This window comes from Arachis stenosperma, chromosome 3 (genome assembly GCF_014773155.1).
Source record: "Arachis stenosperma cultivar V10309 chromosome 3, arast.V10309.gnm1.PFL2, whole genome shotgun sequence".
In the NCBI taxonomy this organism is placed as follows: Eukaryota; Viridiplantae; Streptophyta; class Magnoliopsida; order Fabales; family Fabaceae; genus Arachis; species Arachis stenosperma.
Window position 1 is genome coordinate 141,935,733 of NC_080379.1, and position 72,089 is coordinate 142,007,821.

General features: G+C 33.8%; 5 protein-coding genes, 1 non-coding gene and 1 pseudogene across 6 annotated transcripts; 3 read left to right on the plus strand and 4 right to left on the minus strand.

Annotated features, from left to right (window-relative positions):
* Positions 1–834: 834 nt before the first annotated feature.
* On the plus strand, positions 835–3,737 carry LOC130965304 (probable beta-1,4-xylosyltransferase IRX10L). Its single transcript, XM_057890057.1, has 4 exons — positions 835–1,269; positions 1,901–2,289; positions 2,458–2,699; positions 2,962–3,737. The coding sequence occupies exons 1-4, from the start codon at positions 1,164–1,166 to the stop codon at positions 3,473–3,475; spliced, it is 1,251 nt and encodes a 416-aa protein (XP_057746040.1). The 5' UTR covers positions 835–1,163; the 3' UTR covers positions 3,476–3,737.
* Positions 3,738–12,777: 9,040 nt separating this feature from the next.
* On the minus strand, positions 12,778–20,034 carry LOC130966787 (uncharacterized). The gene is made up of 4 exons (XM_057891610.1): positions 19,546–20,034; positions 19,000–19,434; positions 13,537–14,208; positions 12,778–13,380 (listed from the first exon to the last, which is right to left on the minus strand). The coding sequence occupies exons 1-4, from the start codon at positions 20,032–20,034 to the stop codon at positions 12,778–12,780; spliced, it is 2,199 nt and encodes a 732-aa protein (XP_057747593.1).
* Positions 20,035–29,101: 9,067 nt separating this feature from the next.
* LOC130966788 (uncharacterized) lies at positions 29,102–37,107 on the plus strand (annotated as a pseudogene).
* A 1,225-nt stretch (positions 37,108–38,332) lies between these two features.
* On the minus strand, positions 38,333–40,163 carry LOC130969612 (succinate dehydrogenase assembly factor 2, mitochondrial-like). Its single transcript, XM_057895415.1, has 4 exons — positions 39,907–40,163; positions 39,711–39,837; positions 38,763–38,831; positions 38,333–38,653 (listed from the first exon to the last, which is right to left on the minus strand). The coding sequence occupies exons 1-4, from the start codon at positions 40,062–40,064 to the stop codon at positions 38,507–38,509; spliced, it is 501 nt and encodes a 166-aa protein (XP_057751398.1). The 5' UTR covers positions 40,065–40,163; the 3' UTR covers positions 38,333–38,506.
* Positions 40,164–50,582: 10,419 nt separating this feature from the next.
* On the minus strand, positions 50,583–54,539 carry LOC130966287 (calnexin homolog). Its single transcript, XM_057891073.1, has 6 exons — positions 54,306–54,539; positions 54,133–54,202; positions 51,491–52,620; positions 51,296–51,367; positions 51,081–51,197; positions 50,583–50,955 (listed from the first exon to the last, which is right to left on the minus strand). Exons 1-6 carry the CDS (start codon positions 54,408–54,410, stop codon positions 50,821–50,823), a joined length of 1,629 nt encoding a protein of 542 aa, XP_057747056.1. The 5' UTR covers positions 54,411–54,539; the 3' UTR covers positions 50,583–50,820.
* LOC130972355 (small nucleolar RNA Z221/R21b) lies at positions 53,405–53,490 on the minus strand. The gene has a single exon (XR_009083539.1). It is a non-coding gene; the product is annotated as a small nucleolar RNA Z221/R21b (small nucleolar RNA).
* Positions 54,540–56,186: 1,647 nt separating the features above from the next.
* Positions 56,187–57,251, plus strand: LOC130966789 (uncharacterized). The gene has a single exon (XM_057891612.1). The coding sequence runs from the start codon at positions 56,187–56,189 to the stop codon at positions 57,249–57,251; it is 1,065 nt and encodes a 354-aa protein (XP_057747595.1).
* Positions 57,252–72,089: the final 14,838 nt, after the last annotated feature.

Genomic DNA, 72,089 nt, shown 5'->3' on the forward strand with positions numbered 1-72,089 from the left:
TAATCCGTCCCAGAACTCACAATCCCCTATCACAGATCCTTGCTGGTTTAAAACAGAGAAGAGCCTTGAAAAACGCACTTTCAGAGGACCACCCTGGACCAGATATCTTCCAAAAACAGTGTCCTTCGTCCATCACTAACTTTCATTGCCAGCCCACTAATAACTTTTTCTTTTACCTGTTGTGCTTTTATATCCAACTGACAGATCTCTTTCGAGGGGCCTCCCTTCACCGGTAAAGTCTGACTAGAAAGCATAACCTTGGGATTCAAATTGTTACACAAACAGACAATCTTCTTCTGTAACGGATAATCTTTCTTGAAAAACCGCTACTACCACTTAAACAGCAGTGCTGTGTTCTTGAGCACTGCATCCCCGACCCCAACCCCCCACAATATTCTAAGTTTTATGTATAAAAATAATAATTTACTCAATAATTATTACTAATGTTAGTTTAAAAAAGTGATAATATCAAATTTGAACATTTAACTAACAAATGCTAAGAATATTTGTCAAAGTTCTTAATAAAAACAAAAAAATCATATAACAAAAAATGATTAGATAATTTATGTATATTTAACTAAAAATATAAATTTTATACATTGTTTGTATAAAAATATTCTAACAAATAGTATATTATTACATAAGATTAATTAAAATTTAAATTTATTATTTAAATACATAATTTATTTAGATAACCATAATAAAATATTTTAAAATTAAATTCCTAACTAGTTAATATAAATAAAAAATATATCCAAATCTTGACTATTCTTTTGAAATGAAAATATATTGGTGGCACCAAAACAAAAACCTATTAGGGGAATAATGGAGTCGTTTAGAATACAAGTTGACGTAAATGGTTGTCTGAGATTGACGTGTTATCCAACCTGCCTTGAAGAAAACCGCATTAAACCAGAAAAATCCCCATCCAAGCCCGAGATTCAAAGCAAATTCACTTCTTTCTCTTGTCTTTCCCTTTCGTTGAAGCTGATTTGCTGTGTGAAGAAGAAGCCCCATTCCTAAGAAACCCTCCCACAACCGCTTTCCCTCGCGACTTCTTAACCATCGCCTCCTCGTAAACATTCGTTTCCTTATTATTATAGCTCTTCACTTACCCTTCTTCCTTTTCTTCTTGGGGTTGTGTCACCGAGCTAAACATAAAAATGGGACCTTTGAAGTGGGCTCTTCTTGGGGTTCTTCTTTCTGCTTCTCTCTTTGCAACTGATTCTGTCGAGCTGCGCAGGAACCAACCCACCGAAAGGATTTCAGGTGATTTTGGTTTTCTCTACTTCTTTCCTTTATTTTGGATTGAGGTTTAGTAGTGTATTTGAGGTTGCAATTTCAATCAGAAAGCATTGTTAGTTACTCTTAAGATCCAAATTTTTGAAGTTCCAAGCCTTCTAGTTAGATACTATAAATACTAAAACATATATTGTTTCAAGTTTAATGACGTAGCATAATCCATTTAGGAGCTGAGGTTGTTTTCTCCAATGATTGGCAATGCCATAATTACCTATTAACTATATTGAGTAACTTCAGAATTAATGGATTGGCTGTGCTGACTCTTACCTGTTTTCCATAAATGGTCTGTGTTTAGCAATAGTAAGTTATGCATTGAAATTACTTCGATTAGTTAAAGAAGGATTTCACTTGAAGGGCGTGCCCCAGACAGATTCTTGTCTTTTGTAGTTCTGCTCTAGTTGGTATTTTATTTACATCTTCCTAAAGATCAGTGCCGACAATTAGGTCTAGAGCTTTGAAAATGCATAACTGCATATGTAAGGTGCTTATAGCCTTCTACGCAGTCTTGTGTGCTATTTCTACACTTGCATTAAGCAATTTTGTTTCTGGAGAGATCATTCTTTAAGCATTTAGCGTGCTGTTGTCAAATTGATTGTAGGTAGTGCTGGTGATGTATTGGAAGATGATCCAGTGGGAAGGTTGAAAGTTTTTGTTTATGAACTTCCAAGTAAATATAATAAGAAAATTCTGCAAAAGGACCCAAGATGCCTCAACCATATGTTTGCTGCCGAGATCTTTATGCACCGGTTTCTGTTATCTAGCCCTGTCCGAACTCTTAATCCTGAAGAAGCTGATTGGTTTTATACCCCTGTATATACTACCTGTGACTTGACACCAAATGGTCTCCCTTTGCCCTTCAAATCACCACGAATGATGAGAAGTGCCATACAGCTTATTTCTGCAAATTGGCCTTATTGGAACCGGACAGAAGGTGCTGATCATTTCTTTGTAGTTCCTCATGACTTTGGGGCATGTTTTCATTATCAAGTAAGAAATTTAGTATATAAATTTTTACTTTCTATTATTTATATCACTATTAGTGCTACTTAACTATTTGAACCAAATGTGTAATTTCTTGAGAAGTACTCCCACTTCCACCATTAATGCGGATTGTGGATTATCCTTTGTGCATTTATATTATTTATGTTGTCTCAGGAAGAAAAGGCAATTGAGAGAGGGATTCTTCCGCTGCTACAGCGTGCAACATTGGTTCAAACATTTGGACAGAGGAATCATGTATGCTTGAAAGAGGGTTCAATCACCATTCCTCCATATGCTCCACCACAAAAAATGCATACACATTTAATTCCTGATAAGACCCCCAGGTCCATTTTTGTTTACTTCAGAGGACTTTTTTATGATGTTGGAAATGACCCTGAAGGTGGATACTATGCAAGGTAGTTCTTTTACAAGTTCATTGGAATTTTCGGATGCAGGACCTTTTCATTTATTTTCATCTTATGAAGAATGAATGACTTTGAGTTATATAATTAATAAAAACTGGTTAACCATATTGAGATTAATTATATTCATGGCCGAAGCCTCTGATTGAAAATTGAAGAAAATAAAAAATGATGTTTGGTTAATGCATTTATGCTTTCATAACAGATCAAACTCAGGATGGAAAAATTATCCTGACTTTGTTTTTGAATCTTACAGAGGTGCAAGAGCAGCAGTGTGGGAGAACTTTAAGGACAATCCATTATTTGACATTTCCACCGAACATCCAACCACATACTATGAGGACATGCAACGAGCCGTGTTTTGTTTGTGTCCGCTTGGATGGGCCCCTTGGAGCCCAAGATTGGTTGAGGCTGTGATATTTGGTTGCATCCCTGTTATTATTGCAGATGATATTGTCCTGCCATTTGCTGATGCAATTCCATGGGAAGAGATTGGGGTGTTTGTCGATGAGGAGGATGTCCCTAAGTTGGATACTATACTCACATCCATCCCACCAGAAGTTATACTAAGGAAACAAAGATTGCTTGCTAACCCTTCCATGAAGCAAGCTATGCTTTTCCCACAACCTGCTCAACCGGGAGATGCTTTCCATCAAGTTTTGAATGGCCTTGCCCGGAAATTGCCACACGACAAGAATGCGTTCTTGAAACCAGGGGAGAAGGTCTTGAATTGGACTGCTGGACCTGTGGCTGACCTTAAACCTTGGTAGCAATTGTAACAGTTTTCTGAGGCTATCAGGATATTTTATATTTCTTGGTCAGTCCTCCCAAATTGTTCATATGGGTTTGGTACTTGAGATGCATTTTCTTTTTTGACATTGTAAATTTTGATGTCTTGTTGGACAAATCATTAGATCATGTAATCCATTTTACAGGTTGATCGGTATCATAGTATGCTTACACTTATTGCTGATCACGACTATTGAAATCAAAATCAAATTGGTGGCAATACAAATGTCTCATATCTATGTTTTCCTGTTCTGATTATAGTAATTAACTCTACAATCTCGAATGAGGACTTTGATGGATTGACCTGTTTGTGCTTGTCATGAGAACAATAAAAATTAACATGGTTTTATGTTTTGGTAAACTTCTGGTTTTGTTCTTCAAATTACCCAATTTATTATTATTATTATTTTGAGGAAGCTGTTGACTACGTACCATTTCACATTTGTTTTGGATAGGGTGGTTGGTGGTAAAGAGATAAATACTGCTTATTCTTCTTACATTTTTGTAGTTGGCTAGTTGTTAAATTCGATTTTCTTTTGTGATCCATTTATTTATTTATAGTTGAATTGATTTTGATTCATGGTGTATATAAATTTGTCATATAATCTAATGCCCCTGTCAGTGACGGACCAAGAAAATTTTAGGAGTGGGGTAAATATATATATATATATATATATATATATATATATATATATATATATATTAAATAAGTTTTGTTAAATATTATTAATTATATAGAGATATAAAAATTAAAAAGAGTTAGTGAACACTTTTATTTTTAAAATACTATTCATTATATATTATTTATAAAAAATATTTTTTTATTTCTAAAATTTAAAATTAAAATATTTTAATTAAATTATAGATAACTTATTATCCTAACTAATTTTTTTTACACATTTAATAATAAAAGATTGAATTAACTAGCATATTAGCGCCTAAATGATATATTAGTATTTATAATTTGAAATTAGAATTATATATAAATACTAGAAAAATTAGATTTTTATATGAAAAGTATGTTTATACAAAATAATAGAAACATAATTTATAATTTTTTTATTTTTTTTAAAATAATTAAATTTGTTATATATTTTTTAATTTAATTTTGATATAATATTAATTAGATAAAAGATTTTATGCATCTGTTTAATTATATATTATAATTAAAATATTTTTTTATCATTATTTTTTAAAATAAAAAACATATTCTAAATTTAGTAAATTAATCAGTTCATTTTAAAATTTTATATGTAACATAAGTACATATAATAGAATAAAAGATAAAAAATAAGTAATAAGGATGAATAAATCGAGAATAAAATAAAATATATAAAGTCACAAAAAAATAAAATATTAGATTAATACCTAAACTATAATTGTTTGAATTAAAAATTGCAATTAAAAATAACAAAAAGAGAAATAATGAAATTGAAAGATACATAGAGTCATGGAAAGCTATATAAAAAAATTGGAAAATTTAAAATTTACTTTTTAACGAAGAGAAGATAACCACTAGGCAAAGAATAAAAAAAAAAGTTGAAAATATAAACATAAAAAGAGGGTTTAAGAGAACAAAAGAATGACGTACAATAATTAAATTTGATTAGGTTAAATAATAGTCAAATGATGGAAAAATAAAAAAGTAAATTTAAAATTTTAGCTAATTAAATTTATTTTATTTGTAATAAGATCATTTAAAATTTAAAGTGAAAACATATTATATATAACTATATTTTTCAAAATAAAAATTAAAAAAATACTATAAAAACAAGTGCCCCTCATTGTTGTGCTTGGTCCGTCCCTAGCCCCTCCTATTAGGAAGGCCAATTTTTTTTATTTTGTTGGCAGTGTTTGTGGAATAACTTAATAAGGTCAATCTGATGCTCCATCGATATCTATAAACGTTAAAATTATATCAATAATAATAAATAACGAACTTTTCTTTATTAAAAAAAAAAAATCAACAAGAAGTCTTATTCTATAGCTATCGGGTGATTTACCTTCTCAATTAGTTGAGTCGTTAAAGTTTTCTTTTTATAGGTAACCCTGTTTGAATTTTTTTTATTCCATTTAGCGTTTACTTTCGTTTCTATCAGGGAACATTGAGGAATAACATAACATTAAGGCTTTATCTGGATATAGAAAAGAAAATAAAAAAATAGAAAAAAGAAAATAAAAGAAAAAAATATAAAAAATAGAATTATTTGTGTTTTGTTTGAATGAAGAGAAAATAAATAAAAAAATAAAAAAAATTTTAAATAAAAAAATTATAATAATATAAAATTACATTAATATTCTTATAATAATAAAATAAAGTATAAATATTTTTATTTAGTTATATTTTATTGTATTTTATAAATATTATAAAATATTTATAATTTTATATATTTTATTTAAATTATTTATCTAATATATATATAATATTTAAATGTGAATTTCTATTATAATAATATATTAAAACTATTAAAATTAAATTTATATTGATAATTATTAATAATAATAGAACTATGAATAATATTGTAAATATACAAAAGATAACATTTTTTTATTTTCTTACTTGTAATAAAGAAATTTTTTTTTCTATATTCTTAAGTATCCAAACAAAAAAAAATAAAAATTTTCACTCATTTTTTTTTTAATTTTTTTACTAAAAATAAGAAACTCGAACCCACAATTTTTTAATTAAATATGAGAAAGTTATGTCATTTGAGTTATTACTCATTGACTTCTCTTATTTTCTCTTAAACTAAACATAATGTAAAGTTAAATCATGCCCAACAGAAAAACTAATATAACATTTTAATGTTGTTTTAATTTAATAAGAAATGATAGATATAGTATTCATTTGTCAGAGGTAACTAGTTTAGCTAATTATTTTATATACTATTTTAGTGTTGATGAATCACTCAAATATAGGTGATTTGGCGTTTAACAAACTTTTAGGAGCCTTTGTGACACAAACAATTCGACAGAAGTGTATTGTAGAGAAGAATATTTTTTTTATTTATAAAATACCATCCGCGTAAAACGTATTGCCAATATGCGAGAGTGTATTATAAAAAAAAATATTATTTTTGTTAGTAAAAATACAATTTATAGGACGTATTGTCAATCTGTGAAAGGCGTATTGTCAATTTCTAATTCCGTTAAACATTTTTTTGTCCAATATGTGTGTTTCATACAACAATATCAAAATAAAAAATTGAATTAATTTATACACGTTACAATATATTAATGGCACAGATTCCTCTTCTTTCGATCTATTTATTCATTTATAACATATAAAAATTAATACCAATTTTTTACATAACGAGTTTAAGCTATTTTTTTTAATAATATCGTATTAGCAATTCTAATTAGAGATAAATATTGTTTTGCTCCTTAACACTTAGAGTCAAAATCGAAACCGTCCCCAACATAATTTTTTATTTAGAATCGTCCTTAACGTTTCACTTCATATTAAAATTATTTTTTTAATAAAATTTTTATTTTATTACTAAAATATCCCTATTCAAATAAAAAATTCTAAAATTTTAAAAAAGAAAAGAACGTGGGAGGAGGGGAGAAAGGAAAAGGGAAAAGGACAGGAGGGGGGAGGAAAAGGGAAAAGAGAGAGTGGCAAGGGTGAAGGGGAAGGGGGAGGAGGGGGGACGGCACTGGCGAAGCTTAGAGTCATCATCGCCATCGGGAATCAGAGCTCGCGAGGGAGAGAGGAGACGCGAGCCAGGGATAGAGCTTGGCTCGTTCCGCGGTGGTTGGTGGTGCGGTATTTGACAACCCACAAACTAACTGGCAAGTGCACCAGGTCGTACTGGTGGTACGAAATTGTGATCACTTCTTTTCACAACTCAAATAATCCCTAGTAATGGCCCCAAAGACTTGGTGTTCAATACCATGGCATAAACACAACTTCGCACAACTAACCAGCAAGTGCACTGGGTCGTCCAAGTAATAAACCTTACGCGAGCAAGGGTCGATCCCACGGAGATTGTTGGTATGAAGCAAGCTATGGTCACCTTGTAAATCTTAGTCAGGCAGACTCAAATGGTTATGGGTGATATATGAATAAAACATAAAGATAAAGATAGAGATACTTATGTATTTCATTGGTAAGAGCTTCAGATAAGCGTATGAAGATGCTTGTCCCTTCCGTCTCTCTGCTTTCCTACTGTCTTCATCCAATCCTTCTTACTCCTTTCCATGGCAAGCTGTATGCAAGGGTTTCACCGTTGTCAGTAGCTACCTCTCATCCTCTCAGTGGAAATGTTCAATGCACCCTGTCACGGCACGGCTATCCATCTGTCGGTTCTCGATCAGGCCGGAATAGAATCCAGTGATTCTTTTGCGTCTGTCACTAACGCCCCGCCCTCAGGAGTTTGAAGCTCGTCACAGTCATTCAATCATTGAATCCTACTCAGAATACCACAGACAAGGTTTAGACCTTCCGGATTCTCTTGAATGCCGCCATCAGTTCTAGCTTATACCACGAAGATTCCGGTTAAAGAATCCAAGAGATATCCACCCAATCTAAGGTAGAACGGAGGTGGTTGTCAGTCACACGTTCATAGGTGAGAATGATGATGAGTGTCACGGATCATCACATTCATCAAGTTGAAGAACAAGTGATATCTTGGAACAAGAACAAGCGGAATTGAATAGAAGAACAATATTAATTGCATTAATACTCGAGGTACAGCAGAGCTCCACACCTTAATCTATGGTGTGTAGAAACTCCACCGTTGAAAATACATAAGAACAAGGTCTAGGCATGGCCGAATGGCCAGCCTCCCAAAGTGATCAAAAGATCTAAAGATCAACAGATTCCAAAGATCAGAAGATGAAAATACAATAGTAAAAGGTCCTATATATAGAGAACTAGTAGCCTAGGGTGTACAGAGATGAGTAAATGACATAAAAATCCACTTCCGGGCCCACTTGGTGTGTGCTTGGGCTGAGCATTGAAGCATTTTCGTGTACAGACTCTTCTTGGAGTTAAACGCCAGCTTTTATGCCAGTTTGGGCGTTTAACTCCCATTTTGGTGCCAGTTCCGGCGTTTAACGCAGGGAATTCTGAAGGTGACTTTGAACGCTGGTTTGGGCCATCAAATCTTGGGAAAAGTATGAACTATCATATATTGCTGGAAAGCCCAGGATGTCTACTTTCCAACGCCGTTGAGAGCGCGCCAATTGAGCTTCTGTAGCTCCAGAAAATCCACTTCGAGTGCAGGGAGGTCAGAATCCAACAGCATCTGCAGTCCTTTTCAATCTCTGAATCAGATTTTTGCTCAGGTCCCTCAATTTCAGCCAGAAAATACCTGAAATCACAGAAAAACACACAAACTCATAGTAAAGTCCAGAAAAGTGAATTTAAACTAAAAACTAATAAAAATATACTAAAAACTCAACTAAATATACTAAAAACATACTAAAAACAATGCCAGAAAGCGTACAAATTATCCGCTCATCACGTACCAAGTAATACCTTACGTGAGTAAGGGTCGATCCCACAAGGATTGATGGATTAAGCAACAATGGTTAAGTGATTGGCTTAGTTAGACAAACAGAAAAGAGTGTTTTGGTATTCAAAGAACATTAAACAGTAAATTAAGAATTTCAAAAAGCAAGCAGCAATGAGTTGGAAATAAACTATGGAGAAAACAGTTAAAGTTTCAGAGTTATCTATTTTTTCGGATTAATTTTTCTTACTAACTAATTTAATCATGCAAGATTTAATTCTTGGCAAACTATATGTGACTTGACCTTAATTCCTTAGACCTTCCTAGTCTCCTCTAAAATTCATCAACTGCCAATTTCTTGGTCAATTAATTCCAATTAGAAGGTGAAGTTCAAATTCCAGTTTATATGCCACAAAAATCCTAATTATCCAAAAATAAGGGGATTATATGTCACGTATTATGTTAAATACAAACAATTAGAAATTTAGGATAATATGTTTTCAAGTTGTTGTTCAAGTAAAGAGTTTTTCCAAGTTTTACAAGAACTTAATTAGAACATGGGTCATACTTCCGTTCCACCCAAATTCATAAAATAAAGAACGAAAACAAATTATTGAAATATAAATCAAAACATGGATTAAATTAGAAAGATCAAACGAATCAATCCATACAAATAGACAGAGCTCCTAACCTTAACAATGGAGGATTAGTTGCTCATGACTCGGTGAAAATAAGGATTCTGGTAAAATGTACAGAGTTACCAATCTGATGGCATCTAAATTCCTATTTATAACCAATCCTCATAAATTTAAAATCTAATTATCTCAAATTAAAAATAATATCTTTTCCTCAAAATAAGATTTGAATTTAAATTCGAATTAATTAACAAGTCTTCAGCTGATGGGTGGGGACCACTTGATTTGTCCATTCTGCAGCTTCTAATATGTGTTTTCTAGGCTGGAAACTGGGTCAAAATAGCCCAAAAATTGCTCCCAACATTTTTCTGCATTTTTCTACACGTGGCGCATGTCACGCGGACGCGTCGATGGTTGCAACAACCTCTCTTCACCCCTTCTAGAAACAAAATCAAATTCGAATTTTGAAAGTCAGTTAGGAGATGAGTTTAGAATTTTGAATTATGGATAGGAATCTAATAACCGCCTATCTTTTGAATTTAAAATTATCCCAACCACCCTACCACTGAAAGTATATAAATAGGGGTACACTCATAGGTAGAAGATCACTCCTCTCAAATACTAATCCTCTTCATTCTCTCTCTTCAAAAAATATATTCTGTGTGCAAACACAAGAGGCAAGCTCAAAAGAAGCGTTAGAAAAAAGAGTAGGAAATTATGCTTTTCTTACTTTTATGTTGGCATGTAGTATGCTCTGTTTTATTTTCTTCCATCCATGCATGGCTACCATCTTTCATGTATCTTATGGCATGAATTATTCTTTGCTTATCTCTCATCTACATTGATCATGATTATCTATTATGTCAATTATACCCTCTTGAATCCATTAATATGTATCCCATATTTTTTCTATGTGCATTTACATGACATTTTAATTACTATTCCTTTAATGTTGAGAGTACATGCCCCTTTATAACGTTTTATTTAATTATTTAACATACTCTAATTTTACTATGTGCCCTTACATGACCCTTTGATACCGTTACATTATTATTATCCCTTTAATGTTGAGAGTACATGCTCCTTTTTGTGTCTTGTTCAAGGTACCCTATTCTATTATGTGCAACTAAATGACCTCTTATATCATTATGTTATTATTGCTCCTTTAAATTAAGATCAAGGGTATATACTTCTTATAATATCTAATTCAAGTATTTCAAATACCCCCTTTCTTACTATATGCACTTAGATTATATTTTATACATTATATCATTAAGGGTACATGTTTCCTTACAATTGTTTTATTCAACTAATTAATATCCCCCATTTTATTACATGAAATTATATTAACTTTTATACCATTAGATTAATAATAATATTTCCTTGAGTTAAGAGTACATGCTCTCTTATAACTATTTTATTCAACTATTTAAAATATCCTATTTTTTTATTATGTACATTTATTTTATATTATTAATACCCCTCTAGGGACGAGAGTACCTACTTTCTTATAAAATCTTATTCAACATGCTTATTTTATCATGGTATATGTCTCTCCTCTTGCATGATCTATTCTTGTATATGCCTAAATAACCATACTTGTTAATTAAACTGAGGGAATGATCCTTCGGTAAGGGAAGGTGACCCCAAGACAAGATATCGAGATGATCCATCGGTAAGGGAGGGTGATTGATCGAGATGATCCTTCGATAAGGAAAGGTGATCGCCAAGACATTCGAGATAAGAACCTTCGGTAAGGGAAGGGGACTCTCATTTTATACCGGTTTGAGTTCAATATCTTTTATAAAAGTTATAAGTTAAGGAAAAGAGAAAGTATAAGGCAAAGTTTGATCATGATGATGTTTTTTTCTAAAGATTTATTTATGAACATGTCGACGTTTCATATGTTACTATTCTTCTATTTTTCCTATGTGCCTTTCTTTTTACCTATGTGCTTTACAAGAAAGAATCATATTACATGCCATATCGTACGACTTTTTTTAAAATCCCGCACGTGAGCTGGAGATAGGCATGGAGGTGTTGCATATCACTCCTACTGAGACCTTAGGTTCTCATCCCTTTTCTTTTCCCATACTGTCTCCAGAGGAACATGGCACAGCAGATAGAGACGACGCAGTGCCCTCCGAAGGTAACTTCTGAGTATGACCTCTCGAAGCACGCGTGGATAGTTACGACCACTACTACCATGCTCCAAACTGTCTACTTAGGTCGAGAGTTCGTGGAGAAAGAATCCCAGCTGCCCGTCGAGTCTTAGTTCATCCCACATAACGGAACCGGATCTTCACTGCGCGGAAAGGTGTTGGTGGAAGACCACTGGTACCCCGATTCGTGAATAACTGAAGGGTCCCGATCAAGGTTAGGATGGGAGCCTCTTCGACGAAATTAGTTAGGATGTATTAGTTTCTTTGTTATAATTACCTCTAAGCATTTTATTTTGAACCATACTCATGGATAAGTTATTATTTCATATTTATTATATTCACTTCCATCGTTTTAGTGCTACTCGTTTTTCCCTTCACGCGCACTTCCTCCTCCCTTGCATAACGATTAAGTTCATTTCCTATCTCAATTAAGTGTGGCACCTTATTTAAAGACCTTCATGGATAAGATTTAACTTAGGGTGTTACAATGGTCTTTTTCGCAAGTCATGCGGACGTGTCGGTCACGCGGACGCGTCACTTAGCAAATCTTCAATTCACGCGTACGCGTCAGTCACGCGCACGCGTCAGTTACGCGCACGCGTCATTCACGCGCACGCGTCGCCATGGATACCTCCAATTCACGCGCACGCGTCAGTCATACGTACGCGTCGCTCCTCGCTGCCATCTCCTTTGATTCTTGTGCTGCAGAAACTCCGTCAAATTTTGCCGAATGCTACCTAAAATAAACAGTATCGCACAGAAACTCCCGCACAACTCTCTGTCAATTTTGTTTTTCACGCACACATGATTGACGCGTTCGCGTCAGTGACGCTTGCGTGTCGTGTGCGCTTTTTTTAGCTTGAAGTGTTCGGTTCCTGGAATAACATAGCTGCATGATCAGAAAAACAGTAAAAACTCAATAAAAAAAGAAAAACTACTACTATGAAAAATAGCTAAGGATACGAATTTATCGGGTTGCCTCCCGACAAGCGCTTCTTTAACGTCACTAGCTTGACGGTCAGCTCTGCTAGTTCAGCAGATGAGTGGACCTCTGGCGATCAATCTCGCCTCCAAGATAGTGCTTCAACCTCTGGCCATTCACTATAAATTTCCTGTCAGAATTCTCTTCTTGTATTTCTACATGACCATATGGTGAAGCTCTGGTAACCACAAACAGTCCTGACCATCGGGATTTCAGCTTTCCAGGAAAGAATTTGAGCCTTGAATTATATAGAAACACTCTTTGTTCTGGCTCAAAGACTCCGATGGCAATCTTTTTGTCATGCAGTAGCTTGGTTCTCTCCTTATAGAGCTTGGCATTCTTATAGGCTGAATATCTGAATTCATCAAGCTCATTCAACTGAAGCATTCGCTTGATTCTTGCCGCTTCTGAATCCAGATTCAGATACCTGATTACCCAGTAAGCTTTTTGCTCCAGCTCAACTGGCAAGTAACAGGCTTTGCCATAGACCGACTGATAATGGGACATGCCAATGGGAGTCTTGTACGCTGTCCGGTATGCCCAGAGAGCATCATCAAGCTTCCTAGACCAGTCCTTTCTTGAAACACTGACGGTCTTCTCTAGAATCCTCTTAAGTTCCCTGTTGGAAACTTCAACTTGTCCACTTGTCTAAGGGTGATAGGTGGTTGCCACTTTATGATGGACTCCATATCTCTGCAGAAGAGAGTCCAACTGTCTGTTGCAGAAATGGCTTCCTCCATCACTAATGAGTGTCCTTGGGACACCAAACCGGCTAAAGATATATCTCTAAAGAAAGCTCATTACCACTTTGGCATCATTGGTGGGCAAAGCTACAGCTTCCACCCACTTGGAAACATAGTCAACTGCCACTAGAATATAGTTGTTTGAATGTGAGGGTGGAAAAGGTTCCACGAAATCAATACCCCACACATCAAACAACGCAACCTCAAGAATCCCCTGCTGTGGCATTTCATGGTTGACAGGGAGATTCATGGCTTTTTCACATCTGTCACAGTGCTTTACAAATGCTCTTGAGTCCCTGAAAAGAGTCGGCCAGTAAAACCCGCTCTGAAGGACCTTTGTAGTTGTCCTTTCACCACCAAAGTGGCCTCCATACTCAAAACCATGACAGTGCCAAAGAATCTGCTGTTTTTCTTCATCTGGGACACATCTCCGGATGATTCCATCTGAGCACCTTTTAAAAAGGTATGGTTCTTCCAAAATGTAGTACTTTGCATCAGTCAATAGCTTCTTCACTTGTTGCCTACTATACTCCCTTGGGATAAAATTCATGGCCTTATAATTTGCAATGTCTGCAAACCATGGAGCCTGCTGACTGAGGAACAATTGTTCATCCGGAAACGTCTCAGTCACAGCTGTGGGTGGTTGTACTCCTGCTTCAGGCTCAATTCTTGATAGATGGTCAGCTACTTGATTCTCTGACCCTTTCCTGTCTTTTATCTCAATATCAAACTCCTGAAGGAGCAGCACCCATCTGATTAATCTTGGTTTAGAATCCTGTTTGGTTAGAAGGTACTTCAAAGCAGCATGATCAGTATAAATAATAACATTAGAACCAAGTAAATAGGACCTAAACCTATAAACAGCGTATACAACAGCTAATAATTCCTTTTCTGTAGTTGTGTAATTCTTTTGGGCATCATTTAACATACGACTGGCATAATAAATAACATGTACAAGCTTACCATGCCTTTGTCCTAAAACAGCTCCTATAGCAAAGTCACTAGCATCACACATTAATTCAAATGGTAGATCCCAGTCAGGGGGAGCTATAATGGGAGCAGAGATAAGGTTTGCTTTTAGAGTTTCAAAAGCATCCAAACAATCAGAATCAAAGACAAAAGGAACATCAGCAACCAAGAGGTTGCTTAGAGGTTTAGCAATTTTAGAAAAATCCTTTATAAATCTTCTATAAAATCCTGCATGTCCCAAGAAACTCCTGACTGCCTTAACATTAGTTGGTGGTGGTAATTTTTTAATTCAAAGTTGTTCGCAGCTATAGGAGGCACCACAATGCTCTTTCCATACAAATATGCTGTAGGGGCGGAGAAAGAGCCAAGTACTCTCCTTTGTTATTCATTCCCATTCGGGTTTGCCACATTGGCATTATCAGTATTATTCGGATCCATAGTGGATTCTGCAGCCTTGTAAAGTCTTGCTTGTTGTAAACGCCACCTGAAAGTCCTTTAAGGTTCAGGATCAAAGTCTAAGAGATGTTCTTTGTCTCTGTTCCTGCGCATAAACAAACAGAAAACAAGAAAGAATGGGAATCTCTACATTAGAGTGCAGAGAATTCCCAGTGAGGTAACTTGTGTAAAGAAATAAAAAATACTAAATAAAATAAATAAATAAATAAATAAATGTTAAAATAAAAATAACTAGGTAACACCAAACTTAATTTCAGAAATTAAGAAAAATATTAGGGCTATTTATTTATTTAAAATATTTTTTTCGAAAATAATAAAATAAAATATAATTTAAATAAAATTAAAATTAAAACGCCTAATCTAAGCAATCAAACAACTGATAGTTGTTAATCACTATAAATCCCCGCCAACGGCACCAAAAACTTGGTGCGATATTTTACAACCCACAAACTAACCGGCAAGTGCACCGGGTCGTACTAAGTAATACCTTACGTGAGTAAGGGTTGATCCCACGAGGATTGATGGACTAAGCAACAATGGTTAAGTGATTGGCTTAGTTAGACAAACATAAAAGAGTGTTTTGGTATTCAAAGAACATTAAACAGTAAATTAAGAATTTCAGAAAGCAAGCAGCAATGAGTTGGGAATAAACTATGGAGAAAACAGTTAAGGTTTCAGAGTTATCTATTTTTTCGGATTAATTTTTCTTACTAACTAATTTAATCATGCAAGATTTAATTCATGCCAAACTATATGTGACTAGACCCTAATTCCTTATACTTTCCTAGTCTCCTCTAAAATTCATCAACTGCCAATTCTTTGGTCAATTAATTCCAATTAGAAGGTGAAGTTTAAATTCTAGTTTATATGCCAAAAAAATCCTAATTATCCAAAAATAAGGGGATTATATGTCACGTATCCCGTTAAATACAAACAATTAGAAATTTAGGATAATATGTTTTCAAGTTGTTGTTCAAGTAAAAAACTTTTCCAAGTTTTACAAGAACTCAATTAGAACATGGGTCATACTTCCGTTCCACCCAAATTCATAAAATAAAGAACGAAAACAAATTATTGAAATATAAATCAAAATATAGATTAAATTAGAAAGATCAAACGAATCAATCCATACAAATAGACAGAGCTCCTAACCTTAACAATGGAGGATTAGTTGCTCATGACTTAGTGAAAATAAGGATTCTGGTAAAATGTATAGAGTTACCAATCTGATGGCATCTAAATTCCTATTTATAACCAATCCTCATAAATTTAAAATCTAATTATCTCAAATTAAAAATAATATTTTTTCGCAAAATAAGATTTGAATTTAAATTCAAATTAATTAACAAGTCTTCAGCTGATGGGTGGGGATCACTTGATTTGTCCATTCTGCAGCTTCTAATCTGTGTTATATGGGCTGGAAACTAGGTCAAAACAGCCCAGAAATAGCTCCCAGCGTTTTTCTGCATGTGGCGCATGTCACGCGTACGCGTCAGTCACGCGGACACGTCGATGGTCTTTTTCGCAAGTCACGTGGATGCGTCGGTCACGCGGACGCGTCATTGAGTAAATCTTCAATTCACGCGTACGCGTCAGTCACACGCATGCGTCGCTGTGGATACCTCCAATTCACGCGCACACGTCAGTCACGCGTACGCGTCGCTTCTCGCTGCCATCTCTTTTGATTCTTGTGCTGCAGAAACTCCGTCAAATTCCGCCGAATGCTACCTAAAATAAACAGTATTGCACAAAACTCAAAATAGCATCCATAGTTGCTAAAATATAACTAATTCTTGATTAAACTCAACAAAATCCATGCAAATTCACTAGAAAAAAAATAGAAAAGATGCTCACGCATCACAACACCAAACTTAAACTGTTGCTTGTCCTCAAGCAACAAAAACTAACATAGGCTTAGGATGTGAATTTGCATGAGAATGAGAGTTCGATTAAGCTCATGTCTCTTTTTATAGTGGGTTTATAACTATAATCCTGGATAGGTTTGGCATCTCACTCTCCTTTGAATCAGGAGGATGTCATTGTCATTCGGAATTAGAATCCGGATAATATTATGAATTCTCTGATTTTTATATTTCAGTTTAATCCTTGAACACAGCAAAATTGACTTTAATTTATTTTTTTCTTTGGTACTTTGCACTTTGAGCCTAGCCGTGACTTTAAATATTTTGTCTCAAGGATTACTTGACACAGAAATACCACAAGCACTTAACTGGGGGACTCTCTTTGAGTCCTAATTTTTTTTTCAGTTACTCCCAGACAGTGGTGCTCAAAGCCTTTGGCATACTCTGTTAAATGCACTTGGTCTCGACTCTAAGTGTTCTGTCTCAATGATTACTTGACACAATCACACCACAAGCATCTGACTAGGGAAACAACTCTTTGAGCTTTTAATCATGTCTGACCTCCCTATTCATTGATGCTCAGAGCCTTGAACCTTGCTTTTATTATTTATTTATTTATTTATTTATTTATATTTTTTCGCTGTTTCTTTTGCTTCAAGGATTAAATTTTTGTTTATCTCAGAGAACTCATAATAATTCTCTAAATTCCTGTTCCTTATACATCAACATCCCTTTATTCAAATTCAAATATACACTGTTCATATCATGCATTCAGAATTACAGAAAATACCACCACATCTAAGTAAATAAGGCTATTCTTCAATATAAACTCACTTTCTCATGCAATACATTACTTCTATAAAATTTTTTTATTTGAATTCAAGCTTAGTGGGTAATACATGAGACATCTTTTTAGAATTAAAGCAATTAAGAGAAAGCTAACTAGTTCTAAGATTCTAACTAATAAAGGATCATGCAACAAATAAAGCAAAATAGCAGAAAATCAGAACATAACATAGAAAAAGAGGGGAGGAATAAAAATGAAAGGAACTCAACCACCTTAGTTATCCTAGTGATCGCTTTATTCTTAAGGTTGTGTTCCTCCGTAAAGATGATTCACCTCCCTTTTATGCCAGAAAACCCATAAGCGCAGCGTCAACACCAAACTTAAAGGTTTGCTTGTCCTCAAGCAAAGAAGAACTGAAAATAAAAACAAATAGTGAGAGGAAAGAAAAATATAAAGATAAAAGAACAAGAGAGAATTAGGAGTGGGAGAGAGAGAAAGAAAAGTGAAAACTATGCGGCGAACAACTGTAGTTGTGCGGTGAAGGCGACGAGTACGCGTGCAGCACGCGTACGCGTAGGTCGTGAATTTTTGTTAATGACGCGTTAGCGTCAGGCACGCGTCCGCGTGCCATGGGTTTTGTGCGATTCACGCGAAGCCAACCGCGTGCACGCACAACTCTCTGTTCGCGTGGCTTGGTTACCAATATTGGCATACGACGCGTTCGCGTCATGCACGCGAACGCGTGGAGGACCATTTTTGCAAATGACGCGCACGCGTCAGGGACGCGTACGCGTGAATAAATTTGTGCCTCTAGCCCACTTCCTGCCCTAAGGCAGCACAACTCTCTGCCCAAATATTCCTTTACGTCGATTTTGCAGGTCACGCGTGGATGGCGATAAATGCAAATGACACGCACGAGTGGAGTACGCGATGCGCGGTCATGTTTGTGCGCCAAGCATGGGTCCAGCGCCACTCCCGCATAACTCTCTGTCAATTTTGTTTTTCACGCACACATGATTGACGCGTTCGCGTCAGTGATGCTTGCGCATCGTGTGCGCTTTGTTTTTTTTTAGCTTGAGGTGTTCGGTTCCTGGAATAACATAGTTGCATGATCAGAGAAACAGTAAAAACTTAATAAAAAAAACTACTACTATGAAAAATAGCTAAGGATACGAATTTATTGGGTTGCCTCTCGACAAGCGCTTCTTTAATGTCACTAGCTTGATGGTCAGCTCTGCTAGTTCAGCAGATGAGTGGACCTCTGGCGATCAATCTTGCCTCCAAGATATTGCTTCAACCTCTGGCCATTCACTGTAAATTTCCTGTCAGAATTCTCTTCTTGTATTTCCACATGACCATATGGTGAAGCTCTGGTAACCACAAACTGTCCTGACCATCAAAATTTCAGCTTCCCGGGAAAGAATTTGAGCCTTGAATTATATAGAAGCACTCTTTGTCCTGGCTCAAAGACTCTAATGGCAATCTTTTTGTCATGCAATAGCTTGGTTTTCTCCTTATAGAGCTTGGCATTCTCAGAGGTTGAATATCTGACTTCATCAAGCTCATTCAACTGAAGCATTTGTTTGATTCCTGCCGCTTCTAAATCAAGATTATGATACCTGATTGCCCAGTAAGCTTTATGCTTCAGCTCAACTGGCAAGTGACAGGCTTTGCCATAGACTAACTGATAAGGGGACATGCCAATGGGAGTCTTGTACGCTATTCGGTAAGCCCAGAGAGCATCTTCAAGCTTCCTAGACCAGTCCTTTCTTGAAACACTGACGGTCTTCTCTAGAATCCTCTTAAGTTTCCTGTTGGAAACTTTAACCTGTCCACTTGTCTCAGGGTGATAGGGGGTTACCACTTTATGACGGACTCCATATCTCTACAGAAGAGAGTCCAACTGTCTGTTGCAGAAATGGCTTCCTCCATCACTAATGAGTGTCCTTGGGACACCAAACTGGCTAAAGATATATCTCTGAAGAAAGCTCATTACCACTTTGGCATCATTGGTGGGCAAATCTACAGCTTCCACCCACTTGGACACATAGTCAACTGCCACTAGAATATAGTTATTTGAATGTAAGGGTGGGAAAGGTCCCATGAAATCAATACCCCACACATTAAACAATTTAACCTCAAGAATCCCCTGCTGTAGCATTTCATGGTTGGCAGGGAGATTTGTGGCTTTTTCACATCTGTTATAGTGCTTTACAAATGCTATTGAGTCCCTGAAGAGAGTCGGCCAGAAAAACCCGCTCTGAAGGACCTTTGTAGCTATCCTTTCACCACCAAAGTTGCCTCCAGACTCAGAACCATGACAGTGCCAAAGAATCTGTTGTTTTTCTTCATCTGGAACACATCTCCGGATGATTCCATCTGAGCACCTTTTAAAAAGGTATGGTTCTTCCCAAATGTAGTACTTTGCATCAGTCAATAGCTTCTTCACTTGTTGCCTACTGTACTCCCTTGGGATAAAATTCATACCCTTATAATTTGCAATGTCTGCAAACTATGGAGCCTGCTAACTGAGGAACAATTGTTCATCCGGAAACATCTCAGTCACAGCTGTGGGTGGTTGTACTCCTGTTTTAGGCTCAATTCTGGAGAGATGGTCAGCTACTTGATTCTCTGACCATTTCCTGTCTTTTATCTCAATATCAAACTCCTGAAGGAGCAGCACCCATCTGATTAACCTTGGTTTAGAATCCTGTTTGGTTAGAAGGTACTTCAAAGTAGCATGGTCAGTATAAATAATAACCTTAGAACCAAGTAAATAGGGCCTAAACTTATCAACAGCGTACACAACAGCTAATAATTCCTTTTCTATAGTTGTGTAATTCTTTTAGGCATCATTTAACACACGACTGGCATAATAAATGACATGTACAAGCTTACCATGCCTCTGTCCTAAAACAACTCCTATAGCAAAGTCACTAGCATCACACATTAATTCAAATGGTAGATCCCAATCAGGGGGAGCTATAATGGGAGCAGAGGTAAGGTTTGCTTTTAGAGTTTCAAAAGCATGCAAACAATCAGAATCAAAGACAAAAGGAACATCAGCAACCAATAGGTTGCTTAGAGGTTTAGCAATTTTAGAAAATCCTTTATAAATCTTCTATAAAATCCTGCATGTCCCAAGAAACTCCTGACTGCCTTAACATTAGTTGGTGGTGGTAATTTTTCAATTACCTCCACTTTTGCTCTATCAACCTCAACCCCCTTACTTGAAATCCGGTGTCCAAGAACAATACCTTATGTAACCATAAAATGACATTTTTCCCAATTTAAAACAAGGTTTGATTCTTGTCACCGTTTCAAGACAAGAGATAAATGGTTAAGGCAGGATTCAAAAGAATTACCAAAAATAGAAAAGTCATCCATAAATACCTCAATAAACGTTTCAACCATATCAGAAAAAATTGAAATCATACACCTCTGAAAAGTTGTTGGAGCATTGCAAAGTCCAAAAGGCATTCTTCTGTAGGCAAATACTCCAAAGGGGCATGTGAATGCTGTCTTCTCCTGATCTTGAGGGTCCATTGCAATTTGATTATATCCAGAATATCCATCTAGAAAATAATAAAATGCACGACCAGCTAACCACTCAAGCATCTGATCAATGAAAGGCAAGGGGAAATGATCCTTCCTTGTAGCAGTGTTGAGCCTCTTGTAGTCTATACACATTCTCCATCCTGTGACTGTTCTTGTAGGGATAAGCTCATTCTTTTCATTCTTGATCACTGTCATCTCTCCTTTCTTGGGAACTACCTGCACAGGACTTACCCAAGGACTGTCAGAAATAAGGTAAATAATTCCTACTTCCCACAGTTTTATTACCTTTTTTTGGACCACCTCTTTCATGGTTGGATTGAGTCTCCTTTGTGGTTGCACAACTGGTTTAGCATCATCTTCAAGGAGGATCTTGTGCATACACTTGGTTGGACTAATCCCTTTCAAGTCGCTAATGGTCCACACAAGAGCTGTTTTATGACTCTTGAGCACTGAAATAAGCGCCTCTTCCTCTTCAGGCTTCAGGAAAGAGCTAATAATCACTGGATATGAGTCATTCTCACCTAAGAACACATATTTTAGAGAAGGGGGTAAGGATTTGAGCTCAAGCTTGGGGGCTTCCTCCTCTGCTCTAGGCGTGTGAACCATAGTCTTCTGAGGTGGTGAATTATCAACTTCAACTAATTCATACTCAGAGATAGAATTCAGAATGTCATCAAGCACCTCAGCTTTTAGTACCTCTTAAACAAGTGGTTCAATAACATCTATTTTCATACACCCTTCAGAATCATTAGGGTGCTTGAGAGCTTCAAAAACATGAAGGACCACCTGTTCTTCATTGACCCTCAGGGTTAATTCACTGTTTTGTACATCAATCAGAGCTCTACCTGTAGCTAAAAAGGGTCTACCAAGTATAATAGAGGATTTTACCTCCTCTTCCATGTCTAATATAACAAAATCAACAGGAAAGATGAATGGTCCTACTTTAACAAGTAAATCCTCAACAACACCCACAGGTAATTTAATAGAAAGATCAGAAAGTTGAAGAAAAATACGAGTGGGTTTTACCTCCTTAATTCGAAGCTTTTTCATTACTGAAAGTGGCATTAGATTGATGCTAGCTCCAAGGTCACATAAAGCTCTCTGAATTGTGACATCTCCAATGGTGCAAGGAATGACAAAGCTTCCTGGGTCTGGCATCTGATGCGTGAGCATATTGTCTATCTTTTTCTAGTAAATTTGCATCTAATTTGTTGAGTTTAATTAAGAATTAATTATATTTTAGCCACTATGGATGCTATTTTAAGTTTTGTGCAATTTTATTTATTTTTTAGGTTACATTCGGAGGGATTTGATGAAGTTTCTGCAGAGAAAAAGAAGAAACCAAAGAGATGACCAGCGAAGACCGACGCGGACGCATGACTCATGTGACCGCGCGGAATAGAGAAATTACAATGACGCGATCGCGTGCCTGACGCGAACGCGTAGACTTGAATCTGCACAAATGACGCGAACGCATGGGCGACGCGGACGCGTCACATGCGCGATCTGCAAAAATACAAATGACGCTGGTTACGAATTCTGGGCTGTTTTGACCCACTTTCCAGCCCAGAAAACACAGATTAGAAGCTGCAGAATGGACAAAGCAAGTGGTCTCCACCCATCAACTGAAAATCTGTTAATTAATTCAAATTTAAATTCAAATCTTATCTTTTACTAAAAGATATTATTTTTATTTTTAGATAATTAAATTTTAAATTAATTAGGATTAGTTATAAAAAGGGGAGACTTCTCTTCTATTGGGGAGACTCCATTGGGGATTGGATCCCATCATTGGGAATACATTTTGTTACCTGAACCCTTATTTATTTTCTATTCTGAACCATGAGCCACTAATCTTCCATTGTTAAAGTTAGGAGCTCTGCCTATTTGTATGGATTGATTTTATTACTTTTTTCTATTTTAATTTATGTTTTGGATTTATATTTAAGAATTGTTTTCGTTCTTTATATTATGAATTTGGGTGGAACGGAAGTATGACCCTCTTCGAACTCCCTCCCTTAAAGATGTAAGGAGGAAGGTTGTACCACCATGCTGACATACTTCTTGTTAGTATATATACATATTATAATACATATACCAAGTTTTTATTTTATTTATATTCAATTTATTTTAATTTTAAAGTCACTCATTTTTAAATCAATTATATTTTATTTAACTATAAATTTTATTAAATATATACAAATTAAAAATATAAACAAAAAAATTTATTAATCATAATTTATTTTTTCTTTTCATGATTATATGATCTCTATTAATATTATTTTTTCAATAAATACTTTTAGTATATAATAATAGGTGAAAGACTCACATGCAGAGTTGTCTTCATATAAAGTTGATAGTTGAAATTTCTTAGATGATATTTAGTCAAATTTGCCAAATCATCTAACGGTTCTTAAATATCAACTTCACATGAAAACAAACTGTTGTGAATTTTTACCTATAATAATATAATAATAAAATAAATATATATACCGGGTTGACCAATTCAACTAGTGATCCATCGGTTGAACCAGTGACCCAGTGACCCAGTAACCTGACCGGTTCGATTATCGGTTCGGTTCTGATAACTATGGATACGTGACATATAATCCCCTTATTTTTGGGTAATTAGAGTTTTTGTGTCATGAAAACTGAAAATTGATTTTTACCCTCTAATTGGAATTAATTGACCAAGGAATTGGCAGTTAATGAATTTTAGAGGAGACTAGGAAGGTCTAAGGAATTAGGGTCTAGTCACATATAGTTTGCCATAAATTAAATCCTACATAATTAAAATAGTTAGTAAGAAAAAAAATTAATCCGGAAAAATAGATAACTCTGAAACCTTAACTATCTTCTCATTATATTATTCCCAACTTATTTATTTTCCTGTGTTTAATGCTCTTTGAATACCAAAACACTCTTTTCTGTTTGTCTAACTAATCCTATCAAATACTATTGTTGCTTAATCCATCAATCTTCGTGGGATCGACCCTTACTCACGTAAGGTATTACTTGGTACGACCCGGTGCACTTGCCGGTTAGTAAGTGTGGGTTATAAATTCCGCATCAGCATCTTCTCAGAAAGGTTGTGTTGAATAATGGCACTGCATTCCTTGGTTAACACCACTATTTCTTGTTCCTTCCAGTTCCTCTTGTGGATCAACAATTCTTTCATAAATTTAGCATAGAGAGGCATTTGCTCCAGAGCCTCTACAAAGGGAATGTTGATCTGTAGCTTCTTGAAGATATCTAAAAATTTAGAGAACTGCTTTTCTTTGGAAGCCTTCTGAAGTCTCTGAGGATATGGCATTTTTGGCTTGTATTCAGGAGCCTCTGGCAATGTAGGATACGTGTCTAGAGAGTCAGGGAACGGGTTGTCTGCACGCTTTGGAGGAGCGTGCTCCACTTCTTCTTTTTTCTCCTCTAGAGCTTTCTTTTCAACTAGCTCTTCATTGGCCCTTGTCTCAGAGCCAGCTGTTTTACCACTTCTCAATTGAATAACCTTGCAGTCTTCTCTTAGATTCACCACTGTATCACCTGAAAATGTACTCGCAGACCTCTCCGGTATTTGCTTGCTTAGCTGGCCCATTTGCACTTTCAAGTTTCTAATAGAGGTTCTTGTTTCCTGCATAAAACTCCTCATCATCTCCCAATTAGAATCTTCCTTGGATTTAGAGTTACCCTGCTGAGGCTGAGCTTGGTAGTTATTGTAATTGTTCTGTTGGAAACCGCCCTGAGAATTATTGTTGAAATTCTAAGGTCTCTGGGGTTGGACCCTCCATCCAAAATTTAGGTGATTTCTCCATCTTTGATTGTATGTCTGAGAATAGGGGTCATTATTGGGATTTCGAAAACCACTCCCCATGTAATTAACCTGTTCAGAAGAGGATTGAGCATAATCATAATTATCATTTTGCACTAAATTTCCTCCCATGTCATAGGAGATCTCTTGAGGTGGATTTTGGGTGTTGATAGCTGAGACTTGCATGCCACCCATGTGTTGAGTAAGTAGATTTATTTGCTGAGACATAAGCTTGTTCTGAGCAAGAATAGCATTAAGAGCTTCCACTTCCATGACACCCTTCTTCTGAGGAGCCTCAGAGTTCACAGGATTCCTGTTAGATGAGTATAAATATTGGTTGCTAGCAACCAATTCAATAAGCTCAATAGTCTCCTCCAGTGTCTTCTTCTTGTGCAATGAACTTCCTGCAGAATTGTCTAAGCACATCTTGGACATTTCACCCAAGCCTTCATAAAATATATCTAGTTGAGTCTATTTGGAGAACATGTCTGTAGGGCATTGCCTAATCAGTAGCTTGTATCTCTCCCAAGCTTCATACAGAGTCTCACCATCTTTCTGCCTGAAGGTCTGAACCTCCACCCTAAGCTTAGTCAGTTTCTTTGGTGGGAAAAATTTAGTGAGAAACTTAGTAACCACCTTGTTCCAAGTATCCAAACTCTCCTTGCGTTGGGAATCTAGCCATAGCTTTGCTCTATCTCTTAGAGCAAACGGGAAGAGCATGAGTTTGTACACATCTGGGTTTACTCCATTTGTCTTCACAGTATCACAAATTTACAGAAAACTAGAAATAAATTGATTTAGGTCTTCATGGGGAAGACCGTGATACTGGCAGTTTTGTTGCACCAGGGTGACCAGTTGAGGCTTCAATTCAAAGTTATTCGCAGCTATAGGAGGCATCACGATGCTCTTTCCATACAAATTTGCTGTAGGGGCGGAGAAAGAGCCAAGTACTCTCCTTTGTTATTCATTCCCATTCGGATTTGCCACATTGGCATTATCAGTATTATTCAGATCCATAGTAGATTCTGCAGCCTTGTAAAGTCTTGCTTGTTGTAAACGCCGCCTGAAAGTCCTTTTAGGTTCAGGATCAAAGTCTAAGAGATGTTCTTTGTCTCTGTTCCTGCGCATAAACAAACAGAAAATAAGAAAGAATGGAAATCTCTATGTTAGAGTGCAGAGAATTCCCAGTGAGGTAACCTGTGTAAAGAAATAAAAAAATACTAAATAAAATAAATAAATAAAAGTTAAAATAAAAATAACTAGATAACACCAAACTTAATTTCAGAAATTAAGAAAAATATTAGTGCTATTTATTTATTTAAAATATTTTTTTCGAAAATAATAAAATAAAATAAAATTTAAATAAAATTAAAATTAAAACGCCTAATCTAAGCAATCAAACAACTGATAGTTGTTAATCACTATCAATCCCTGGCAACGGTGCCAGAAACTTAGTGCGGTATTTTACAACCCACAAACTAACCAGCAAGTGCACCGGGTCGTACCAAGTAATACCTTACGTGAGTAAGGGTCGATCCCACGAGGATTGATGGACTAAGCAACAATGGTTAAGTGATTGGCTTAGTTAGACAAACAAAAAAGAGTGTTTTGCTATTCAAAGAACATTAAACAGTAAATTAAGAATTTCAGAAAGCAAGCAGTAATGAGTTGGGAATAAACTATGGAGAAAACAGTTAAAGTTTCAGAGTTATCTATTTTTCCGGATTAATTTTTCTTACTAACTAATTTAATCATGCAATATTTAACTCATGGCAAACTATATGTGACTAGACCCTAATTCCTTAGACCTTCCTAGTCTCCTCTAAAATTCATCAACTACCAATTTCTTGGTCAATTAATTCCAATTAGAAGGTGAAGTTCAAATTCCAGTTTATATGCCACAAAAATCCTAATTATCCAAAAATAAGGGGATTATATGTCACGTATCCCTTTAAATACAAACAATTAGAAATTTAGGATAATATGTTTTCAAGTTGGTGTTCAAGTAAAGAGCTTTTCCAAGTTTTACAAGAACTCAATTAGAACATGGGTCATACTTCCGTTCCACCCAATTCATAAAATATTTACAATATAAAATACTTTTGGTTTATATATTATCTAATCAATCTCTAAACCATAAATATATTAAATATACTATATAATATAATCAATCGCTAGTGTTAACTATGATGCCTCAATGTCACACTTAGCTCACAAATAAAAACACATTGAGTGTGTTTAGAAACCATAGAATTAGAATTCTCTTTAAAAATTGATTTTTTTTATTTTAAAACATGAAAAAATACATGAATTTAAAATTTAAACCCTTTTAAAAATTATAATTTTCATCTTCAAGTCCAAAGTAAACTTGACTAAAATAGGTCTAATTTACAAATTCAATCTAATAAAATTTATATTTAAATTAAAATATCTAAATTAACTCTAATGGTTTTGTAAATATACCAAATTTTCTTTTTCTTTCTTTTTACTCTTATTAAGAGTAACATAATAATATTACATATACTTTAATCATTGTTTTCTATTCAATTCTTTTTGTCACAAATTTAAGAATTGAAAACAAAAATTGAATTACAAATCAATTTTTTTCATAATTCAATTCAATTCCATCTCATTAAAATTTTTAAACACACTCATTATCTTTTGAGTTTTAAGTTACATATTATAAAAAATTTTGTTTTATTATTCAACTATTTTTATGTCTTAAGTTGCAACTATATATAAAGATGTATTTGAAAGATTGTCAATGCGCAAAAGTCAATATAAATCTTTGTCTATTGATAAAGATTGAAATATGGCAAATAAAAATTTTCAAAGATTGTGAGTATTTTTTTATGTGACCGAATTATTTTATAAAATAACTTATTCTATATCAAATATTTATTTTTCTAAAATTTGCATGATTAAGTTGGCTTTGACGAAGTAAAAAAATTGTGAAAATGAGATAATTGAAGTAATGACTACTAGCATGATAGCTAAGTTTGAAAAGTATTGGGGTGTGATTAATGCAGCTATATTTATTAGGACTCTTTTAAATCCTAGGTACAAGATGTATTTGTTAAACTTTTTTTTTCGTAAAATATATGGTGAGACGAAAGCATGTGTTGCAATTGGTCAAGCGAAAAATGTAGTGTAAGATTTAATTTTAGAATATATAATAAATGAAAGAGAAAAAGAGACACCAAGTTACTCAATTAGATATGCCGCTCCCACCACCAATTCCATCTAGTTCAAGGGAGAAGAAATTTTGTTATAAATCTTGGCAAGCTAATTTTGCAGCACATGTAAGTGAGGAATATGTATTTATTGATATAAAGAGCGAGTTGGATTATTATATTGAAAGAGATCAGTGCCACAAACTGAATATAATAAATTGGTGGGAATCAAATGTAGCAAAAATTTCTACCTTGCAAGTTATTTCTAAAATTTTTTTGGCAATTCCTATCTCTAAAGTTGTCTCTGAGTCTTTATTTAATATGGGTGGTCGATTTATTACACCACATCATAGTAGGTTGCACCCAAATACATTAAAGGCTTTAATATGTAATTAAGATTGGCTTTGAAATGAACTTGGCACCACAACTAACATAAGATTTGAGTGCTACACAATGTGATAAAAAAAAAGGATCTAAAATTATATTTTTACAATATGATGAATTATGTTTGGTTGTTTGTGAATATATTTGATATCAAATATTTGTTAGTTATTACAATTTAAGTTTTTGAAGACTATAAAAATTATGTTTGTATTAACAATTGAAGATTATTTTAAATTTTTTTATTTTTTTTTAATTTTTATTATTTTTTAGAAAAATCCTCAATCATTTTTATTTTTTTAATTTCTTTAATCTTTTTTCAATTTTCATTATTTTTTAGAAAAATCCGAGAATGTCCGCAAAAACCCAAGTCTCCAGTGAATCCAGAGTCCCTCGCCATCCCTACGGACAAGCCTTATCCTCACTTAAATGAAATGAATAAACAAAAGAATGCTGCTTGTTGCTAGAATCTTATCAGATGCATGGAGAACCATCCATTACAATTTACTAGATTCAGTAAATTTTCCTTTTCAACATTTTCTTAAAAGTGGAAACTTAAGTACAGTCGATTTCACGTAAAATTGATAATTGAGAGCCGTTAGATGATTTAACGGATTTGACTAAATTTTCGTCTAATGACTCTCAGTTATCAGTTTCACGTGAAGTCAACTGCACCTGGGTTTTTACCTTCCTTAAATCATATCCCCGTCTCGTGATGCCAAATGACAAATTGCAATGGCTTCAGCAACCCCTTCCACAATAATAAGTTCCTTTCACACCAAACCTTTCATGAGTTCCATGGTCAATCACATTGTTCCACATGCCACACTAGACCCTTCAGATTGAAGTTAGTTACAATGCCGCTTGCCTGCTTCTTTTGTAACTACCAAAACAGTTGCATTTGCACCATACCAGGATATATTATTACAATGTTAGTTGCTTTTCCATGTCATGCCATAAATAAATAACACTTTCTATCTGTGTTGTAGTTTAGTTGCACTTACGAATCCACAGATTGCAATGTTTGGGGGGAAGATTAGTAATGGTAACAGAACAATTCTGCATGATCTGTATGAGAAGCACAGTCAGAGCCCTTACTATGATAATCTTTCTCGTCCCATCTCTCTGATTTGCTTCCTCCATTCATTGCTGCTGGAATCAAGGGTGTTACTAGCAACCCCGCGGTACTTTATGATTTATCTTCATCAACATCTTTAACAGCAAACTTCTTTTGTGTATTGCATTTAATTCCTTTACAATCTTCTTACTTGGCAGATTTTTGAAAGAGCCATAACTTTGTCAAATGCTTACAATGAACAGTTGAGGTAAGTTTTCTTTTGTACTTGATTTTCAATACATAATGTTTTGCATAGAATATAGATTTGAAGTAGGTTGTGATATACTCTTTTATCTACTTTATCTCTTATGATTAAGCCAAATGTATAAACTCTAGATGAAAAAATTGTTGGGTTTTTTCTCTCCTTTGTGAGGCCCAAGCCCAACATTTTGAGGGTGTCTCTTGCACCCATTGTGCCACAACCCTAATCAGTTTTTGAGTGTCATTGAGAGTGATAGAGAGTAGCCACAAAAGAGAGAAAGAAAGGGAAAAACAGAATTTTCGTTTTTGTCCAAAGTAGCAAATTTCAAATGGCAGTTTCTCAGTTGTTCACCGTTGGATCGACTTGAAATTTAAACTGCGTGTTCCTATCATCTTGTTCTTCATTCTGATCGGTGGAGATGTTGATTGAAGGTTTGCAATAGGAGAAATTGGTTTCGCAAGAGAGAAATTAGGTTTCCCGTTTTTACACAGAGCAGCAATCTTGGAACGGCAGTTTCTCATTCTTTCACCGTTGGATCGATGTGAAATTTGAACTGTAGATTCTTCACATTTTGGTCTTCATTCTGAACGGTGGAGATTTTAATTGGAGGTCTGCAGAGGGAGAAATTGGCTTCGACATCTGCTCTGTTTTTTTGGGTATATTTCATCTTCTTGCCTATTATTTGTGAGCTTTGGTGCATTGATGTTTTGGCTGGTTATATGCACGTTTTTGTGCTTTGTTTGAGACTCTCTTGTACCTCATTTGATTATAGTGGAGCTATTTCATTGGTCTGGACGACCCGTGGTTTTTACCTCTCACATTGAGGGGGTTTTTCACGTTAAAATCTCGGTGAGTTCTTGTTATTGCTTTACTTGCTATATTTGCTTGTTATAGTTGCTGCCATATTGCGTTGTGAGTGCTTCCATATTGTTCTTGTGTTGGACATTTGTGTCGTTTCCGCTGTTAGGCTCTTTCATACTGGCATCAGAGCTTGTTGGTATTTTTCTGGGCTTGTGATTTTGTGAACAATGGAAGCTAATACTAATACTAGTAGGATGATCACTCTTAATGGTCTTAATTATGATTTGTGGAAGTCAAAGATGGAAGATTTGCTTTATGTCAAAAATTTTCATCAACCAGTTTTTGGTACAGAGAAGCCTAATGATAAGTCTGATGATGATTGGACTTTGTTGCATAGACAAGTCTGTGGATATATTAGGCAGTGGGTTGACGATAATGTGTTGAACCATATTATTGGAGAGACACATGCTCGAACCCTTTGGATTAAGCTTGAACAGTTGTATGCTCGAAAAACTGGGAATAACAAGATGTTTTTGATCAAGCAGTTGTTGGCTTTGAAGTATACAGATGGGACATCAATGACAGATCACTTGAACAATTTCCAAGGAATTATGAATCAGTTATCTTCCATGGGTATCAAGTTTGATGAAGAGGTTCAAGGATTGTTACTTCTTGGCTCCTTACCAGACTCGTGGGAAATTCTCAGAATGTCATTGTCCAATTCTGCTCCTGATGGTGTAATCTCTATGGATCTTGCCAAGAGCAGTGTTTTGAATGAAGAGATGAGAAGAAAGTCACAAGGTACATCGACTACACATTCAGATGTTCTTGTTTCTGAGTCTAGGGGGAGAAGCAAAAGTCGAGGTCCTAAAGGTAGAGATCAAAGCAGAAGCAAGTCTCGAGGAAAGTATAAGAATATTGAGTGTCATCATTGCGGTCAAAAGGGACATGTGAAGAGATTTTGTTGGCAGATAAAGAAGGAGAAAGCCAAGGCAAGTAAAGAAAAGAGCACAAATAAAGATGATGGTAACAAGGAAGACAAGGTTAATGTAACTCATGATGATTTTCTTGTTGTTGAGGAGTTTGAATCTGTTAACCTTGTTGATAATAGCACTAGTTGGGTGATTGATAGCGGTGCTTCTATTCATGTTACATCTAGGAGGGATTTGTTTACGTCCTATACTCCTGGTGATTTTGGTGATGTGAAAATGGCTCATCAAGGTGTTGCAAAATGTGCTGGTGTTGGACAAGTTTGTTTAGAAACCTCCAACGGTACCAAGTTGACTTTGAAGCGTGTGAAGCATGTTCCAGATATTCGGTTGAACTTACTTTCTGTTGGTAAGTTGTGTGATGAAGACTTGGATAGCTCATTTTCTCGTGATAGCTGGAAGCTCACCAAGGGTTCCATGGTTGTTGCTAGAGGTACAAGACACTCTACTCTTTATTTAACTCAAGCAAAGATTATGAAAGATGTTGTTAATGCTGCTGAGTTTGTTGATGAAACTGATTTATGGCATAAGAGATTATGTCATATGAGTGAGAAAGGCATGAATATGTTATCCAAGAGGAATCTTTTATCTGGTTGTAAGGTTGCTTTGCAAAAGTGCAATCATTGTTTTGCTGGAAAACAAAACAGGTCTCTTTTAAGAGCCATCCACCTTCAAGGAAGCCGGAGATACTTGACTTGGTGCATTCTGATGTATGTGGGCCGATGAAGACAAGAACACTTGGAGGGTCTATCTATTTTGTAACCTTTATTGATGATCATTCTAGAAAATTATGGGTTTACACTTTGAAGACTAAAGATCAAGTTTTGAATGTGTTCAAGCAATTTCAAGCTTCTGTTGAAAGAGAAACTGGGAAGAAGTTGAAATGCATTCGTACTGACAATGGAGGTGAGTACTCAGGTCCATTTGATGCTTATTGTAAAGAGCATGGTATAAGACATCAGAAGACTCCTCCGAAGACTCCTCAGTTGAATGGCTTGGCTGAAAGGATGAACAGAACATTGGTTGAAAGAGTTAGGTGCTTGTTGTCACAATCTGGATTGGCAAAATCCTTTTGGGGTGAAGCTTTGAGCACTGTTGTTCATGTCTTGAACCGGACACCATGTGTTCCCTTGCAATTTGAAGTGCCAGAGAAGGTATGGTCAGGTAAAGATGTTTCTTATGATCATTTAAGAGTCTTTGGATGTAAAGCTTTTGTTCATATTCCCAAAGATGAGAGATCTAAGCTTGATGTAAAGACTAGGCAGTGTATTTTTATTGGCTATGGCATGGATGAGTTTGGTTACAGGTTTTATGATCCTGTTAATAAGAAGGTGATTCGGAGTAGAGATGTTGTCTTTGTTGAAGACCAAACATTGAAGGATGTTGATCATGCGGAGAAGCCAATGGTTCAGCCTAGTGATGATTTTTCTGAATTGGATATTACTCCCTCTATGCCTATGGTAGAAGATGGTAGAATTGAAGCTCAAAATAATGAGCATGATACAAGTGCAGGTGAAGATGGAACAGTTGATCTGATACTTGATGAAGTTGGTGATGATGATCAAGATGAAGAACCAGCTTTAGAAATTCCTGCAAATGCACTTAGAAGGTCTACAAGAGAGAGAAAGCCTTCGTCAAGGTATTCTCCACATGAGTTTGTTTTGTTGACTGATGGGGGAGAACCTGAATGCTTTGGAGAGGCTGTTGAAGATGAAAGCAAAGCTCAATGGCTTGAAGCTATGCAAGAAGAAATGAAGTCCTTGCTTGAGAATGATACCTATGAGTTGGTGAAGCTACCGAAGGGTATGCGAGTTTTGAAGAACAAATGGGTATTCAGAATCAAGAATGAAGAACGCAATTCTAAGCCTCGGTATAAGGCTAGATTGGTTGTTAGAGGTTTTAGCCAGAGAAAAGGTGTTGATTATGAGGAGATATTTTCTCCTGTTGTGAGGATGTCATCCATTCGTGCTGTGCTTGGATTAGCAGCATCTCTTGATTTGGAGATTGAGCAAATGGATGTGAAGACCGCTTTTCTTCATGGTGATTTAGATAAGGAGATCTACATGGAGCAACCGGAGGGCTTTGTTGTTAAAGGAAAGGAAGATTTTGTGTGCAAGCTTAAGAAGAGTCTTTATGGGTTGAAGCAAGCTCCAAGACAGTGGTACAAGAAGTTTGAATCTGTTATGGAGAAGCATGGTTACCGTAAGACAACTTCAGATCATTGTGTATTTGTGCAAAAATTTTCTGATGATGATTTTATCATTCTTTTGCTTTATGTGGATGATATTTTGATTGTGGGCAAGAATGCTTTGAGGATTAATGAGTTGAAGAAACAGTTGAGCAAGTTCTTTGCTATGAAGGACTTGGGTCCTGCCAAACAAATTTTGGGCATGACTATTACTCGTTATAGAGATTCCAAGAAGCTTTATTTGTCACAGGAGAAGTACATAAAGAAAGTGCTTCAAAGGTTTGGCATGAATGATGCCAAATGTGTTGCTAGTTCTTTTGCTCCTCATTTTAAGTTGAGTACCAAGCAGTGTCCAACCACTGATGAGGAGAAACAAGCAATGGATGAAATTCCTTATGCCTCAGCTGTTGGAAGCTTGATGTATGCTATGGTGTGTACTAGACCAGACATTGCTCATGCGGTTGGTACTGTGAGTCATTTTCTCTCTAATCCAGGTAAAGAACATTGGAATGCTGTTAAATGGATTATGAGATATCTCAAAGGTACAACTAACTTGAGTTTGAGTTTTGGTGGTGAGAAACCTTTGCTAGTTGGCTTTACTGATGCAGACATGGCAGGAGATATTGATTCTCGAAAGTCTACTTCAGGTTATTTGGTCAAGTTTGCAGGGGGAGCTATTTCATGGCAGTCAAGGCTACAGAAGTGTGTTGCACTTTCTACCACAGAGGCAGAGTTTATTGCAGCAACTGAAGCATGTAAAGAGTTGTTGTGGATGAAGAAGTTTCTTGTAGCACTTGGTTTTAAGCAAGACCGTTATGTCTTGTTGTGTGATAGCCAAAGTGCTATTCATCTTGCCAAGAATTCTACTTTTCATCCAAGATCTAAACATATCGATGTTAGGTATCATTGGATACGGGATGTGTTAGATTCCAAGTTGTTGGAACTTGAGAAAGTTCATACTGATGACAATGGCGCTGATATGATGACAAAAGCATTGTCAAGAGAAAGGTTTGAAACATGTTGTTTGATCGCCGGAATGGCGAGGGCCTCCACCTAGTCGAGAAGGGGGAGATTTGTTGGGTTTTTTCTCTCCTTTGTGAGGCCCAAGCCCAACATTTTGAGGGTGTCTCTTGCACCCATTGTGCCACAACCCTAATCAGTTTTTGAGTGTCATTGAGAGTGATAGAGAGTAGCCACAAAAGAGAGAAAGAAAGGGAAAAACAGAATTTTCGTTTTTGTCCAAAGTAGCAAATTTCAAATGGCAGTTTCTCAGTTGTTCACCGTTGGATCGGCTTGAAATTTAAACTACGTGTTCCTATCATCTTGTTCTTCATTCTGATCGGTGGAGATGTTGATTGAAGGTCTGTAGTAGGAGAAATTGGTTTCGCAAGAGAGAAATTAGGTTTCCCGTTTTTACACAGAGCAGCAATCTTGGAACGGCAGTTTCTCATTCTTTCACCGTTGGATCGATGTGAAATTTGAACTGTAGATTCTTCACATTTTGGTCTTCATTCTGAACGGTGGAGATTTTAATTGGAGGTCTGCAGAGGGAGAAATTGGCTTCGACATCTGGGGTATATTTCATCTTCTTGCCTATTATTTGTGAGCTTTGGTGCATTGATGTTTTGGCTGGTTATATGCACGTTTTTGTGCTTTGTTTGAGACTCTCTTGTACCTCATTTGATTATAGTGGAGCTATTTCATTGGTCTGGACGACCCGTGGTTTTTACCTCTCACATTGAGGGGGTTTTCCACGTTAAAATCTCGGTGAGTTCTTGTTATTGCTTTACTTGCTATATTTGCTTGTTATCGTTGCTGCCATATTGCGTTGTGAGTGCTTCCATATTGTTCTTGTGTTGGACATTTGTGTCGTTTCCGCTGTTAGGCTCTTTCAAAAATTTGGGTAAATGCTATTGAATCAAATTGGTGAACTCATTATTCTGATCTTCCGTATTGAGAAAAAAGATTCAGACTTGTGACACAGAAATTTGTTGACTGTTAGTAACGTAATTCAAAGTGCTATTGATTTGTGGTCAGTCAGGAATTTGGTAGGGTCAGGGAAGGACTTAGAAAGTGCCTATTGGGAAGTGGTCGTAAAGGACATAAAGGATGCATGCAAACCCTTGGAGCCAATTTACAACGAAAATAATGGGTTACATGGGTGTTTCTGTTGAAGTTTCTCCAAAACTTGCAAATAACACCAAAGGGACAACTAAGGCAGCAAAATGGCTTCACAATAGGATTGGATTTCCAAATGTTTATATAAAAATACCTGCAACTAAAGAGTCCATCTCTTCTGTAAAGGAGGTCATTTCTCATGGAATAAGTCTAAATGCCACTGCAAGTTGTTATGCGCATTATGATGTCACCAAAATTTGATCCTTGCAGCATACAGAAGCAACAATATGCTCATTGTTTTTGTGTATTTTTTAACAGCTTATATTCTGTCTCTCTCAATACGAAGCAGTAATTAATGCTTACTGGGATGGTCTTGAAGCTTCTGATATGGCTGATCTCTCAAGGTTTCAAGTTCTGCTGCTTTCTACATCAGTAGAGTGGACGTTACAATTGACAAGAAACTTGAGCAACTTGGTACTTCTGAGTTTCTTGATCTTAGGGGAAAGGTATGATTAGAAGCAATCATAATGCTGACTTCACCTAATGAGAAAATACTTAGTTGTTTTTGTTGTATAAATATCAGACAACCAAATAATGTTTGTTTTACTTCCTCAGTTGCAAAAGCAGCTTTGGCGTACCAGCTTTACCGGAAAAAGTTTTGCGGCCCGCGATGGGAGAGGCTGGAGAAGAGAGGTGCCAAGAAGGTTGATGTGGGCATCAACCAATGTGAAAAGTGTAGTATACCCTGACACCTTATATGTTGATTCTCTTATTGGACCAGATACAGTAAGCCATATCAGTTGCCTTTCTATATTTACCTTGAATAATGTGTTTGTGATAATATAAATATAAGATAAGATTTACAAAGGTAACAAATGAAAAAAAAAAACTCACAGCCAACAATTATAGATGAATGTAGGTTAGTAAATGCTAAGGTTATCATTTCTTTGTAAGAAGAAAAACTCTTACTTTTTATGTCTCCACAGATATCAACTATACCACCCCAAGCTCTTGAAGCATTTATGGAGCATGGTACTCTTTTAAGGATCATTTATTCAAATGTATCAGAGGCTGAAGGAGTTTACAATGCAATTGAGAGGCTGGGGATTGGTTGGAGTTCTGATGGATCACAACTGCAGCATCAAGTGTTGGATTCTTTCACAAAAAGCTTTGACAATGTGCTTCACTGCTTGAAGGCTAAGCATAGTGATCTCATCAGCATATAGAATATATTTTAAGATTATATACCCTTCTACATTTCAAGTTTATCAGTAAAACTCAATGCCAAAGATATATAGACCTTAAACTATATCACCTCATAATAATTTTTTACTTTAATTTGCCCCCTATGAACAGCATAATCACTAAACTCACTCTTGCAGTCTTGCCTGTAATAAATTAGGAAAGTTTCATGTTACAAATTTTGTTTTGTGAGATTAAAAGTTATTACTTATTAGTAGTAAATCTGGAAGAACTTGTGCTGGATAAGAAGAGGCGAATGAGAAAACCATTCTTTCCACACAAAACCATTCTCTTATCTTCTTCTTCATCTTCTTCAGAGAGATAGAAAGAGGAACAGCAAAGAAAGTAGCAAAAAATGGCACAGGCAGCCACAGCAAGTGGCCTCAAGACCACTGCAAAGTGTGGCCCTTGTTCAGTAAATGGTGGTGGTGGATTACGACCACCCTTGAAATGGAACCCATGACTTCGGGTCTCAAGTCAACGTTCTTCTCGGGCTCAATCAACCTCTTGCATCATCCCAATTAGAAACACCTTACTTCAGCAGCACCAAGGATTTCCATGCGTGTCTGCCGCGATTGCGGGGCTTGTCTCATTCTCAATCATGATATGATGATATACACGTTGTTTGAACTTCGAAATCCGAAATTTTCATGGTGATAACAATAGGACTCCCTTTGATAAGTTGCATGATAACTACACCACTTCTGCCCCGGTAATTAGTTTTTCTTCTGCTTAATTTCATCAAATACTTCATTACATAAGCACCAAGAAGATTTAAGCCTTATGCACCAGCTGTCACAAGAGTTGCAAATGATACATCCGTTAGAAAGGCAGAGCTCCAGAGGGATGAAGCCGTTGGGTGAATCCTCCATCTTTTTCTTTTTGAAGGATATGCAAGAAAATATCAAATACACCATAATTAATTATTAGTTCATTTTCAATGCCTCGTGTATATATCTACTTATAGTTTAATTATAAGTTTATAACACAGCACTATATAGCTCCCTAACATTAGTAGATCATTTGAGCATTAGCCTTTTGTCCAAACAAATAAATTCCGGGATGAGATTCTCTGTTAGAACAAAACGTCAAGATTCTGTTTCTACATTTGAGATATATAACACATGCAAAATTCGGGTTCACAAGAAGTCTAGTATTTCTTCCCGATATTTTAGCGGAACCTGAATCTTTTGGGAACTAAAATAATGGTTTAGTCCAGAAAGTTCCAATCTTCTAGTTTTATTTTTCTTCCTTTGTGCTGATCTCCACTTGCTAATACAAACCTTTGAGTTGCAGTAACCCGTTACTTATTTATAGTAATAAAAATGGTAAAAAAGGCATTCTTTTTCATTGTTACAAATGACAAGATCTTGTGTTCTCAAGCTACTGATTCCCAGCAATGGGACCGTCCCGACCTTTCTTGATATCATCCCAACCCCTTACCCATGGTTGGCCAGGTGTTGCTCTCGTTTCTGGGGAAGAATGGCTCTCAAGGTTCTTCATAACTCTTTCATGCATTGCAGCAAAAACCTAAGCAATAGATAACTCAAATGTGAATTTTAACCCCAAGGAAAGCAAAAAAATCAAATCAAACAAGTAACTTGAAACTCCATCAATTAAATAATGAAATGAAACTCACTGGATTACTGCTAACTGATTCTGGAGGTTTCTCCTGTCCAGATAGCCACTTCCATAGATCTGGATTCTCCTATAGAACAGAAATAGGATTTTGAAGTGCCATGACTTGAGCAAAGAAATATATCAACCAAACTAGCCTAGCAGCTCTCTATCTATTTCTTTTCCATCAGATCAGAGCTTGCAAAATAACAAAAACATCATATGAATTTTCTGACTCATCCTTCCCAGTTTACAGACTCGCAAGCTTGTTTGGAATCTGGATCCTACATGTGCAAGTTTGGAAGTTTTTTGGCAATAAATGTGATGTAGCCTAACTAGATTTTTTCAGATTAACCTCACTAGTCAAACAATGATGCAACTGCAAGTTAGAATTTTGCCTAGCTTGCAATACAAAATAGTTGCAATGATACATACATTCCAGAGATTCAAAACCAAAACCCTCCCTCTTATGGTATGTCGGATTGGAAGGGAGAAAAAATGAAGTGAGAATTTTCATAAACGAACTCCAGGTGTAATTTAACATACCAAACTCTTAAATGAAAATTTCCTATAAGCCTTAAAGATGAAACATCAATGGCAATCCAACCTGAATTGAATGTGAAAATGTTTCTTTCCCCTCAAAGGCACAAATTAATCAAATGAAGCACATTTGTAGATAATCAGAATCAAAACACACACTAATCTATACAAATTTAATGGATAAGCGTGCAAACTTCAAAATTCCTGACCCTATCAATTACAATCAAGTTGGTGTAAATCAAAGAGTTCCATATCGTAATGATGGAGTTTAGGTGTACCAGTGAAATTAGAAGATAACATACTTGTGCAGTTGTACAATGGATCCAAGTGGAACTCAGATGATCCTCGGTAATATTTACAAACAATCAATACTAGAATGAAGGAAACTACTCATGGCGGTGAATTACCAAGGGAGGAAATGGGGAATTACCAAGTCGAGGACATGAACGAGAGCTCGAAGACGATTTTCATCCAAGGAGTGAACATTGTCCTCCACCCATTTGCCGAGAACCAAGTCGAGTTCCAAGAACCCTCGTTGTTTGCTTCTATAAATTAGCCTGTTCAGAAAGAAAGAACAAAGTCAAAAGAGGAAGAATTGAAAGAAAAGAGGGGAGGGGAAGGGGGACCTGTTAAACAAGCGCCTTTTGCTTTCTTCGTCAGACAAATCGATATGAAGGGAGCTGAAAGGAGAAGAAAGAGAATAGCGAGGAAGAGGAGATGCGGTGGGATTAGATGAAGTGAGGAATCTGCGGAGGTTGATAACACCTCGTCTCAGCGAACCCATTTGATTGGGAATGGGAAAATAGTAGGAGGAATGAATGAGTGAAAATTGAATTGTGTTTTTAGTTGTATTTCAGTATTTGTATGGGTTACACACTACTACCGTGGCTCTCCTTCCTCCTCACACACCGCACTCATCTATTATTAATTTATTAATTATTAGTTATTACGCCACGCAAACTACGGCTCAATTTTTTTGTTATGGAACTAAGCAGCGTGATGTACTTCGATATGGAACTAGAGCGTGTTAGACCAAAGGATGGGACAGCTTTATGTCATTGGCAGGGGTAGAAATCGCATGGTCCCAGTTATTTGTTTTGGAAAAATATATAAAGAACTCGGAGGGTCTGATTTTGTAATTGCTGGAATTTAAATTTCTCAACTTGCAAATCGGACCATGGGTATTGTATATATATAAATTTTATATAAAAAATAAAATGAAGTCGGACCATGGGTATTGTAAGTATATGAATTTTTATATAAAGAATAAAATGAATTTGCATGATCCGATTTGTGTACTTCAAATTTTTTTTAATTTTTTCAACATAAATCGGACGGTCCGATTTCTGTAATTCTTAGAAATCGGACGGTCCGATTTGTACTCCGTACATTAAATCATTTCACATTTAAAAAAAATAACACAATAGATCACAATTTAAAAAAACACCATTGTTAATCCAATATTAAAAATAAAAGAGTGTAATAACATTCTAAGTTCTCACAACAATAATAAAAATAATTAACTTCCTAATAATAATAATAATAATAATTTTAATTATAAAATATTAAAATAATTTTTAAAAAAATTACATATTGAGATAATGTATAATATAAAATTCAGGACGATCTACATCTCTACATTTTTTTTCTTTGGCATTTTGAAGTTATTTTCACCATGCAAAGTAAGATCCGAAGGAGTAACGAAGAAGAAGAAGCAGCCGTGGTCCTTCTTTAGGGGAATGGAATGAATGTGAAAACGGATATTGAGTATGGGTTAACATTGAAAAAAAAGTGCACCGTTGTAGGAGTCACCTGCGGGCGACATGTGGACGGAGAGGCACTAATCGCACGGTCCGTTTTCCATACACAATTCGGACCGTCCGAGAAAGCACACCAAATACGCAGGGTCCAATTTCTACCTCTCCTGACACCACACACAGGTAAAACTCTTCCCTCCTCCATAATCGGGTCTAACTCAAATGTGTCTTCCATATAGAAATTAAAAAGCGGCAAACTACTCTAGGTTTGTTTGCAAAAATGTTTTTTCAAGTGATTTTTTTTAAAAAAATATTTAATAATTATGTTTAAATATAATAATATAAAACTATTTTTTATTTATTTTATTAAAAATGTTTTTTAAATAAAAAAATATTTGAAAAAATATAAATTATAATTTTAAAAAAAATGCTTTTTCTATTTTTTAGTATTTTTACTGATACTATTAGAATTTTATCAAACACACTAAAAAATAAAAAATCTTTTAACTTAATAATATCCAAACAAATACTTAAATTTCAATTCATCGTCTAGCATTCTCATTTCAAAAATTGTTGTGTATTAATTAAAGACTAAATACTCAATTGAGTAGTTATCTATTTTTACGAACAAGGCAATTTTTATCTAAATATAAGGGACATTTCGATTTCCAACTTTTTATTTAAAATAATATGATTTCTTAATTAAAAAATCTGTTAAATAATAATAAAAATTAATTTTATGGAGTTTTATACTTTTAGAATAAAGTATTAAATTAATTTCTTAAATTTGGGCATCTTTAATTTTTAAGAGCAACTTAAAGGGACAAAAAGTTGAAACCCTATGCAAGAACTTACCATTGAAGAGGGGCACGGATTCGGTACGCAGGAGTAGTTTGTGCACGGAAACGCCAAAGAACTCTTTGGCACACCAATCAGCCAAAAAGTATCAAAATCAAAATATTGGTTTTTATGGGGTCTTTTTTCTAATTACATCTAAAATAGAGGGATAACTTTTTTTTATATTTTTTTTAAATGAATACATTTTACTCAGTTGTTAAAAGCTGCTAACTTCTTCCTCCAAGTTTTCTTCTTCTCCTTCCTTTGTCACGGCAAGCGTCCGTCCCTTCCATTATCTTCACTATCAACAACGACTCAATCCTCCCCACCGCCTCTCCTACTCGCTCCTTCGCGCTACCAACTCCTTCTTTTCCCCACTCAGCCATGGTGGTTTGGGCACCGTCTTTTCCGGCACGCCGGCAGTCACTGCTCACATTCTGCCGAAAATTGCATGACTCATACCGTCCATCCTTTCAAAAGTGCCCACGTCCTCATACTCAACAGTGAGATCCACTTCCATAGCATAGAGATTGGTGAAGTCATTGACTAAAGTTAGAGTCTATGTGAATCACTGTTGAAAAGCATCGCTATGAGCTGGGTCGGTGAAAATTATGAGAACAGAATCGCCAACAGTGACGAGAATAATCGAGAGTATTGAGCTGCATGTGGTTTTGCCAACGCCACCTTTACCACTAGCGAAGACCCATTTAAGAGCTTTTTGTTCTAAAATGTTCTGCATCGTCTGTTAATCCGCCATGGCCACACCGCTCCTGTCTCTCAACTGTGTTTTCGAATATTCTGTCAAAGTCTAAAACAAGATTCGGCCTTTTTGAATAATTAATTAATTTTTATGACAATTATAATTAATAAAATTAATTTAGCAATTACTAATTTTTTATATTATATTATTATAATTAATAAAATTATTTTAAAAATTTATTAATTTATCAAATTATATTACTATAATTAATAAAATTATCAAAAATATAAGTAATTAATTTAATAAAATTAATCTAAAAAATACTAATTTTTTTATAGCATATTACTATACTCTAAATAATTAATAAATTTTTATGACATATTATTATAATTAATAAAATTAATTTAACCATTATTAATTTTTCATATTATATTATTATGATTAAGAAAATTACTTTAAAATTATAGTAATTTCTCATATTATATTACTATAGTTAATAAAACTACTAAAAAAGATAACTAATTTCCTAAATCATATTACTATAACTTATAAAATTATTTTAAAAAATTAATAATTTCACATAACATCTTATTATATAATGAATAAAATTATTCTCCATAGCATTTAATTATAATTAATAAAATTAATGTAACAAATCACTAATTTTTAATATATATTATTATAATAAATCAAGTTACTCTATAAATTACTAGTTTAGAATTTAAGGTTTAAGTTTAGAGTTTAAGGTTTAAGACTTAAGGTTTAGGGGTTTTTTTTTTTTCTTCTTCTTATCCTCGATATATTCCATCCTGTTATTTGAACCTTAGAACTTTTTACATATATTTTCTTTTCATTTTCGATTTATTTTCCAAGTCAACGATAATACTTATCAATTATTTAATAAAATTAATCAAAAAATACTAATTTCATACTCTATGTAATTAATAATTTTTTATAACATATTACTATAATTAATAAAATTAATTTAACATAATAATTAATTTCTCATATCATATTAACATAATTAATAAGATTATTTTAAAAAAGATTTAATTTCTTAGATTATATTATTATAATTAATAAAATTACTAAAAAATAACTAATTTCTTAAATCATATTACTAAAACTTATAAAATTACTCTAAAAAATTACTAATTTCATATAAAATCTTTCTAAGATTAATAAAATTAATATAACAAAATTACTAATTTTTAATATATATATATATATATATATAATTAATCAAATTATTCTAAAAATTACTAATTTAAAGTTTAAGATTTAGGGTTTATGAGATCTTTATTTGTGTAATATGAGACTTCTTTTTTTTGCGTTATCTTCTTGAATTCTTTTGTGTGTATTCTCTGTACTTTCTATGTACTATCTATCTGTACTGACTTTTACGGTATCTTACTATAATTAGTACTCTACATAATTAATAATTTTTCATAATATATTACTATAGTTAATAAAACTAATTTAACAAAATTATTAATTTCTCATATCATATTAATATAATTAATAAAATTATTTTAAAAATTTACTAATTTCTCAAATCATATTTCTTTAATTAATAAAATTACTAAAAAATAACTAATTTTCTAAATTATATTACTATAATACATAAAGTTATTCTAAAAAATTACTAATTTCACATGACATTTTACTATAATTAATAAAATTGTTTTCGATATCATTTAACTATGATTAATAAAATTAACGTAATAAAATCACTAATTTTTAACATATATATTACTATAATTAATTAAGTTATTCAAAATATTATTAATTTTTCAGAACATCTTACCTTGAAAAAAAGGTATATTTTCTATATCCAATATTACTCGTATCTTGTATGTACAAATATCACTCTTTTTTATCTTTCTTTTATTAAATTTTGTAAAAAAAAAAAACAAAACAATTTTTAGAAAATATTAAAAATATTTTAATTGATAAAATTAAAATATTATATAGATATTTATAAAAATTTTCAAATATTAGTTTGACTGTAACAAAATATATTTATCTTATTTTTTAAAAGAGTAAAACACTAATTACGAGAGTTTAGGATTTGAGATTTAGAGTTTGAAAGTTAGAGATTGGAAGTTAAAATTGGAAGTTTAGAGTTGGAAGTTTATGAATCCTGAATCCTAAACTCTAAATGAGTAATTTGATTAATTATATATATATATATATATATATATATATATATATATATATATATATATATTAGAAATGAGTAATTTTGTTATATTAATTTTATTAACTATAGTTAAATAATATGGAGAATAATTTTATTAATTATAGTAAGATATTATGTGAAATTAGTAATTTTTTAGAATAATTTTATAGGTTTCAGTAATATCATTTAGAAAATTAGTTATCTTTTAGTAATTTTATTAATTATAGTAATATAATATTAGAAATTAAATTTTTTTTTAAAATAATCTTATTAATTATGTTAATATGATATGAGAAATTAATAATTTTGTTAAATTAGTTTTATTAACTATAGTAATATGTTATGGAAAATTGATAGGTATTATCGCTGACTTGAAAAATAAATCGAAAATGAAAAGAAAATATAATAGAATGGAATATATCAAGGATAAGAAGAAGAAAAAAAACTTCTAAATCTTAAGTCTTAAACCCTGAATTTTAAATTAGTAATTTATAGAGTAATTTAATTTATTATAATAATATATATTGAAAATTAGTGATTTATTATATTAATTTTATTAATTATAGTTAAATGATATGAAGAATAATTTTATTCATTATATAATAAGATGTTACGTAAAATTAATAATTTTTTAGAATAACTTTATAAGTTATAGTAATATGATTTAGGAAATTAGTTATATCTTTAGTAGTTTTATTAACTATAGTAATATAATATGAGAAATTACTATAATTTTAAAGTAATTTTCTTAATCATAATAATATAATATGAAAATGATTAAATTAATTTTATTAATTATAATAATATGTCATAAAAATTTATTAATTATTTAGAGTATAGTAATATGCTATAAAAAATTAGTATTTTTTAGATTAATTTTATTAAATTAATTATTTATATTTCTGATTATTTTATTAATTATAGTAATATGATCTAATAAATTAGTAAATTTTAAAAATAATTTAATTAATTATAATATCATGATATAAAAAATTAGTAATTGCTAAATTAATTTTATTAATTATAATTGTTATAAAAATTAATTAATTATTCAAAAACGCCGAATCTCGTTTTAGGCTTTGACAGAATATTCAAAAACACAGTTGAAAGAAACAGTGTGGCCATGGCGGATTAACAGGACTGTGCAGAACATTCTAGAACAAAAAGCTCTCAAATGGGTCTTCACTGGTGGTAAAGGAGCCATTGACAAAACCACATGCAGCTCAATACTCTCCATTCTTCTCCCCACTGTTGGCGACTCTGTTCACATAATTTTCACCGACCCAGTTCATAATTTGAGCGATGCTTTTCAACAGTGATTCACAAAGACTCCAACTTTAGTCAGTGGCTTCACCAATCTCTATGCTATGGAAGTGGATCTCACTGTTGAGTATGAGGACGTGGGCACTTTTGAAGGGATAGACGGTATGAGTCATGCACTTTTCGGCAGAGTGTGGACAGTGACTTCGGGCGTGCCGGAAAAGACGGTGCCCAAGCCACCATGGCTGAGTGGGAAAGAGAAGGAGTTGGTAGCGCGAAGGAGCGAGTAGGAGAGGCGGAGGGTTGAGTCGTTGTTGGTGGTGGAGATAATGGAAGGGGAAGGGTTGAGTCGTTGTTGGTGGTGGAGATAATGGAAGGGGCGGACGCTTGCGACGACAAAGGAAGGAGAAGAAGAAAACTTGGAGGAAGAACAACTGAGTGAAATGTATTCATTTAAAAAAAAATATAAAAAAAGTTATCCCTTTATTTTATATGTAATTAGAAAAAAGACCCCATAAAAACCAATATTTTGATTTTGATACTTTTTGGCTGACTGATGCGCCAAAGAATACCTTGGCATTTCTGTGTGCAAACTACTCTTGCGTACCGAATCCGTCCCCATTGAAGAGATGAGAGAAGGAACTTACCATTGAAGAGATGAGAGAAGGAGTTCCTGCACAGCTTTTGAGGAGAGTGAGTCCCTCTAAATGGGGACTCATATTGTCCAATAATAAAAAATGGATCCTTTCTATTTTTTTAATACTTGAAAAAATAAAGTGTGATCTCTCACCTTTATTTTATAAGTGAGACAAAAAATAAATAGAAGAGAAAAAAATAATAAAAGGTGAGATTAAATACTGGACATTATCCAATTTTTTTCACTGAAAATGATCTACTCCTCCAATAATAACTTGCTACTTGACAAGTTATTATAAAAATAAATAATTATATAAAATTTTAATTAATTAAATAATTATATTAAATAATTATATCTTTATTTAATTTAAATAATAATTAATTAAATAATTAAATCATAATTAATTTATTAATAATTATAATAATTAATTAGATTAAATAATTAAATTTTTTTAATTAATTATTTATATTTTTTTTGTATTAAGTAATTTTACAAATTAGTGTAATTTCGAATTATATATTGTGTATTTATTGTTATATATGAATTATTTTAATATTGATATCTTTTAATAGTGAATTATTTTTAAATTTATAAATTTAAATAATATTATTAAAAAAATAATTACATTAATTTTAAGTATTTTAATTAATTAATTAAGTGGGACCACAACATGAACTAAAGTTAGTTTCTTCTAATGGAGAAGAGAGGGATGTTTTGAGTTCCTATTTACTGTTTATGACGCAAAAGCTGATGTGGAGTTACTTTTTATGACAGGTGGGCCATAAATAGAGACTGGGATGAGTTCTCTATTAGAGATGGTCTAAGATTTAAAGTGTCTTATTTAAATCCAAAAAAGTTTCATTTAGCTTCAATATAGTCCCACCGTGAGGTCAAAGTTAAATAATTAACGGAAACAAGATCGATAAATGTATTGATACATCTACGATTGATTTTGTACCTTTAGAGCTTGTACTTGTTCTCCAGATTATCAACCTTATTTTTGTATTGCTGTCATGTAAGACATTCTGTTGTTTATTTAACTTTGACATCACAATGAGATTACATTAAAAATAATAAAAAAAATTTTAATTCAAATATGATACTTTAAACTTTAAGGACCAAAACAGAATTAGGACAACTACCTTCAACCATGTGGGGGGCAAATGCTCTCGTTGAATTTTCATAAAGTTTCATGTAGAATACATAAAAAAATATATTTGCCCCCACCCAATAAATAAATTTGACCCCACTAAATTTTTTTTCTCGGTTCACACATTTTTCGGTGTATAGAAATGGAAAAAAAAAGACACGAAACATAAACATTAATCAATAATAAATATATAAAAACATCAATACAAAGCACATCAATTCAATTTTAATAAATAAATTTATTATCATTAAAGGTTGATATACTGCAGACAATATTAAAATAATTATTTTTTATTTGCTAATTCAGTACTTAATAAATTAAAAAAATTAAATAAATATAATAAACAACTAAAATTTGACTCCATTAAATATTTTTTTATTATAAAAGATTAAAATTTTATCCATGAAAAATATATTTAGTTCGCTTAATATTAATAAAAAATGAATATCTAAATTATTTGAATATTTAAAAATAATTTTATATTTTTGGTATGTTTATGTAAATAAATATTACCAAATAATTTTTTTATGAATTGCGTATATCAAAATTTGTAGCAAAATTTTAAAATTTAATAAATGGAAGACTAAAAAAAATTAAAAACAAAACAAAAAAAATATTGTCTGAAATTAAATGGCTTAGTTTCTAAAATAAAAAAATTACATAGACTCGAAAAAATATTATTTTTTATTGGTATTTTTTTAAAATTAATTTTAGGTTTATCAATAACAACAATATTAGTTCAAGAAACCTCTTTGGCTATAAATATTATAAAAATTCAATTTCGTAATCATATGGGAGATGACTTTTTAAATAATTGTTCAATAATATATATATAGAAAGAAAAATATTTAATTGTATTGACAATTGAAAGGAAATATAAAATCTATTTAACTTATTATTTTAGTATTTAAATTTATTTGTTAGACAATTTAAAAACTAATTATATTTTACCATAACAAAATATAATTATAAAAATTATTATCATATTATATATGCATTACCTCCATGACCAAATTTTTTGGATCTGTCAGTAACTTTACCCATACTTTTATTTATAATTTATGGGATTTTAACCTCTCAAAATTCTTTTCAATAATAAAACTAATTACACCATCACTATTGTCACTTTTTCATCATTATCATTATAATTTCTACTTTTATTATTTCTATTGTACAATCATACTTTATAATCATTATCTTTTCTACTATTATCAACATTACCATAATATAAAGCTTGAAGATCAAAGTGCTCTTTTTTATTGGACAAGAATCGTCTCGTCATTCATAAAAATATATAAGAATCTTTTTTATTGGACAAGAATCGTCTCGTCATTCATAAAAATATATAAGAATCGGATTAATTCTTTACTCTTAATTGAATTTAAAACTTTTTTATGATTACTCATTAAAAAGAAAATTCGCACTAATAAAAAAAATTTTGAAAGATGTCAACAAAAAAAACTCCAAACAATTTTAAAATTTGAAAGCATGCTAATCACTTTTAAAATTTGATAAGGTGCTAATCACTCTGCCAAAGTCTATTTCCAATGAGCATAATAATGTTAAAGTGACCACTAGAATTTACTAATTAGATATTTTGAATTAATTTACTTAATATACAATTTTCAGTAGTTAGATCAGTAATTTACTAATTAGATATTTTGAATTAATTTACTTAATATACAATTTTCAGTAGTTAGCTAAATCATCCAATTTTAGTGATCGCCTCACCATTATGCTCATTGAAAATGTCCAGCAAAATTATAGCTATGTTTATCAAATTTTAAAATTATTAAGAACTTTTTATCAATAACATCTTTCAAGAATTTTTCATCAACACCTGAATTTTTTGAATACTGAATTAGTAGTTAATTAAAAGAAATTAGTTATAAACCCATACTTCTGAGACCCAAATTTACAGTAAATTTTTTTCCTCTTATTGAGCATCATTGATAAGCGTCCTCGGAGAAGCAGAGGGCTGGATTTTAAAAGAACTATGATTCGTCGAGGACTGGATTTTAAAAGAACTACGAATTTAGGTTGGATGCTGCTGTGAAGCCCTAATATTTTGGTTTCCCACGGTATCCCCCAACCCAACAGCCCTAATATTTTGGTTTCCCACGGTATCCCCCAACCCAACAATCAAGGACTAATCCGTCGCGAATCTGAGCTCCATTGTTCCATTTAAAGGTCTGCTGCTGGCCAATGATTTACTGCATGCACAAAACGGGATTCAAACCCCCAACACTTGCTTAAGCGAACAAGTGAGAATCAGAAGACTAAATTTTAAAAGAACTACGGATTTAGGTTGGATGCTGCTGTGAAGTCCTAATTTTGTTTTGATATAACACCAGATTTGTTTGTGGGGAAAGGGGGGGGGGGGGGGGGATTGGGTAACAATAAATGGCTCAATAAACCTATAGTAATTTAAAATTTAAAGGATAAAAGAAAAAAACGCACAATGATTTAAACATATTAAAGAAAAAAAAAAGAAAAAAAAAATCACATTGATTAAACATATACAACAAAAATTGAGAAGATGTGTAATTTGATTGTTTGCAAATTTGTTGATGCCTAGATGAGACAAATAAGTGAGTTAAATGATGAATTTTTAAAGTAAACATTACCTGTAAACAAAATATCAATTCTAAATAGCAACTCAGTTGTTTCTTTAAAATCTAGCAATTTCATTTAAGCATCTTACAATGTCATTAAACCACACAAGTGTTGCTACTTGCTAGATGATTGGATCTCTCTTCACCGTTATAAGCAAAAACAATTAAGAGAAAAATAATTTTACAACCTCAATTAGCTTCAAAAAAGTCCTCAAACGACCGGCATAACACATATCTGGTTTCCACTCCCATATGCATAGCATACTTTAAAATAAGGTGAAGGATAAAAATGAGAACAAAGTGCCTATGGACTCAACACCTATTGTCCAACTAAGCTCAAAATTTATCTATTCTGATGATCTTGGTCGGCAGCTCCAGTGAGCGAAAAGGTTTTCAACCATTTCAATCTCGCCTTGTTGTCCTCCTACGTGGTGCGGCAGCAGATGTTTCCTCCTTCTCTTTGTTTTCTTCATTCTCTACGCCACTTTCATTGGCCTTGGTTTCTTTGGGTGCTGGGCTTGGCTTCTCTACCCTTGCCTACACAACAAGACACATGCCCACGATTAACATAATGTCCTACACAGAGTGTCCGAAATATAAATACTGGAGACCAATTTTACTGGTTAAGATACAATCATACATCAATGAATTTCATTACTCACCGGCTTCTTTTTTCCCCCAAATATGAGCTTGAAGAAGATTGTCAAGAAGACAACCACAACAGACACGAGAATTCCAATAGTGAGATTTGGTTGCTTCTCACCCTTTTCAATGAGATCCTGTTCAGAAGCACAGGATTCACGTTAAACTCCAATGAGTGCAACATAACAGGATGTGTACACAAAAAAAGATGGGAGTATTTTGTTGATAATCTTACATGTATTTTGAGCTTGTAATCACTCAGGAATGGAATGTCAGCTATCTTGTATAAGAGGTCAAATACCTTCTTCTGCATGGTTAAAAAAATAAAATAACGCATCAGAAATAGGAGAGGGCAGAAGACCCATATTAGAGACATGCTGCACAGTAAAAATGAGTTACAGCTGGAAAACACTCAAATCAACAACATTACCTGCAAGTCTGCAAGACCACTTGAAGCAGCCACAGAATCTTCTTCTTCCTTCTGTTTCTCTTTCTCAACTGCAAACTTAGGCTTCCATGTAGTCTCTCTATAAGAGGCTGCAACCTTGTCATCTTTAGCTATCAAGATATTGTCAAACAATATGCCATCTTGCATTGTCCAGATCTCAATACCAATAGCAGCAATGGGCTCAAAATCAGGCTTTTCAAGTTCAAAGTAGTCTGGGTTTGGAATATCACGCGGCTTCCATATACCCTTATAAGCTGGGTTGTCAATGAGAGGGGCATGCCATTTTCCCTTGTAAGCAGGATTCCTCTTCATTGGCCTCTTCCACTCACCGCAACCAGGGGCGGAGTCACACTTGGGGTTATCAATTTTGGGGGCTTCCCATTCACCATCCTCCTCATCATCCCAATCTTCTGGTTTTGTGGCTTCGGGGTCATCAATTTCTTCAGGCTCATCATCCAACCATCCTTCAGGTTTCTCAGCTTCTTCATCAAGAATTTCCATGGGTGCATCCTCATCCCAGTCATCTGGCTTTACAGCATTTGGGTCTGGAATTTTAGCTCTCTCATCCCAGTCCTCAGGTTTATTGTCATCGGGATCTGGGATTGTCTTGGAAGGGATAAGAGCAGGTTCAAAATCCTCCGAAGATAAGAAGTTTGCCTTCTTCTTCTCTTCCCCATCAATCAAGATACGCAATTCATTGTCAGGCTTCAGAATAGCAGTGTATACATGGGTTAGTTTGTCAGATGGAACGGAAGGAGGATACTTGAGATGGTGTTCAACGTACTCCCCAGTCTTGGGATTCTTATGCTTGAAGATGAAGTGCACCTTGTTTGTAGCTCCACACTTGTCAGGACCAAACATGATAGAATAAGGAGATTCATTGTCAAATCCTTTGGGTTTCCATCCAGCCTCCTGTGGTCTAAGATACTTTAGGTATGCACCACCACACTCAAGACCATTCTGAAGACGAGTCTCGAATTGAAGAACAACTGATTCATCCTTGAGAGTCACCGGTTCATCAAGTTCTTTAACTATAGCATACTTCCTTGCTTTCTCACTGACCAGAAGTCCGTAATCATCATGCCCCTCACTCTTCTCATGCTTCCACGCACCTAGAACAAAGGGAGCAAATAAAAAATAATTTCAACTTTCAGGTAAAAAAAATGATACATAATGGTAGTTTCCAATGGCATTTTGGTAATTTTAATTTTAAATTCAAACATCTATGATGTCAATTTACAACAGGTGAAATTTCAAATATGCACTACTAAAGCACCCCACACTAGGGGAAACAAGTGCACCAAACTTGTTGAATATACAAGTCTAAAAATATAAAGAAGACATTACAAGGACTCAAATGCAAAATTCCAAAATACAGACTGAGAAGCACTTATTTCAAGGTGATAACAGGAGGCCCTTCTCCTTTACACACAATCATTTGGAAATTAAGGATGTATATTGTAAACAAAATTGTAGCAACGAGATATTTGCTGAAAATAATGGTATTGGTCTTTACATAGATTCCATTTTTACACTAAGTATTCTCTTGAATAAAAATCATTGACAATCACACAATAGAATAAGCAAGGTAAAGTTGAGAGAACCCGAGCGTATAAACGAAAATGTATATTGGGACAAAAGAGGAACAAAGGGAATTATGAATAAGAGAAACCATCAGAAACCAGAGTTTTATCTCCAGAAGCTATATAAGCTATACAGTCCGCATCATGGTTGGGGTCACAAAACCCCACATCACTTGATTTCCTCTTCATTCAATTTGTTTTCCACTTTCCAGACACCATCCACACAACGCACATGACAGATAGCAGTAAAATCAAACGGGAAAAATAAAATGAACCACAAGAAAAAAGACAATAACGGACTCTGAAGAAAGAAGGGCTCAGATTTAATGGGTATGAGAAGCTTGTCAACACTGAATCATCAGAGTGGTGCATGACTTCCTCTAGTACTCATCACAGCCCACGAAATTCTATGTTCAATGCAACGACAAAAACAACACAAAAAATGTATCTAAGGAGTTGACTTAGAGAGAGAGGTGACACTAAAGTTACCACAATTTATTGATCTCTCTAGAATACTTTACATGCTTATTAGTTATTAGTATCGGGCGAAAATTCTGACCAGCAACAGTCGTTAATTTATTTACAAAAATTGTTACAAGAATATTATCAAATAAGCCAATAGGATCTCTTTATTACTTTGATTACACCTCCACTAATAAATTTTGCCATTCCAAAATTACAGACCTAGAAAGTATACTTTTGAACATCGTCGGTTCGTCCAACCATGTATCAAAATGCTAGTCGTTTCTACAATTCGTAAAGCATTTATAGAAGGAACTCCGTCAAACTGCCCAGAGAGAAGAAGTCTGGTGGATTCGGATTTCAATATTTAGAGTCAGATTCGTTTAATTTCTTTCTTCTTTAAGTTTGAAATTCATCATAATAACACAAGCATATACAGTAATCAATTGAAGACAACACACAAAAGCATGTTGATATCACACTTTCGACAAACAGCCAGTAAAATAATCAGAACTAAACTCAGAGTGACTACAATCAAATCAATCATACAAACAAGGAAATAAATGAGCTAGGGCTTACCATTGTACTCGTCCTTCTGCGACACAATCCAACGGCCTTCGAAATTCTCATCGAACGACTCGTAGAAGATCTGAAGCACATGCGTAACACAGACAAAATCAGTCCACGCAAAAGCAAAAGCAAAAGCAAAAGACACAGATCCAACGCATAAAAGAATGAGAAAGAGTAAATACGGCGTCGTCGACGTCATCTGAAGCGCGGAGGAGCTGAAACGATGCAGCGCAGACGAGGAGGAGCACTGTAACGATCCTCGGAGGGGTTAACTTCCGTTCTCCCATGATTCTCACTCTCTCTAGCTGACTCACAGTGAAACCCTAATCTTGAAATGATAATAAGAGTGAAATCTTAACAATAGTGAGATCTAGAATTTCCTAATAAAATAACAGCGTGTAGTTGGGGGATGACGGCATCCCCATTTCGGGTTTGTACCACTTTATAGACTTGCTTCCCACTTAGCTTAGAGCTGTTTCGACCAATGATCAAACGCGCCGCGTGACATCAGCCAATAATATCTTGCCACGTTGCCTTTTTGCATCACTCTTATGTCGTGCTTTCTGCGCCTAAATATCAAAATCCATATATCCCATGATCCGCCTTTTTTCATTTATTTTGGAGTAATTACTAATTACCAAATCAAATAATCAATACATCAATACATAATACACTTGCTGAGGTTTTTAAGAGATTTTTTATTTAAATAAATCAAATAAATGTATTAATTATCGAAATAAATAATTTTAAAAATATTTACCGTAAACGAGATAGACATGTATTTCGTTTACACTATAAACGAGATGTATGGAGTTGTGTTCCACCGGTTATAAAAGAATGTCTAACTCTTGGTATTTTTCACAAACTTTTTGTATCATATTTCTCACAAATACAAAGTATGGCCAGTAATAATCCGTACATAGTTGTGTTTGTGTATCCCAATTGCCGTATGAGAAACGGCGACAACGGGGTGACATTTGAGTGCGAGAATCCGATATTGTTTCACACTCAACGTGTGAATACGTTGTCGGATTTGAAGAGTTTGATACTGAGCAAGGTCGGTGGTACAGTAGCGAGGGAAATGGGAAGGGTGGCGTATAGGTTACTGGCCCCTATGGGCAATGGAGTCTTCCGATTTCGACTATTCCAACTCCAAGGGGACATGCATGTGCGAGTGATGTTCGACATCCATGGGAGGATCATGGTGGAGCAAGTAATGGAGCTGTCTGCAGAGGTTGGACACAGTGGCGGTGGTCCTTCCATACAGTCGACCTATGTGCAGGACGACCGACCTCTCGCACCACCGCCCATTCATGTTGCCGTTCCAGTGGATGAGGCGGAGGAGGGCGAGGAGGAGTCAGACGAGAATTACGTGGCGGACAGTGGTGAAAGCGGATCGTCCGATAGTGGGATGAGAATGAGTGTGTTCCAGAGACACCCGTTCCGACTACGGCCCACCATGTCCTGCCTCCACCTCTTCCGATACCAACGCTTTCGGCAGTTCCCTCTCACTATCACAGTCTAGATTTGGACGCCATGCATGAGAGGACTCCGTTTCTTGACATGGGTGAAGAGGATTGCAACCTAGATGGCAGTGTAGAGTTTTGAGTTGGCCACAAGTTTAGAAGCCGAGAGGCAGTGCTTCAGAGTGTGAAGAACTACAGTATTCGAAGGAGTGCGGAGTACCGAGTGATAGAATCAGACCGATTAAAGTATCATGTGCAGTGCTGTCAAGCTGATAATGGGAGTCAATGGAGCCTCCGTGTAGCCCTTCGACAGAACCTTGGATACTGGTAATATTAAGTTTATCTGTGCCTTTCAACACTTTATTACGATATACTAAGTAGTTGTACGAAGTGCCTAAACCAATCTTGTGTTGTTGTGTTCAGGGAGGTTCGGAGGGTGGGTAGAGTGCATAGTTGTCTAGCACTCACCATGTCTCAAGACCATCGCCAGCTAGACAGCAGTCTGATATGCCGATCATCTTGCCTTTGATTTAGTCCAACCCCTCTGTCAGCATTCTGATTTTGTAAGGTGCGGTCCAAGCGAGCTATCACTTCAAAATGTCCTACAGAAAGGTGTGGACGGCCAAGCAGAAGGCAATTGCACAAATCTATGGGGATTGGGAGGAGTCGTACAATAAGGTTTCCAAGTTGCTTCAGGCACTGCAGAGCTATTTATCTGGTACCATTTGTTACCTCTGCGTTAAACCATTCTACGATGGGCACCTCCTTGTATGTGACTGCAGCATGTTCGACAAGGTATTTTGGTCTTTCCCGTCATGTGTAGAAGTCTTCAAGAATTACAAGCCCTTTGTCTCTATAGATGGTACGCATCTATATGGCAGGTATGGTGGTGTGTTGCTTATTGTGGTGGTGCAAGATAGGAATAACAACATCCTGCCTATTGCCTTTGCCATTATAGAGTCCGAGAGCACCGAGTCATGGTCGTTCTTCCTAACTAATCTGAGACGCCACGTCACCCCACAAGACGGCCTGCTGGTTATCTCCGACAGATCTGAGGCTATCAAGGCAGCGCTTAGCTTTGATGACCGTGGTTGGCATCCCCCTAGAGCCTACCATGCTTACTGCATAAGACACATGGCTGCGAACTTCATGACACGGTTCAAGTCAACCGAGGGCAAGAGGTACCTCATTAACGCTGCTTATAGTCCAAGCAAGGCCGGTTACGAGTGGTACATGGATGCGTTGAGAGGAGTCTTGCCTACCATGGTTGAGTGGGCTAGTCGTTTCAGGAAGGAGATTTGGCTGCAACATTGCGACGGTGGGCGTCGGTTTGGCCACATGACGACAAATCTATCCGAGTGCATCAAAGCAGTGTTGAAGGGCACCCGGTACTTGCCGATTTCTGCCATTGTGTGCATCACGTACGAGAGATTACAGAAGTTGTTTGTGACGAAGGGCAGAGAGGCACAGTCACAGCTCACTGCTGGATGCCGATTCTCACAGAGACTATTGGCCGCCATTGAGAAGAACAGAGAAGGGATACCAAAGATGCGTGTCACTCACTGTAACAGGCGGGCATCGGTGTTTGTTGTGGAGGAGTTTGAGCTGTTTAAGGGATGGGGGCGGCTCCTTCCGTGTTCGGCTATCGAAGGGCACATGTGACTGCGGTTTATTCCAGTCACTCCACTATCTGTGCCGTCACGCACTAGCTGGGTGTGCCACTGCTAGCATAGAGTGGGCCCCATATTGGTATACTCCTCTATCTGGTGGACACCACTGAGAAAATCTCTGGTAAATCCAACTCATCAGCAGCGGAGTACAACCGTCGATATCTCTGACTCCCCGCTGTGCCGCCAAACAGAGTGACTGGTAAGTCCAGACCAGCACAGCAGAGCCCCATGATAACGCCCTGCACTCCACGAAGTCCCGTAAAAACAGTAGCCACCGTACGTGCACCAGGTTGTTGGACTTGTCTGTCAGCAGATACCCTCCGATCAGTAACATAATGTAGCAGTGGGCATACTGTCGGAGGGTCTTAGGATCGTCGACATACTTTGATTAACTGAACATAATGTAACTAACCTCAAAGTCACCCATCCCAGCGTAATGCGAAGTTTCGTTTAGTCTGTTGATGTCACCGTCGTTACTCGCCTGGCGTGCCATCCCCGTATTTGACTCAAATATGGAAGGAAATGGTTAAAAGATGGGAGAAAGAGTTTGACTAGGTCAAAGTGGGATCCAGGAACATTGTGTAAACGACTTATACTTATAAGCGCCGTTCAGCCTTATCTCGTTTACAGTGTAAACGAGATAAGGGTCTATCTCGTTTACAGTGTAAACGAGATAAGACACGCTGACGTGTCATATCTCGTTTATACTGTAAACGAGATATGACGGGAGAACGCAAAACAATAAATATTTTTAAAATTATTTATTTCGGTAATTAATGCATTTATTTTATTTATTTAAATAAAAAATTCGATTTTTAAGAGCAGATAATTTGATATAAAAAAATTTAAAATATAATACAATTTTAAATTGATGTATGTATTTGTGTGATATATGAAAAATGCTAGAATTAAACAAAGAAAAAAACGAGTATATAATAAATAAATATCTTGATTTTTATGAAAAATATGTATACATATTCTTTTGTAAGTAACTAAAATTTTAGTTTATATCTCTAATATTAGTTTATGTAATACTAATAATGATAGAATTGATCTATTTTAGAATAGAAAAAAAGTTAATATTGAATTAATTTGATTAGCTATTTTAAAAATAAATTACTATATGTATTCGTGTGATACACATAAAATGTTTATTTATTTATATTTATGTTTGAAATATGTTTCTATAATAAATTTTTTATGAACATATTTAACTTATTTAACATATTTTCTATTTATGTGATTATACATATGTTTGATAATAGATTTGCAAAATTCTCACATAATGTGAATCTCAATTTAGGTTTACTCTTATAACACATTAAGATAAATTTAGAAACAGTTTTTTACATCAAATTTAAAAATATTTTCACAACTATTTCAAATAGAGATATATTTAAATTTCTAATTGTATGCTGTACAAAACACATTTATAAAATAATATAAAAAAAGAATAATACAAAATATATAATTAATTTATTATTGATATACAAATTATAATTACTTTTTTTATCAATTAGAACTATTTGAATTGGAATTTTTTGTGTTTGTGTTTCAAATCGATTTGCACTCCACACTCGAAGTATTTTAATTTTAAGTTTTCAAACTTTATGCTCGAACATTATCTTGATATTTTTAATAAGATCACTGTTATTAAAATCGGATCGGATCAGCTAGTTCGACCAAAAAACCGATAAATTAGATTCATTATCGGTCCGGTCCGTTATTTAGACCGCACAAGATACAGAACCGGAACGAACCGATCAAACTCATAACAAACTAGTAGAATTGGTCAAATTCAGTAAAACCGAGCCGACTGAACCGCTTAACTTTTAAATTTTTTTAAAAAGTGTGAATTGAAGTTCGAATCCTTGCCATCTAGAAAGAAATCGTCCTTCTTTGCCACCAAATTATTTAGTTTTTTAATAATATATATGCAAAATACATATAGATATCTTTTATCAAATAGTTTATTTTTATTTATCTTATTTTAATTTTAGTTATAAACTCACTCATTCTTAAATTAATAATATTTTTATTTAACAATAATTAATAAATTCACTTATTTTTTCATAATTATATAATATCTATTAGTATTATTTTTTAATAAATACTTGTAGTATATAATAGTATAATAGATATAAACTAATTAATAAATTATTAAAATTTAAAAATAATAGTTATTTTAATATAAAAACAAAATAAAAATATTTATGATAGAATAAAATTAACAAAATACTTATAATTTCTGTTCCATATTATTTTAAAATAGCTAGATATTCTTAAAATATTAGTGAAAATATGTATTTTAAATTTAAATTTTAAATTTTTTATTATTTTTTATTTATATAGGACCAGGTTAATCGGTTCAACCAATGACTCACCGGTTGAACCAATAAACCAGTGACCCAGTAATCTAACCGGTTTGATCACCGGTTTGGTTCTGACAACTATGAATAAGATCATACTTACAAAGAAAATAAAAAATAAAAAAATATATCTAGAAACTTTAGATAATACTTGTAAAACCCGCTAAAATCGGTAAATTATTAGTTAATAAATTGAATTTTAATTAGAAAAGCTAAAAATGCAAAACTAATATCAAAATAGGATAGAGCTCGTCGAAATGAGAATTTTGATACCAATTTCAAAAATTTGGCCCAAAATCGGATCGGAAAGGCCGAACCAGTTGAACTGGGGCCCAAACCGGGCCCGTGGGTCCAACCGGACCCATAGCATAAATGAAGCAGCAGCTTCATCTTCTCCATTTCACTAAAGTCACGACACAAACAGCAAGGGAGAGGGAAGAAGAACCCTAACCCTCACATTTCCTTCTCACTACCATAACTGCTCCGTCCGGGCTCTGATCGCCGCACCGTTCGCGGCCACGTGCTCAGCGCGTCGAGCTCTACTTTTCTATTCGAACAATTTCACTGGTAAGCCTCCTATTAAGTTCATCCTATCCCTCTTTCTTTGGTAAACTTGGAAACCTATGGTGAATCTTGTCCAATTTCTATGTTCGAGGTTCAAGTTAGCTTCCAGAACTTGTGGGCTCAAGCTATTGAGCATATGGGTAAGGTAAGAACATCTTAACCCTAGCTCAATCGTGTTTTTGGTAATAGAAAACTGATTTGGAACATATATATGTGTATTAGGTGTAGTTTAAGAGAGTGTTTATGCATTGGACTTGAATTTGGATTACTTGGAGCTTTGTTGGTGACAAGGCTTACTTTGGGGCTGTTTGATTGAGCTTGAAGGGGCTGTGATTTTGTGTTGAGAGGCTGCCTTGGATGAATTAAGTGATCGGCCAAGGTATGATTTAAGTTTCGCACGTTTAATATTTACGGTGTTGTGAAAACTTAGGTTAGAGGAACCATAGGATACGTTGAATTGTTTGTTGTATTTAATGATTAGCCTTTTATGTTGCTGGAATAGATTTGTTGGTGGATTTATATATTGGAATTATGAGGTGTGGAAGTCATTAATTGTGTGCTCTTATATTTATTTATGATGGATTAGGATTGGTGTTTGTTAATAAGGATGTAGAGTTGTGTTGTGGTGGTATTGCATATGCTGTAACTAATTATGTAATGATCGGAATTGCATGAGACCAAATTTGGACTAAACTTGGGAATATAAGGAACTAAACTGGAAAATTTGGAACCTTTTTGTTAAATAAATAATTTATGGCAAATTTTTAAAGTTAGGTTGTTAAATCTGTCCTGCAGCAGAAAAGGTCAAACAGGGCAGCAACTTGTTTGTCTTGCTGCGACTTCTACGAGTTGAGTTTTAGAGCGAAACCAATTTTTTTATAAAATTTGATTAACTTGCTTTATTGCTCTAAAACATCAGAATTTTAATAGTTGAGGATTGGGAGTTGTGAATTTTTGAATATTGGTGGTCAAAGTTGAAAAGAAACAGATTTCAGCAAGCTATGCATCAACTTCCAATGCTTGTAATTCTTAGAATTGAATAGCAATTGGGTTGCAACCAAGACACACTTGTTTTTGGATGAGTTAGGAGTTCCCAAATCAAAATTTAGCTTAATTGGAATTTTGTAATAAAAGTTATTCAAATTGAAAGGTACTAAGCTTGTTGGTTTCAAAAACAGATTTTGACTCATTTTTACTTAACTTCCAGGTAATGTAACTTCTTCATTAAAAATGGTATTAACTCAGAATCGATTGAGAAAGAAACCTGGATGAGTAAAGTTTAACTACATTAATTTTTAAAGTCATTGGATTTAACTTGGATTTTATATTGAATTTTGAATATCACATGCTGCTGCTGTTTTTCTGGTTTTATGCACTACAGAGCAGTCACAGTTTTTCCTTTATTCCTGAGGATAGAGAAATCAAAAAATTATGATCTTTAGTTTGTTAGAAAGATTATTTCAAGATGAACGCCGGGACATAAAGTTTTTGTAATTCTGAGTTCATTTGCTATATTAAAAACAAAAAAGAAAATAGAGTGTCGAGGATATCTTAGTGATAGTCATGGGTTCGAGAAGTTAAAGTTTAATCTTCATTTGATGTGATTGATTTAATGTTAGAGTTGGGTTGATTTTAAGATTATTTTATATTAAAAAGGTTGAGAAGAATTTGATAAATAGTGTGGTCAGGACCCAGAAAGGGTAATCAAAATGAATTATAAGGGAATGATGATGAAAAATGTGAAAGGGAGGTTGTTAATAAAAGGAGTTAACATGCCATGGCTTGATGAATGATTAAATAATGATTATGACTATGAAATGGCTTATGAATAATGCTATCTAAGATACGAGTTTCCTGGGTAAGAGCCGTGGCTCGCCACCACATGTTCTAGGTTGAATCTCGATACTCTGTTGATCCTATGTCGTAAGGGTGACCAGGCACGTATAAATTCCCGGGTATGGATAGCCTCCATTGAGTGATTTTATGAAATATGAATGTGAACTCTATGCATAGACTCTTGGGGATGCGCGACGAGGGACAGTCCAAGGTTTTCAGACTTGTTGGGTTGGCTGGATAACCGACAGATGGGCCCCATCAGACATAGGACAGGCATGCATTATCTGCATTTGTTTGTATTATTTGCTATGCATTTTCTGGGTATGCCTAATTGATAAATATCACTTACTATCTATTATACTTGCTACTTGTACTATCTGCTCACTACTTGTGCGTGAACTTGTTTGGTTGCCTGTTTCTGTTGCATTCTGAATGATGGAAGGATGGAGGAAACGAAGGAAATGGTCTGGTGTTGGGTTAAGTTGAAACTTGAGTAAGTTAGGTAGAATTAGAACACTTACCTCTATTTATGGCTTCTGGTTAGTACTTAAATTGGATAACTGAATAACGGAGTTCTAGGATTACCTATGGCATTCTCATGACCTTATTTATTATACGCGTGGCACTTTTACCATGCTGAGAACCTCCGGTTCTCATTCCATATTGTATTGTTGTTTTTCAGATGCAGGTCGAGAGGCTCCTCGCTAGGCGTCTGGATCCTGGAAAGCGAGGTAGTCCTTGGGTGTATTTTGGTTTCAATTTGTATATATGTATATATATGTGTAGCTTACTCTCCAAGTAACTTATATACGATGCTCCTCTTATAGGTTGAGGAAGAGATGGGAGTTTACTTTGATATTTATGTATATTTTGGAGACACTTATGTATGTTTATATGTATATATGTATCCTCTGGCCAACCTTAGTTTCGCATACTGAGTCAGGGGCTAGTTATGCTGTTTCTTGGCTTTTCTTTATCCTTTCGTTTATTGTTTTATCATGTTCCTATTAGGTTTCTTAGCACGCAAGTAATCTTTTCCTTTGAGCGTTGCGCTTTTCATTTTGCGATTTTTGCTTATCCGTTTTGTTTCAAGGCTCCTAGTATAGTATCTTATTCTCTATTATGTATTCATTTTGCTGTCTAGAGGTCCGTAACACCACATTACCTCTACTCTACAATTTAAGCGTAAAACTTTGTGTAATAGAGTGTTACAATACTCTATTTAACAATATACTAAATTAAATGTTAGAACATAATCTAGTAGTCATGGTAATTTTGTTATATAATAATTTAATTTTCTAATTTTAAAAAATATGTATGATTGTGGGACAATTTATATAGATCACATTTAATACATGTAAATAATAATAAATTAGAATATTATTTTTTTAATAATGTAATAATATACTTTTCTTCCATAAATTGATTTAACGTTTTAATGCACACATAATAATTTTAGTAATATATAATTCTTACCGTTTGTATACTAATTAGTATACATATTCTTTCTATTTTATTATATAAATTTATATATTATATTCATTTACGTTTAGTATTATTTAGAACATTCTTTTACTCTCAAAATTCAAATGAAAAATTATTTTTATTAAGAGACTATAATTCTAATTATTAGGTTCTAATTATGTTTAGCATCGCACATGTACATACGAATTGATTAGGTTCTAATTATTGTTATTTTAAGGAGTTTAATGGTTAGATATTCATAATTTCAAGGCGTTTTTATTTAAATAAGTTTTAAAAAATATTTAATTCCCAGAATACACATGAATGAAAAGTTAGAACAAAATGTACATGATTAACTTAGGGTAGTATACACAAAATGAAATTGCACTCCACTCTAGAACAAGCGCTAGCAAAATAAAGCTGACAGGGTTGACTGTGCAGCTGACATGCTATTCTAGGTGACACAGATATGAAATTGCCACCTCTTGAACATCAGCCACGAATTGGAGGACTTTAGAGGAGACAGACACAAATTGGTCCAAGACAGTGGTGGCAGGTACGAAATGGCGAGGTGGCATTAATGGCAGCAAATTTCAGTAATCACAGTTTCCGTACGAACATGCAGTGGATGGTTTGGGTGGCAAGAATTTGGAGGGTTGTGCCTGGATTAATATAAAAGGGGTGAAGGGTGAGGGGACCAATTCGCCGGGTCATTAGGATTAGGAGAGACAGAGTGCTGGAAAAAAATTGAATATTTTTTGTGTGATAAAAAAATTATAGTATGGTAAAAAATTTTTACTAAAATGAGTAGTAGTAGAATAATGTTGAAAAAAAATCATAATAAGTTGGATGAGTTTCATATTTCTGTGCATTTACATCTAAAGTTTAATTTTTTTATTAATTAAAAAATAATTGTTATTGATAAAAAAAGGTTTACTTACTCTGTTGATCCCTATAGTTTCGCAAAATTTTCAATTAGGTTCCTATACTTTTTGTTCCTTTTAATTGGGTCCTTGCATCAATTTTTTGTTTTCAATTAGGTCCCTCTTAACAGTAATTGGTTTAATTATATAGGGACCCAATTTAAAAAAAATTAGTGTAGGGACCTAAATAAAAGGAAAAAGAAGTATAGGGACCCAATTAAAACTAAAATTTGGTGCAAGGATTCAATTAAAAAGAAAAAAAAGTATAGGGACCTAATTGAAAATTTTGCAAAACTATAGGGACGAACAAAGTAATTAAACCATAAAAAATGTATAAATTTAAGCAGTTATGTGAATATTTTTTGTCGAGTATGCTATTAGTAGTCTTGTTAGTAGTAACTTTATTATTATTATTTTATCTTTCTTAGATTATTTTGAATAATCGTGTTTTCATCTTTTTCTATTTCAGCCAACACGTGTGTTTGTTATGTATGGCACACTAGTTGACGTTTTTACTTCAAATCAGTCGGATCCAAGCATGGAGATTAGGCGGCAGATGCTTGAACTGTATTTAAAAAGAGCTGGATTCTATTATGCATCATTGATAAAGCGTTTTGAATACGACAACCTATTGATAAGCACCCTTGTAAAAAGATGACGTCCTGAAACCCACACGTTTCACCTCCCATGGGGTGAGTGTATTGTTACTCTGGAGGACGTCGTGATCCAATTGGGGTTACCAATTGATGGCGAGCCTGTCAGCGACACTCTGAGGTCTTAAAGTAAGTTCCACCAGAGGGATATATGGCAATAGTGTGGAGAAATCCTCGGTGAAGTTTCTGATGGGCATGTCGGGACAACGAAGTTTAACATAAAATTAAAGTAACTCAGGAGTCGTCTCCAATAGATGCTGCTTGACTCTCCAGATGAAGCCGTCATACGGCATGCATGTTGTTACATTTTGTATTTGTTGGGCGACGTTCTACTACCGGGCAAGGCAAACAACATGGTTCACGTCCGTTATCTTCCTCTTTTGGCCAATTATGATGCTATTAGTATCTATAGTTGAGGTAGCACCGTTCTCTGTTGGTTATATCGAGCCATGTGCTTAGCAATAGATTATAACATGGAGGGTACGGCTGGCTGTCATACGTTGCTAATGCCATGGATATACTACAGGCTTCCTTTCTAGGCACTAGACGTGATGAGTCCGTATACGTTTTCGTTAGCTACAAGGTAATATATTATATGGCTTCTGCCGTACCAATTTCCAGAATGGAAATGGCTTCAGCCGTATTGAAATTTCGAGTTCCCTCCACATTATTCGAAATAGATGAGCTACCACCAACATCTTGAAGATTCACACAAAATTCTATGGAATAGATGCTTGCAATGCTACAATGATAAGAAAATATCATCGAAACATGCTGGTCAAATTTAATCTTTATTTTCTGATAAGCAAATAAATTGGCTTACGCAATTGGAATTCTGTAAGCTAACTTACTGATCTCTTTTTTTTCCAATCATTTCAGTATTCATCAGAATCAAATTTTTCAATTGTTGCAAAGATGTTTGTGGAGGAATCATCATCCAAAATGAATCATCACAAATAAATGTTACACTTTCAAATGTATGAGAGATTTTTCCATTCGGATATACGATCAGATATATGTGTTCAGATGCCATATTAACAACAAAAGTAGAAGAGAACAAAATTTTAGAAAATGAGTTTTACGGTGAGAAAGAGAGAGTAAAAAAAGAGTGAATTGAAGTTGTGGCAAGACACCTGGTGGCAGCATCGTTTATATAGTCTAATTTTGGTTCCATTTCATTTGTGGTACACTTATTTGGCTCATTTCGTTTGTGGTACACCAGAATCTGGTGCCCATTTCATGTGTACCCCACTTGAAATCTCCATTTCGTGTCCAGCACACCCAGCTTGGAAGGAGACCTGCAAGCTCTACTTCGCGTCTGCCGAGCCTGCTTTGGAAGCTTCGTTTCATAGGTGATGCAGGTGAATTGGAAGCTCCATTTCATTGGCATTTTTCTTGGAATGGAGTGTAATTCCATTTCGTGTGTACTGCCCCTGAGATGGTCATACGTATTTTGTTTCAAATTTCCATCCATGCACATTCTGAAATTAATCATTTTCTTATACTTATTTAAATAAAAAAAGTCTACTTTAAAAATATCATATAATTTGTGAAAATATAAATGATATTTGATTCTTTTTTCATGAATTTAATACATAAATCTAATGATCATTTTTAATTGGTATTAAATTAGGATATTATTCATCTCATAATTATATATTAATTATGTATCTATTTACACTAATTTTTTTATTAATTGTAACAATTTAATTAATATATGTTATATTTAATGATTATTTTATCATATATTTTTTTTAATTGTAGTTACAAAAAGTTATTCTATTTATGATTTTGTATAAAATAAATATAAAAAAGATTTAATATTTTTAAAATATTTTTTTAATAGTTGTACGCTCATAAAACACCTATGCGTAGGCGAAAAAATAAAAAGTATCAAAATAAAATTATACCCAATATGCCAGAAAATAAAATCTCAAAATAACTATCTAAAACAAATTAATCACAAAATTTTTAATAAAGAATAAATTAAAAATATTATTTTATTATCAAAATTTAATTTAAAAATTTTATTTAAGAGATTAATACAAGGACTCAGTTTTTGATAAATAGGAATTTTTAGCTATTCTACGATTTATTTCGCAAAATCCGAGAATAATTGCTCATCACGAGGCATGCCCAGGAGAAAAAAACGAAAATAAATAGAAAAAAAGAGCAATAAATAGGTCAAATTTGATTTACATAGTAGTAAATTTCTCTGGTCAAATTTGACTTAGTAGAGACATGGTCACACTTGATTTTGGTCCGTTTTTTCTCACTAGATATTTTTTTTAATCGGAATTTGTTTTTAATGACGATTTTGCGTGCGCTGGAAAAAAGTCAACGCATCGAAAATCGTAAAATAAGTAACAAATGTAGTTACCACCTTGGTAATTATGTTTTAGGATTAATCTCAGCTACTCATTCTTAATTTGTTCTTTTAAGACTAAATCTCAACTGTTTAATATTTTATCACGCAGTAAAATTTAATCCGAGGTGAACCTCAACCTAGTATTCTACAAACATCTCCTAGAGATTTCGAATTCTCTTTCTTCTCTCTCAAGTAACATTGTCCTCTCTACCTTAGAGTGATCGAATTTTCTCTCTCTTTTACCCTCTCCGTAGTGTTTTTGACCCCGAATAACTAACTGCAGTTAACTACGGATAAACTCAATTCGCAAGCGCTAACCAAAACTTCCTAATTCACGTCACTTCTTCCCTCATTCTTCCGCCCTTAACCACGAAATTTGAGCAGCCTTTTACTACCACAATTGCATGTTTTACTCCAATCTTTATTTAAGCAAACACATTATGTTACAATTTGACAAAGCTAGTAAAAGTTGAGAGAGAAAGAGCCGAGTTTTAGAGAAAGAAAAAGTGCATCCTCAGCCAGGTTCGTCATTTTTTCAGCACATATTCATAGTGTTTATCCATTCAAGAATTCAAGCATTTCAAGCCCAAATTCTTGTTCTTCCTTGCTTTTCTTATTTCATCACACGAATTCCAACAAACATAACTATTATTCTATATCTTTTCTTTTTTAATTTTGAACCTAAAACTAAGAAGTTATGCTGCTCTCTTCCATGTCTAGAAAATCATTTTTTAAGATCTTAAGGAAGCACACTAAAAAGCACTCAAATTTTAAGTTCAAAGTGAAAGAAATTCATCACTTTTTCGGCACAATGATTCAGCCAAGAGGATTTAATTTTCATTAATTATCTTTTTATTTTTGTTTAGGTGATTTTTTATTTTTAAAGTGTTTAAGGATTGATTTGAACAAGAGATATGAGTTTGTATTAGTTAGATTATCTCCATGCTTAATTTCGTGTTCATATGAACCATTTTAAGATGACTTTGTGCATAAAAATTGATTCTAAAAATTATATGATGCACAGCTATTCTCGTCTTGACATTTATGTAAAATATGAATTTTTGATGCTTATGTTTCTTGTATTTAAGGGTGTGTTTGGTTCTGAAAATAAGATAAGATAAGACATTGAGAACAAGATACAAAGGACAAAGATATAAAAATTAGTATTTTTGTATTTTGTTTGATGATAAACTAGAACAAATTCTAAAAGTCCAATTTATTCTTATCTTTTTCATTCAATAAATTTGAAAAGAAAAATATAATAATAAAAAATATAATTATAAAAAATTAATAAAAATAATAAAAAAATAAAAAATAAGTTATGTCTCTTATTAGTGATTATGTGTCCTTTCTGTCAGGATGGACACAAAATACACTAATTCATTGTCTTTGGACATAATTTTTCTATTTATGTCTCCTTTACCAAATACAATTTTTTTCTCTATGTCCGTGTCTTAGTGTCCCATGCCTATAAACAAAAAGTCCAAAGGCCAAAAAATTCCAACACTTGAGGTTTAAGTTTTCAGCTTTAAAAATTACTAAAAAAAAGAGAACAACGCGAAAAAAATATCTCTAAAAATTCAGCCATGAAATAGTGTAAAATGTATTAAATAAGAAGGTTAAAAAGAAGCTAAAAATCAAGTTTTAGTTCTATGCTATGATGCACATACACTGATATGGACGTGGGACACGCAATCATACGAATTTTAAAATTTTATAAGATACGGAGACACGATATATATAAAATATAAAGTATTTTTAGATAAATTTAGTAATATTTTAATATTTTATTATTAAAAATAACTTTTTAACTGTTTTTAATGTCTTCTTTTAATTATATAAAATATTTAAAATATTTTTTATTTTAATAAATAATAATATATTATTTTCAAATTCATTTCAAGAATACAGTTAAGAATAAAATTGGACACGTTGACACGTGATGGTATTTAGATGTGTCCAAGCGTGTTCGGTAAAAAAAATATACTTTATTAAGACACGATTGGACACAGCAAACACGCATGTCGGATGAGTGTCGTGTTAGAAATGTATCTAATACGTAGACACAACAACTCAGTAAAGTTCCTATGCTTCATAGGTTCTATGGAATTAGTATGATGAAACACAAGGGGTAACTCAGTTATTAGGAAAAACAAAGGGCTAAAAATGTAATTAAAAGAAATTAGGCTTAAAATTATAATTTTAGTAGCCTTAAGGATAAAATTATAATTATATAAAAAAGTTGGGTTAAAATGGCAGTTAAGATGAAATTTTGAATCTAAATAAAAGCTTTAGTAAAATTTAGGATTAAAATTGAAAATATGATAACTACTAGGATCAGCACAAGAAGTTAAGGGTAAAATAGTGTTTAATGTTATTAAGAATAAAATTAGCATAAATTAAAAGTATTAGGAGTAAATTAGTAAATGAGGAGTCATAAGGTTATTTCAGTAATTTTGGCACTAAATAAGACTAAAAAATATTACTTAAAATATTTAAGAGTATAATACTAATCTTGGAATAAAGTAAGACATAAAAATAGTTAAATAACTTATTAGAAGGTAAAATAGTTCTTTTGGTAAAATATAATAATAAAATGGTAAAATAGCAACCTAAGGGATAAAAATATCTTTAAAAAATGTAAGAAAGATAACTAAAGTGAAATTTAATGAAAAAAAAGGGTAAAATACAAATTTTATAAAAAACTAAGAGTAAAAGGACCCTTAGTGAAAGCAAAGGTAGCATGGTAATTATGTTAAAAGATTGTGGACAAAATGGTCATACACTAAGAAAGAAATAAGGTATTATAAGAAAAAAGGAATTAGAGACTTTAAGATTTTAGAATTACGCCATTTCAAACTGTATGCTTGGCAAGTGTAGTAGTTGTGTCTTTTTTTTCACTGTTTGATTGAGATTGATACTGGAGACACCCATCAAAATGCATATTGTTTCTCTAACTATTAGCATAATATGGTATCAAGTTCTGCGATAATTGTTAGTTGTCAGAATGTTTGTATATTTGTTCATTAAACACGTGTGCAGAACATACGTAATTGGAAAAAGTATTTTCGAATTTAGTCTCAAATAACGTCGGATTGTGGGTAGTCAACCGACGCGTGACTTCATGGTCTGTATAGGACTAGGTATGTATTATACTTAGTTATTATATTTCTCTGTGCTTGTGACTGCATACTTGTACTTGTGATTATTATTCTGCTATATAATCGTGCTTGTACTTGTTTGCATGACTTACCTATGTAACTATGCGAATTCCTAGACTTAAATGTGGAATCCTTAGTTTTCCTACTTAGTACTTTGTTAGGAACCTTAAGTTCTTACCTCCTTATCTCCCATATTCCACGGATGGGCACAGATGTGATCTTCTCTAAGTATCAAGCAATTGGGATAGTATGTGGATCTAGTGACAGAACGCAGCAAAGGAGGCCCGTAACAACGATTTCATAGGCATGTCTAAGTGACTTTCTATATCAGTAGACGAATTTTTTCCGTTAGCATCTATCAGTAGCTTAGTAGTATAGTGATATTTCGTCCTTGTGTTATATAGACTTTTAGAGGACTAGTATCTTTTGTATATAGTTATATAATCTAAACATGTTCTAGTGCAGAGTGACTCTTGTGTGAGTCGAAGCCTAATAATATAAGTCATAGAGTTTGTATATGTATCTGTTGTATATAAATAAGTCGTTATGTATTTTTTAAAATATTTGGTGTATTAAACTAAGCCTATGAGCATTTATATGACACTTACATGCTTTCTTTTTATATGTATATGCTGGCATGTTTTGAATTGTCTAAATCTATACCTTATATACTGACTAACTCACGATCTTGATAAGTGATATAGGCATGATAATATACTTAATATATCTAGTTTGAGTCCTTAAAGTAAGCCGAACAGTACCACCTAACTACTATTATTGGCCATAACGTGTTAGGAATTGGGTCGTTGCAATTAATATATTTATCCCTTAATGCGAATTTATATATTTAATTATCAGATTAGAAAATAAATTATTAATTAATAATATAATAATATAATTTTCTAATTTAAGAACAAATAATTATGTATAATTGTAATATAATTTGTAGGAGTTAGATCATTACAATTAACATATTTATCCCTTAATTCGAATTTATACATTTAATTATCATGCTTAGTAGAATTAGTATAATTGTAGTTATAATTTGTAGTTATAATTTGTATAATTGTAGTTATAATTTGTATAATTATCATGCTTAGTTATAATTTGTATAACACTTATAAGATAATTGTAGTTATAATTTGTATAATTTATGTTTAGTAGAATTAGTAATAAATTAAAATATTATCCTTCTCCTAATAATATATATATCCTTACCATTTAATTGATCTAAAATATTAATGCATGTATTCTAACTTTAATAATATATGAATAATTTATTTCTCATAATCATATATTAATATACATATTTCTTCCATTAGTATAATAATTTTAAGATTCAGAAAGAAATTATTAACTAATGATATAATAATAAAAAATATTAAAATAAATTCATACTCAATGCACCAGAAAACAAAATCTTAAACTATCTAAAACAAACTATGAAGTTTGAATAAAAAATATTATTTTATTCTCAAAATTTAATTTGATA

What these genes read in the sequence shown, in the direction of transcription:
- LOC130969612 (XM_057895415.1), bottom strand. Translation starts at nt 40,064, where the DNA reads ATGGGTTCGCTGAGACGAGGTGTTATCAACCTCCGCAGATTCCTCACT. An exon ending in TCGTTCATGTCCTCGACTTG is followed by an intron (nt 38,832 to 39,710) that starts GTAATTCCCCAT and finishes TCTGTTCTATAG; the next exon opens with GAGAATCCAGATCTATGGAA. An exon ending in AATCAGTTAGCAGTAATCCA is followed by an intron (nt 38,654 to 38,762) that starts GTGAGTTTCATT and finishes TCTATTGCTTAG; the next exon opens with GTTTTTGCTGCAATGCATGA.
- LOC130966287 (XM_057891073.1), bottom strand. Translation starts at nt 54,410, where the DNA reads ATGGGAGAACGGAAGTTAACCCCTCCGAGGATCGTTACAGTGCTCCTC. An exon ending in GTGGTCTTGCAGACTTGCAG is followed by an intron (nt 51,368 to 51,490) that starts GTAATGTTGTTG and finishes TTAACCATGCAG; the next exon opens with AAGAAGGTATTTGACCTCTT. An exon ending in TTGGGGGAAAAAAGAAGCCG is followed by an intron (nt 50,956 to 51,080) that starts GTGAGTAATGAA and finishes CTTGTTGTGTAG; the next exon opens with GCAAGGGTAGAGAAGCCAAG.
- LOC130965304 (XM_057890057.1), top strand. Translation starts at nt 1,164, where the DNA reads ATGGGACCTTTGAAGTGGGCTCTTCTTGGGGTTCTTCTTTCTGCTTCT. An exon ending in GGGCATGTTTTCATTATCAA is followed by an intron (nt 2,290 to 2,457) that starts GTAAGAAATTTA and finishes ATGTTGTCTCAG; the next exon opens with GAAGAAAAGGCAATTGAGAG. An exon ending in GAAGGTGGATACTATGCAAG is followed by an intron (nt 2,700 to 2,961) that starts GTAGTTCTTTTA and finishes TGAATCTTACAG; the next exon opens with AGGTGCAAGAGCAGCAGTGT.
- LOC130966789 (XM_057891612.1), top strand. Translation starts at nt 56,187, where the DNA reads ATGTCCTACAGAAAGGTGTGGACGGCCAAGCAGAAGGCAATTGCACAA.
- LOC130966787 (XM_057891610.1), bottom strand. Translation starts at nt 20,034, where the DNA reads ATGAATTTTATCCCAAGGGAGTACAGTAGGCAACAAGTGAAGAAGCTA. An exon ending in CCACCAATGATGCCAAAGTG is followed by an intron (nt 19,435 to 19,545) that starts GTAATGAGCTTT and finishes TCTCTTCTGTAG; the next exon opens with AGATATGGAGTCCGTCATAA. An exon ending in TCTTTGAGCCAGGACAAAGA is followed by an intron (nt 14,209 to 18,999) that starts GTGCTTCTATAT and finishes CTGCTCCTTCAG; the next exon opens with GAGTTTGATATTGAGATAAA.